General features: G+C 46.1%; 1 protein-coding gene across 1 annotated transcript; it reads right to left on the reverse strand.

Annotated features, from left to right (window-relative positions):
* Positions 1-9,854: 9,854 nt before the first annotated feature.
* On the reverse strand, positions 9,855-30,355 carry BLK (BLK proto-oncogene, Src family tyrosine kinase). Its single transcript, XM_026518897.4, has 12 exons — positions 30,248-30,355; positions 27,481-27,532; positions 25,608-25,701; positions 24,579-24,677; positions 23,312-23,415; positions 18,716-18,862; positions 18,179-18,331; positions 17,309-17,488; positions 16,027-16,103; positions 13,073-13,223; positions 11,705-11,836; positions 9,855-10,974 (listed from the first exon to the last, which is right to left on the reverse strand). The coding sequence occupies exons 1-12, from the start codon at positions 30,353-30,355 to the stop codon at positions 10,769-10,771; spliced, it is 1,503 nt and encodes a 500-aa protein (XP_026374682.3). The 3' UTR covers positions 9,855-10,768.
* Between the last annotated feature and the right edge of the window lie 41,734 nt (positions 30,356-72,089).

The following is a 72,089-nucleotide window of genomic DNA, read 5'->3' on the forward strand; positions in this document are numbered from 1 at the left end:
TCGTCCTGCGGGTTAAGTGAGTTTGTGTGCATACAACTTAAGGAAAGTGTCTGACACATAATGTCGGTAGATGGCATTGCTACCAGAATCCTCGATTCTGAGCATGCGTGATGTGAGATTTAAGCTTCCATGGCTGAGGGCATACCTAAGAGTTCTTTGGGTGTAGGTTCTCGTCCTACCCATTGCTGTATCCCTTCAGGGTCAAGAGAGGACCTGAGAGGTCCCAACATGTGCCAGTGAGACATTTGCCATGTGCACCCACCATTCTGCCCACAAATTTTAACTTTCCCCCATTATCTTCTGGACATTCCCTGGTGGCTATTTTTAGGTCTCCGGCTGATGTCAGGCAGAGTTGTTACTCTATGAATCATCAGCACAGTTCCTGACCTCATGCCTGGGGACTCTGGCCACCTCACCTCTCCAGGGGCTGCATTACCGTCTCAAGGATGAGAATCCGTTAAGCCTGGTGGCCTCCTCGGTGCCAGATGTTTCTCTTCCCTGCTTCTTTTCCACTAGGCATTCACAACCCCCCCCGTCATCCTCTTGGAACGGTTTTAATAACCTTTTTAAAAGGATTGCCCTGCGAGGGCCACTCAATGGGACCTGTGCAGGCTGTGTCCGCCCTCTTCCTCACTTCTCAAGAGCACATGTAATCTCAGTGCACTTGCTGGGTCCTTCAAGTGCTGGGCACAGAGCCAGGAGCCCAGGATTTGCGTTCTGGCCCCTCCACTCTCTATGATGTGATGGCAGGGGACGTGCCAGCATCACGGCCTTCCTCCTGGCCTGAATGAAGAGAAACCGAAGCAAACACACCAGGAGGCACAAAGCGAGGACACCCTTTTGTAAATGGCAAGCGCTGAATCCAATGTGAGGAGTAACCGTTAAAGACGCTGCTGTGTTCCAAGAAATCACTAGCTCTTCTGGCGCGGCTACGGAACGCGGTTGTCTAGGGAATCTACGAACCGGATTTGGGGAGTGTTCAGGTATAAGGATGTCTGTATTCAGAAAAACCTGCAGTCAACGAACATCGGTCCACCAGGAAACTGAGTGTGCTGGGGTAGATAGAGAAAGGACCTGGCCAAGTGACTGGAGGGCTGGGCCCTAGTGTGTGGGCCCCATGTGGCCTCGGTTTTCCATCTGTGAGATGGAGAGGGTGGACAGAGCGTTGGACTAGGTGACGGTTTGCCAAACAATTTTAAAGCCACGCTGCTGTTCGAATAACCCTTGTGGAGCAGCTGAATGTGGGAAAGAGATGTTAAGAAGGGCCTCAGGGCCTGAGGTGGGTGGGCGGGGCCTGCTTGACTCCCACCTCAGTCCTATTGTGAGCTCCCTACACCTGACACCCCACCACAGAGCCCCAAAGCTCCCAGGAGCCCAGCTTGGAGCATCTTAACCAGATTCTTTCTGGAAGAATGGTTAAGTTGTGAGTCCTCACTCTACCATTTATCAGCTGTGTGTCCTTGGGCCAGTTACTTCCCTCTCTGTGCCCCAGTTCCCTCATGTATAAAATGAGGATCACAGGACCTACATTTCCAGGTTGTGATGGCACTTTAAACTCAATAAATGTGACTGATCATGAAGGTGTTGTTCAGCTCTTTAAGATTCTTTTTTTTTTTTTTAAGATTTTTATTTATTTATTTATTTGACAGAAAGAGAGACAGCCAGTGAGAGAGGGAACACAAGCAGAGGGAGTGGAAGAGGAAGAAGCAGGCTCCCAGTGGAGCAGGGAGCCCGATGCGGGGCTCAATCCCAGGACCCTGGGATCACGCCCTGGGTGACTGAACCACCCAGGTACCCCTCAGCTCTCTAAGATTCTAAACATGGTATCAAGGTTGGCTGTCTTTTCCAGAAGAATGAAGAGCTCAGCTTGGCCACAGCGTTCACTGCAAGCCTGTTGGAGGTCCAGGGGTCTGTCGTCTTCCCTGATCTGCCTTGTGGCCGCTGCCTTCTGCTCTCTCCCCTATGGCCGAGGGCCCCAAACTGGACATGGTTCTTCCCTGTGATGGCAGAGGTGCTCTGTGTCACACAAATCCTCGTGAACACCTGAGCGCGTGTCCAGCAGGGTGCAGGCCCACTGGGGAACGGCTGGTGAGAGCCCTGGGCAAGTCCAGGCCACCCTGAGGCGGAGCTGGGGCCAACTCCCCTGGGTGGGGGAAGCCGAGAGGCTCTTTCCTCAGAATAGAATGGTGTTCCCTGCCTCGGGACCTCCACCCACCTGGGACCTCTCAGCCAGGCCCACGAAAGCCCCTCAGCCCCAGCGCCCATGGGAGACAGCAGAGGTATTGGCCTGAAGCGGTTTGTCACGAGCACACATGAGGGAACAACCCACCCCTAAGAAACTCAGAGTCCCCTGGGTCACCTGAGGGTATGCCAGAGAGGGCTGAGGTTCTGTGGGGCCCATATTTGAAGGAAGCTGGGTTATTGCTGTTAAACGACACTGTCCACCTCACACCCAGTAGGAGGGCGAGGTCAAAACGAGCAGAAGATATCAGTGTGGAGGGACTGGTGCCCCTGTGGGCTGTGGCTAGGAGTGAACAACAGGGCAGCTGCTGTGCAAAACACCACGGCGCTTCCTTAAAAAATTAAAAAAAGGGGACCCTGGGTGGCTCAATCGGTTAAGCATCTGACTCTTGATTTTGGCTCAGGTCATGATCTCAGGATCGCAGGTCCAAGACTCAGCGGGGAGTCTTCTTAAGACTCCCTGTCCCTCTCCCTCTGCCCAGTCCCCTCCCTCTCATGGCTCGTGCACATGTGCTCTATCAAAAAAAAAAAAAAAAAAAAAAAAGCAAATGGAACTACTCAATGATCCAAGCTTCTATGCTTGTATCTTTATTTTTTTTAAAGATTTTATTTATTTATTTCAGAGAAAGAGTGAGAGATAGCATGAGATGGGGGAAGGCCAGAGAGAGAAGCAGATACCCCACTGAACAGGGAATCCGATGTGGGGTTCAATCCTGGGACTCCAGAGTCATGACCTGAGCCAAAGGCAGACACTTAACCGACTGAGCCCCCCAGGCGCTCCCAGGCTTGAATCTTGAGGAGCTATTTGTACACCCATGTTCATAACAGCATTGTTCATAACAGCCGAAAGGTAGAAACAACCCAAGTGTCCCTCAACAGGTGAATGGACAAACAAAATACAATATAGACAACACACAGTGGAATCGTATCCAGCCTTTAAAAAGGAGGGAATTCTGACACAGGCCACGATACGGATGAACCTGGAGGACATCGTGCGAGGTGACATAAGCGGACACAAAAGGACACATGCTGTAGGAGTCCACTTACACGAGGTCCTCAGAGCACTCAAATCCCCAGAGACAGGAAGTGGAATGGGGGCGGCCGGGCACTGCTGGAGGGGAGTGGGGAGTTGGCGTTCAGTGGGGACAGAGTTTCAGTTTGGGAAGACGAACGAGTTCTGGAGATGGACGAGCCGATGGCTGCACAGCAAGGAAACTGCTGGATGGTACACTTAAGAGGTGCCTAGGGTGGAAATGGACCCTCGGCTCTTTGGGCAACTAATATTTGATAAAGCAGGAAAAAACATCCGGTGGGAAAAAGACAGTCTCTTCAATAAATAGTGCTGGGAAAATTGGACAGCTACATGCAAAAGAATGAAACTTGACCACTCTCTCACACCATACACAAAAATAAACTCCAAATGGATAAAAGACCTCGATGTGAGACAGGAATCCATCAAAATTCTAGAGGAGAACATAGGCAGCAACCTCTACGACATCGGCCAAAGCAACCTTTTTCATGACACATCCCCAAAGGCAAGAGAAACAAAAGATAAAATGAATTTATGGGACTTCATCAAGATTAAAAGTTTCTGCACAGCCAAGGAAACAGTCAGAAAAACTAAGAGGCAGCCCACGGAATGGGAGAATATATTTGCAAATGACACTACAGATAAAGGACTGGTATCCAAGATCTACAAAGAACTTCTCAAACTCAATACACGAGAAACAAATAAACAAATAAAAAAATGGGCAGAAGATATGAACAGACACTTTTCCAATGAAGACATACAAATGGCTAACAGACACATGAAAAAATGTTCAAAATCATTAGCCATCAGGGAAATTCAAATCAAAACCACACTGAGATACCACTTTACGCCAGTTAGAATGGCAAAAATAGACAAGGCAAGAGACAACAATTGTTGGAGAGGATGTGGAGAAAGGGGATCCCTCCTACATTGTTGGTGGGAATGCAAGTTGGTACAGCCACTCTGGAAAATAGTGTGGAGGTCCCTTAAAAAGTTAAAAATTGAGCTACCCTATGATCCAGCCATTGCACTACTGGGTGTTTACCCCAAAGATACAGACGTAGTGAAGAGAAGGGCCATATGCACCCCAATGTTCATAGCAGCAATGTCCACAATAGCTAAATCGTGGAAGGAGCCGAGATGCCCTTCAACAGATGACTGGATTAAGAAGTTGTGGTCCATATATACAATGGAATATTACTCAGCTATCAGAAAGAACGAGTTCTCAACATTTGCTGCAACATGGACGGCACTGGAGGAGATAATGCTAAGTGAAATAAGTCAAGCAGAGAAAGACAACTATCATATGATTTCTCTCATCTATGGAACATAAGAACTAGGAAGATCGGTAGGAGAAGAAAGGGATAAAGAAAGGGGGGTAATCAGAAGGGGGAATGAAACATGGGAGACTATGGCCTATGAGAAACAAACTGAGGGCCTCAGAGGGGAGGGGGATGGGGGAATGGGATAGACTGGTGATGGCTAGTAAGGAGGGCACGTATTGCATGGTGCACTGGGTGTTATACGCAACTAATGAATCATCGAGCCCTACATCGGAAACCAGGGATGTACTGTATGGTGACTAACATAATATAATAAAAAATCATTAAAAAAAAAAAAAAGAAGTGCCTAGGGTGGGAGGCACATCCTATGCTGTGTGTATTTCCCCACAGTTAAAACCAAAGCCCAAATCAAGGCCTGAGGAAACTCGAATACTACTTGTAAAGTACCTAAAGGAATATGAAATGGAACCTTTTATAAAATAAATCATTACGGACAGCTTTATCTTTTGTGTAAATCTGGACTGTCCCAGATGGGTTTGCTGGAAGCTGGTGCTCTGCTGGGACACGTCGCTGGCTCAGCCAGTAGAGCCAGAGACTCTCGATCTCGGATTATGAGTTCGAGCCCCATGTTGGATGGAGAGATGACTGAAAAATAAAACCTTAAAAAAAAAAAAAAAAAGAAAAAGAAACCGGTCAACTCCTCTTCCAGCTCAGCTGTGGATCTTAATTATTTGTAGCACATCAAATATTCTTTTTCTGAAACTAGTCAGCCACGAAAATACACTGACACCTACTGTGTGCCCACTTCTGGGTGGAGATAGCAGATTTGAAAGAAGAAATAATTATTATCTTTATATGTTACTATTTGTGATGGGTTGGATTGCATTGCCCTTAGTTCCTATGTGGAAGCCCGAACCCCCGGTACTTTAGGACTGTATTTGGAGATGGGGCCTTTAAAGAAGCAATGAAATTAAACCAGATCGTCGGGGCGGGCCCTCATCTGACAGTTGTCCTTAGAAGAAGGGGAGATTAGGACACAGACGCACACAGGGAAGGCCATGTGAAGACACAGGGAGAAGGTGGCCGTCTGGGAGCCGAGGAGAGAGGCCTCAGGAGAAACCATCCTGCTGACACCTTGGTCTTGGAGTTTCTGTCACCAAAGCCATGAGAACATCCATTTCTGTGCTTGCAGTCCCCCGGTCCGTGGTACTTGTTACAGCAGCCGGATATACCATTCCATGTTTAAAGTACTCTTAAGACAACCCTGCAAGGGAATCCTTAAGACAACCCTGCAAGGGAATCCTTGTTCTTCCCCCATTCACAGACAAGGAAGTTGAGGCTCAGAGAACCTGAGTTGTTTACCCAAGGTTGCACAGCTGGGAAGTGCCAGCTAAACCCAGGTCCTTGACTTCAAATTCCCCGTGCTGTTTTTGAAGTGCTTCCTCGAGGATGGGAGGGTATGAAAGTAGACAAAGAAAAATCACAGCAACAGATGGAGAACAAAACATTAGCGGTATCAGAAGCCCAAGCCTGGAGACAGACCACAGAGTTCAGGGAAACCTAGGGAAGGTGTTGGAGGTTGTGGGTCAGCATCCTTGTGGGCCTTTCTTCGGGGGCTATCCTAATAATAATAAGAGCTAACATTTCCGAGCTTTCACCAGAACACAGGCACTGGGATAAATGCCTCGCATGTACTATTTTGTCTAAACCTTGAAACAAGCCTATATTTTAGGTGTTTTTTTAAAAAAGTTTGTTTGTTTATTTACAGTGTGAGCGGGGGCGGGGAGGGAGAGGGAGAGAGGGAAGGCAAATCTCAAGCAGATTCTGGGCTCAGCTTGTGGAGCCCAATGCCAAGCTCCATCCCACGACCCCAAGATCACGATTGAGCCAAAATCAAGAGTCCAACGCTCAGTCCACGGAACCACCCAGGCGCCCCTATTTTGGGTGTTTTAATCTTATGTCCATTTTGTAGATGAAGAAACTGAGGCTCGGAGAAATCAAGCCAAGTGTCCAAGGTCACACATCCCAGGAAAGGAAGTGCTTGGATTTGCACCCAGGTCTGTCTAACCCCAAAGATCTTGCCGTCCTTCGTTTCTCAACAGCACTGCATGCGTGCCCTGGCTCTGTGGTGGGAGAGGGAAGGGAAGGCATGGTCTCCTTCACAGGCAGGAAGACGTCTGGGTCCAAGGCCGCGTGTGCTCCTCACCAGAGCTCAGGGTGAAGGGCAGCGATCAAACTCTCAGGCCCAGGCGCTCCCTGTGATCTCCTCCCACGTCCGGATCCTGGCGGGAGAATATGGCCTCCCCAGGCCTGAGTAAGCTGCCCTCCCACTCGGAAGACAAATTGCCAGAGCAGGAAATGTCGCCTTGGCCCATTCATGCTCTCTCTGCGTCTCTGTTTCTCTCCGTCTTGTCTCGCTCTCGTCTTTATCTCTGTATTTCTCTGTCATGCTGTATCTCTCTCCACATCCTCTCACACTTCACTTTCTGGCTGGGAATTGAAAGGCTTCTTGTCCTTTATAAACGGATTTCTCCTCCTAACTGCCCCCGCCCTCAGGTTCGGTTCCAGGCACCCCTGAGGCAAGTGCACCTCCTGGTGGGAGAAAGTCTCCCTGGTTCTTCAAGGTCCTCCAGCCTCACCCCCAGGAACCTCTGTGTGCCTGACAATGTGCGTCTAAGAAGGTACCGGGCTTGTGGGTTTCTTTTCTAGTTTCTGCAGGTTAGATCTTGCTAGAGAACTGGCAAAGCCACAGACGTGAGCTGGTCCTGTAATTGCAGGACCTGAGCATCAGACTTGGAACCCCAGGTGCCTTGCAGCCTGCCCTCCTGGGAAGAGTACTTCCAAACCCCACACAGCCAAGCCCAGTGGTTCCCAATCCTGGCTGAACTCTAGTACCAGCTAGGGACATCTAAAATGTGCCGATGGTTGGCCCCGCCTGGAATCCTGGCACTGGTATTTTTAGATGTGCCCACCCCCATGTCATGGCCTGACCTCTGCCCCACTGTCATCTAAACGGCAGCCAGGGTTGAGAGCTAGAGAATCACTTAGAGTGCTTAGGAAAGATGAGGTTTCCAGATCCTACCTTAGACCTGCTGGATCGGAATCTCAGAGAGAGACTAGAAGCCTGTCTTTTATTTGTTTTTTTTTTTTTTCAAAGTTTTATTTATTTTAGAGAGAAAGAGAGCACGCACATGTGGGAAGGAGGCAGGGGGAGAGAGAATCTCAAGCAGACTCCCTGCTAAGCACGGAGCTCAAGGCCGCGCTGGATCCCACAGCCCATGAGATCATGACTTGAGCTGAAACGAAGAGTCGGGTGCTTAACCGATTGAGCCATTCGGGTGCCCCAAGAAACCAGTCTTTCAAAACAAGGAGCTGAAGTGATTTTTAGAAGTAGTGCAGTTACAAAGCGCCGGGAGACCCCCTTCATCTTTATGGGAAGGTGGTGGGGTCCAGGGAGATGATGAGCCAGCCCCAGGCCTTGCAGCTCGTGGAAAGCTGGGGCCCAAGTTGCTGGAAACTACTTCAGAGGGGCCATGAGAGGCAGGGAGGTGGTGCCCAGGCCATAGGTCAGGCGCCAAGCTGGAAGGAGATACTCATTTCCTATCCTGCTGATACAAGCTCCTTCCAGTCCTACCTCCAAAGGCACCCTTAGGTCCTCTCAAAGCCCCGCTCATTTCTGAGTCCTATGGGCTCAGATCTGTTTCCATCTGGTGCCCTCTCCCACCCTCCACAGGGGCAGTCCGCTCTCTGGTGCCCTGAATTCCAGCTTAGTTCCCTCCAGTCATGCCTTTATCCCAGGGTCTGGGCCGGACAGCCCCAGTTCCCAGAGATTCTGGGGAGATGGGGTGTGGGCACTAGGCCTCCTGTAGGCTCCCTGTCCCTGGAGCCCTCTACCTCCCAAATCCTGGACTGCCTGGGGGACATGTGTCCAAGCCCCAGTCTGACCACGTTGCCGGCTCCACACACATGCACTACGCTCCACCTGAGACTTGCTCAGGGAGCCTGCCTAACCTACCCTTGCCTGACCTACCTGTACCAGCAGCCCTGTTCCTGAGAGGGTCGCGTTCGCCTACGTAGTAGTTTATGGCAAGGGGCTGGGAACAAAGAATGGGTTCAAATCTGGGGTCCAGCCCTGGTCAGCTAAGCCTCTGGACAAGCTTCGTGGTGTGGGGTCTCTGCCATGTACTGCTTGTGTGGAAAGGAGTATAGGCATGATAACAATGGTGATGCCTTTCCAGAGCTGTTTGAGAATCTACAGACAGTGTGGGAACGTATCCCGGAAACCACAAAGGCTCTACAGACATGTGTTCTTCCTTCCTTCCTCCCTTCCTTCCTTCCTCCCTCCTTTCTTTCTTTCTCTTTCTTTCTTTCCTTTCTTTCTTTCTTTCTTTCTTTCTCTTCTTTCTCTTCTTTCTCTTCTTTCTCTTTCTTCTTTCTTTCTTTCACATAGAGAGAGACAGCCAGAGACGGAGGGAACACAAGCAGGCGGAGTGGGAGGGGAAGAAGCAGGCTCCTAGCGGAGAAGGGAGTCTGATGCGGGGCTCAATCCCAGGACCCTGGGATCACACCCTGAGCTGAAGGCATATGCTTAATGACTGAGCTACCCAGGCACCCCCAGACGTGTGTTCTTCTTTGCGCTGTCTCCTCTGTTCCCCTGCAGAGGCAGCCCTGCTGTGAGGTTCTCCTAGCCCAGCAGCACCCGGCTGATACTCAGCGGCTGTGCTTGGGGTCCACATCCCCCTCCCACCACTAACGAGCAGTGCGACTTGGGAATACTACCCAAAGTCTTTGTGCCTGGCTTTCTTCCTCTGTACACGGCATTGTAATATTCCTATCTCCTTGGGTCAAAGAGGAGTCAAAACATGGCAGGTTGATGGCCAGGGGTTCAGAGGGAGGGGGGGAGGGAGGGATGCATAGAAGCACAAGGGAATTTTAGGGCATCGAAACTGTTCTGTAGGATTGTGTAATGCTGGAGGCACGTCATCACACATTTGTCCAAACCCATACAACATAACACAAAGAGTGAAGCCTCATGTGAATGCTTTAGTTAATAATAATGTGCTAATTTGGCTCATCAATTGTAACAAACGTACCACACTGTTGCAAGATATTAATAATAGGGGAAATTGAGGGGTGGGGGTGAGGGGTAAATGGACATTATTTGTTCTTTCCACTTATTTTTTGTGAACCTAAATGCTCAAAAGAATCTATTATAATACACCTATTTAATAATAATCTATTATAATAAATCTATTATAAATAAAACCAAAAAAAAAAAAGACAAATAGCGAGCCTCCTGAACAGTGCGAAGCCTTGAACGTTTTTGGTGTTACCATCCCATCATCATCTGCACATCGTTGATGCCCCTCTGTGCGCGTACCCCCAAGAGGCGTGGCTCCCACTGTCAGCTCTGGTGTTTTTGCTCAGCAAAGGATCCCCGACTCGGACCTGGAGCCCAAGGATTTCTGAGGTGAGGGCGCCACCTGCTGGTCCTGCTCAAGCCTCCCCTAAAAGGCAATGACCGTTGGGTCTGCGGTGTTGTCCTTGGGGCTGGGGTCTTGGTTTCCAGGGCTCCGCGAGTCCCTCGCTGTGCCACGCATGTAAACCACCTGTGTCACGTAGCGCAATCTAGATCAGGGCAGGAGGACGCTTCCCTGAGCGGACATCTCGGACGACCCAGTCCTGCTTCTGGGGTAGCAGAGAGGGAGCAGCACAGGGGCGCGGATGGCGCAGGTGGGAGCAGCAGGTGTCCCAGCCACCTGTAGCCGACTTCTCGATTTTGGCGCCAGCACAGAGGAGTCTTGCGTGATGCCAGGCGTGCCAGGCGCTATTCTGACCATCTACTGCAGTTAACTAATGTAATCGTCTTGAGGAACATACGAGGTAGGTACTATTATGGTTCTTCCCCACTGTACAAATGAGACATCGGAGGTACAGAGAGGCTGTGACTCACCCAAGGTCACACAGCCAGGAAGGGTGGGACTGCGATTGGATGTCCCGAGTCCATGCTGTGTGATCCACCGGTCAGGCCGCCCCTACCTCTACTTTCCTCATCTGAGAAATGGGCGTACCATCCTCCTTGCCTTTCCAGGCTGGCTGGCGCTGGCATAAAAGCTGCGAGGTGAACATGCCTGGTCAGTTCTACAGGCTGGGCCGCAGGTGCGAGCCATCCCCCGGCCCCGCGGGCGCCGGACCCATGTCCCCGCGCCGGGGCCTAGGGCTGTAGCTCATACTGCTCCTCGGTGGCCGTGTGGAAGTCCTCGAGCACAGATTGCAGGAACTCAAAGGTGGGCCGCTCCTCCGGCCGGCTCCGCCAGCACTCGGCGATGACACCGCGGTACAGCTCGGGCGGGCACGAGTCGGGGCGCGGCATGCGGTAGCCCCGCTCCAGGCTGCGGATGACCTCGGGGTTGCTCATTCCTGCAGGCGGAGGGGACACAGAGCGCGGCTGAGGGGCGGCAGGGGCCTGTGAGGCACAGACCACCGCCTCATCCCTTGCAGGTCACCTGGCTGCCTGGCTGGTGGCACTGAGAAACATTCCTTTATCCACTGTCATTGCTTGGACAACAGCTGGACGTGAGGCTGTGGATGGTCTCCTTAGTGCGAGGGCAATTCCTCCGTGTGTGGGACCCTGTCCTGCTGATCTGCCATGGCGACGCCCCCCAAGCCCACCCCTCACTGGGCAGGTGCTCTGTGAAGTTGCACCAGCCGGCTGAGGGAGACTGCCCCCGGCAGGTTGCTGAGCGGCCCAAGCCCTTTGGGGCTGGCAGATTGTACAGTCAGGATAGGGCTTTCGGGACTGCACCCAGGGTGGAAGGCCAAGGGAGAGACAATTTGTCCTCAACTGAGAACAAACCAATTTGGAGTAAACTTGAGTTCAGACACTGAATGTCACTTAATTCCAGGTTTGGGGTTTACTGACCTCTGCTGAATGAAGGGGAAACAGCCCTGTTGCCAAGAGCCATGTTGAGGAAAGGGGCGGAACCTCTGTCCCCAGAGTCACATGCATGGGTCTCTGTTCCGCCTGCGGGGACCCCATTCTGGTGTGGATGTGGGCAACCCCAGGCACCAAGGCGGGGGGTATCTGTCATTGCAGCCATTTCTGGAAGGCAGGGAGCCCACCTAGTCACTGAGGGACCAAGCCACCTACCTGGGTAGGGTACACGCCCATAAGTGACGATTTCCATCAGGAGGACTCCAAATGACCACACGTCTGCTTTGATGGTGAACACCCCAAAATGGATGGCCTCTGGGGCAGTCCACTTGATGGGGAACTTGGCCCCTGTGAGAAAAGCCACGAGCATCTTTGTGAGGCCATGACTGACTCCCTATGCCCCTGTCCCTCCCTCCCTTTCGCAGGGCTTGGACCACTGTACACAACTTGTACAGAGATGCTTGCAGAGAACCACTAAGACCCTAGGACACAGGAGCAGGCATGTGCAGACACTGGGGTCCACAGCACAAAAGATGAGCTCTGTCACCCTGTTTGGGTCTTGACTCAGTGGGCTACACAGAGCTGCCCACATGTGTTTCCACCTGGGACAGAAGAGTCATTTTCCACTTCACGTGTTTAATAACAGGAATCCACGGCTTGGGCAAGTCACCTTAACTTGTCCCTGCCTCAGTTAATTCCTACCTGCAAAATGTCAGACGACTCATGTACCACCTCGGGTCACAGTGAGGAGGGAACTCCAATCCTGCTGTCCCATGAAGCCCTGTGGTTGGCTGCAGCCTGGTCAGCATGCAGAGTAGACGGCATGTAGCTCAGCACTGGATTACCTCCTTCCTTGCCCTGCTTTCTTGGTCTCCCCAGCCAGCCTGAAGCTTCCTCAGGGAACAAGCCCTGCTGATCCTTGTCCTGTACCAACTGATTCATATCGTCAGCTAATAGGACTTGCTAACTAACTTGATAAATGGGTTTGACCATTTCAAATCCTCTAGGGGAGAGGCTTTTTTTTTTTTTTTTTTTTTTTTTTTTTTTTTTACCTCAGTTATACCAAACAAAGGAAAGCAGAGTGCTCTGTGGAAACCCTAATTCAGGTATAAGCTTTTGCTCCTCATGCTTCAGAAAAGTATTTTCCTAAGTGTGTTCTGTGAAACCCTAGCTCTGTTGGAGGTTAATAGAGGCTAAGTGGAAAAAATATCTTGGGCTCCAATTAGTTTGGGAGAGACCAGGTGAAGCCAATGTACACTGTTTCTTTGCTGCAGGACCTCTCAGTGCCTTTAATACGTTGGTGTGCACCAGGGATCTCCAAAGGGGGTCTGGACAGACTATGCAGCATCTCCAAACCTGCATCATCACAAAGCCATTCGTCATCGGGCCCTAGTGCTCTGCAGAGCACCTTTAAGGAAATGCTGATATACCCGGGAGGAAGGCCAGAATTGGGAAAACCACAAAGCTCGCAGATCTCTTCACATAGGGCTCTGCTCTGGAGTGGCAAGGAGAAGCCCAAGGGGGTTTAGGGAGTTGGGGAAGGTAAGGCCCAAGGTCTCCCTCGTAGGTGGAGGCTCTGCTCACCTTCTTGGGCGGTGTATTCATTGTCAATGATGCGGGCCAAGCCGAAGTCAGCGATCTTGCAGCACAGGGTCTCAGACACCAGGATGTTGGCTGCCCTCAGGTCACGGTGGATTGAATTCATTTGCTCGATATATGCCATTCCTTCGGCAATCTGAGGCAACAGGCCACACAGTGAAGGACAGCGTAGGGACCTCCAAGCAAGGATGGAGCCCACCCAGCGTCCCCTGCACAGCCCCTATCAGGAGAGGAAGGACCCTGCCCACCTATGTGGAGGGCCAGCCTTCACCCCCTCACAGCCTGGAAGGGGCAGGAACACTCGGGGGTCTGTGTTTGTGTTCGTGCTCGTGTTTGCTGGCAGGTGCATAGGGGGTGGCGGGTGCTGCTGGAGAAGGAGAAGGAGAAGGAGCAGGTTCCTGAGTGGAGAAGAATGCTGCCCTCAACTGCTCCTCAGCTGACCAAGCCATAATCCCCAGCCCTCAAAAAGCCCAGAAAGGCAGAGACACTGGCGTCAGAGCCAGAGCAGCCTGAACCCCTCCCCCACTTCTGTCTCCTTCCAAGTGTCTGCAGGGGCAGAAGACAGCAGAATGAAAGCAGGAGAAGGTCTCTCAAGCGGCAGGGGAAGAAAAGGGCAGGGAAGGAGGGAAGGAAAGGATTTTATCTCCTCGCCAAGTCGGAAGCACGGTTCTGGATCAGGGAGCCTTGGACTGGAGTTGCTTAAGCTCCCTGAGGGGTCCCCATCCTGACCTGGAACATGAGGAAAGGGGTCTCCAGGGTGTGGAGTGGAGGTGGGCACTACACAAGACATGTGGCCAAGGGCCTAACCCAGCACCGCCTGAGGCAGGCACTCGGAGGGCACGCGCAGAATCCCAACGGACCAGGGGCTGTTTCTGTTTCAGTCCCCGATCACCAGCACTGGGCCAGGAATAGCTGCTTGTGTGTCGCTTGTGTCTTGTAGTTGAGGAAACTCACTCAGGCTTTATTCACTGCACTCCCAGTTAATGGATGAAGAAATCAAGGCAGAGAATAGAATGCCAGTGTACCTCGTCAGACCAGCGATGGCAAGAAGGCAGCGCTGGAATTCATCCCACGTCTCCGTATGTGTCCATCTGACCTCCGTTCACTTAGTCATTCATTTATTTTTCCTTTATAAATCATTGCATCAATATACATTTATTGGTGTGCTACTGTGGGGACTAAAAAGCTGAATACCAAATATCTTGTATCTGGACAGCATTTACCAGTACTTCTCCCATTAACAAATATGTACTGAGCAGTACTAGAAATACTACCAAAAAAAAAAAAAAAAAAAAAAAAAAAAGATCGCGTGGGATCCAGACCTGCTTTCAAGAAGACCACGCCATGCGCAAAGCTAACAGAAACTCGTGCACTAAGTGCTCTCTGCCACTTTCCCGTCCAGGGGAATTTGAATTGAATTTAACTTGGGTCTTAAACATCGATTAGGATTTTGCCCAGGCATTCTGAGCGGAGGCAGCAGCCTGAGCGAGGGCTCACGGGTGTGACAGGACATTTGGGGGCTGCTGTGGGGCTGCAAAGTAGGGCACATGGGTTATGGTTGTAGGGGAGATTTGCATTTCAACCTGCAAGCAGGAAAGGGAGCGCCCAGAAGGGTAGGGGGTGTGTGTGTCCACACGCTTGCATGGCGAGGCGCTAGCATGATTAGAATGTGGTTTAGAAGCTGTTCACCTAGAAGGTTCTGATTTTCTGGTTTCCTAACCCTTCGATACTTGGCCACACCTAGGCATAAATGCAGGTGGCTTTTCACATCGTTTGCCCCTGGGGGACCTAAGATTTCCCCAGGGACTGATAAAGAGACAGAGGAGAGTGAGAAAAGGCAAAGAAAGAAAGAAAGAAGAGGTGGACACGCTTACCACTGTTATGTGGTTTGAAACGGGTTACCCGCGTTAATTTTCCGAGACCACTCAGCAGCCTACTCAAACCCATCTGAGCTTACCTCAGTGGAAAAAGGGCATCGTGACATCAGTTCCTGCACTGATACTAATAACAGATAATACCAGACAAGGTGGGGATGGGGTGGTGTGGGTGAGGGGGAGGTTTCCTCTCTGGAGGCGGATGTGTGTGTGTTTCTGTGTCTCACCGGCTGACCACAGACCAGAGCTTTTCTGCTGAGAGTTCCAGTTTTAACAGACACACACACTCAGGGCCACCAGATGTGTTTTCCTGCCAGTTACAACTCTCAGCTAACATCCCTGGGGAGGAAAGATTCCTCCTCTCCATTTTGCTCTTGAAGTCTGGATTGTGATTCACCTGCTAGAGAAGGCATTTGTGGGCACGATCTGAGGAAGAAAGGTGGTCACAACAGAACACCTGCCTGCACCCTTACGTGGAATTCATGTGAACTCTCTGGGTTTCCCACACTATCCGTTCTCCCTCTCTTCGTGAGTAATAGGACTCACCTCATTCCATCCTGATGGCCCAGAATAAAGACTACATTTCCCGATCTCCCTTGCAGCTTAGGTGTGGCCAGGTGACAGGGCTGGGGGTTGGGGGGGGTGGAGAAATGTGAAAGCAAGGATAGTAGGTGACTTCAGGGAGATGTCTCTGGAGGGAAGAAGGTGGGCTTTCTTTCTCCTTACTTCTTCCACCAGTTGAGAAGAGGACAAGATAGTTAAGTGTGAGCAGCCATCTTGGGTGAGAAGACAACAGGCTAAGTGCCCAGCAGGTGAAGAAACGTGGGTCCCTGTGTCTTTGAGGGGCACACCCACCTGACTGCCCCCAGACAGCCCACCTCTGGATGTTTACAAATTTAAACCATGATTACTTTGGGTTTTCTGTCCTTCCCAGCTCAGCCTAAATTGAATGGATACAACCTCTGAATAGCCAATTTCGTGAAGCCACAGGGCACAGAGGAGAGAGCCTGGGTGCCTTAAGGCATTATTCGTTTTGGGCTCCCCTGTGCTGGATAGCTCACAAACCTGGGCTGACATGTCGATCAGTCGTGGGAGGGACAATCTGCTACCTTCATCCGTCTTCAGGAAATCCAGTAAGCATCCTAAGGAAAGAGAAGCTGCATCTGCTCTTCTGCAAAACGATCCAAGCCCAGCTGTGCCAGCCTCTCCCAGGTGTGGGCTGCTCCCCGCCTGGCGTCAGGAAGCACGGGGCACCTGGTCAGATCGCTCATCCACAAAGAATCAAACCACCCACAGCGGCGGAGTGCTTTCTGCTTTACAGAAATTCGAGTCTCGGTCGTCAGAGCATCCCAGGGGGCAGCTACTCTGCTTCCAGGGGCTCAGAGGACGTTCGGTTTCAACCAGGTTCAGAGCCACCCAGCCGGGGAGCCAGGAGCAGAACCTGCTCTTCCGACTCTTAAGTTTAGTGCCTATTCCTGGCATGACGTTCCAAAGTGTCTTCTTGTCCCCTTCACCCTTTATTGGCAGAAATTCTGCCTTTGAAGACCAAAGGTGCAAGAAAATGCCAGAACAGAGAGACCTGCCTCCCAGGGTTTGGTGCAGGGGGCAAATACTGCTCCATCATGGCATCTAAGAGCTGGGAGGGTGGTCACTTGAGGTGGGGCTGAGGTGGGGGGGTGGGGTGGGGTGGGTAGCCGTTGTGCTCCCAGCTCAATGGCGGCCCCTGCAGGATGATTTCTAAGGAGCTAGGTTAATGTGGCAGGTTAGGATCCTACAGGAAGCAGTGGGCAATCAGGGTCACAGGAGGGGTGGGAGGAATGTCACAGGCTGAGGCCCGACCCCCTGGCCCACTGCCCCATGAAACCTCGTCCCCTCCTCCCCATGGACCTCCATGGCCAGCTGGCCCAAATTCTCTTTTCATCCATGTTGTCAATTATAGTTGTCAAAGGTCCATGGCTAGTGAGTGGCAGAATTGGGACCACAACCCACATCTGGATGCCCAGTCGACCACTCTTGGCAAAGCCTGCCCTCCCTAGTGGGCATCAAACAGTGCTGGGCACAGAAGTTGTCCTCCAAAAGTGGTGGGTGAAGTACTCCTGAGTGGGGGACACAGCTCTGTGAGAACCACTGACCCATCTTGTTTCTCACCATCCTTCCTTTCTGCCCCCAGGCACGTGGAATACCTGAGACCTTAGGATCCTGCCCATAGCCCAGGGATGCCCCACGGAGGTCCCCTGACCGGGAGACCCACTGCAGCAGATGAGTCTCAGCCTTCTGGGCCCCCCAAGCCTGGACCCCCACCCCTCCCTGCCCCATCTGAGGGATGCAGCCCCATGCAGGGTACCACCTCTGGCCATGTACTCGGTCACGATGTAAATGGGTTCCTTGGTAACCACAGCGTAGAGACGAACTAGCCTCTCATGCTGGAGAGTTTTCATCAGGTTGGCCTCCGCCAGGAAGGCCTCTGGAGACATGGTTCCCTCCTTTAAGGTCTTGATGGCCACTTTCACGTTGTTCTTGTAATAACCTGAGCCCGGGTCGGGGAGAGAATAAAGAAGCCATTCAGAAGACTCAGACACTGTGGGAGGTGATCCCTTCACTAAAACGTATATAAGCTTCCAGAAGCCATCCTTATTCTATAGGTGGAGGACTGAGGCCCAAGCTGCCCTTTCCCTACTTGAGTCTTTTCTACCACACCATAGCTTCAGTATGGAAATGAGCGTCCCAGCCGTGGCAACATTGTCTGGGAGGCAGAGGTGGCTTGTAGACCTCCTCCCCTCCTTTCTGTGCCTGTGACGTTCCTTTCCCACTGTACCTCCACATTCTCCCTCCCCTCCATCAAGCCCCCCACCCACACTGAATGGTAAGAGGTAATTCCATCTGGCAAACCAAAGCTAAGAGGAGTGAGCCAAATGTTCAAGTTCACACATCAGTCCATGGCAGGCTAGCCCTGGGCAGTGAAGACTGAGGGAGGGAACCAGCTAGGTGCTGGGAGAGCTGGAGTCTATTCCTACTGCCCCACTGTGGTGTCCTGACAACTGAGGGCAAGTCCCTTCATGTTCCAGGCTTGCATTCATTACCTCATCTGTAAAATGGGTACCATCACCTCCATCCTTTCTCTCGAACAAGCTTTCTGGGGAAGCACAATGCACTGCGTATCCCGAGCCTCCTGGACACAGGGCAGGGAGAGAGAGGCTCCTGGCTGCCACATACTCACCCATCCAGACTTCGCCAAACTGCCCAGACCCAAGTTTCCTGACCAGCTTGAGAGACTGCCGGGGGATTTCCCACTCATCCTGGGCCCAGGGGTTTTGAGGAGCCAGGCTCACACAGGGTTGGGTCAGCCTCTGGCATAAACCGTCCCCTTTCTCTGCATTAGGGAAGAAGAGATGGGGCTGGAGATTACAAGAGCAGCCAGATCACAGCTCTCCCTTGGGAACCAAATCCTTGTTTTTGTCAACCACACTCCCATGTCCAAGTACACATACACTACACACACTCTGCTATTTGCATTGATCTGCTCTCTCTAAGATTGAAAATCCTTGTTATTCTCCAAGAGATCACATGCTGAGCCAGCCAGGAGAAGGGGTTAGGGACATAGACTTTGAATCATTACGTTGATATTTGCCCAGCCTTGGGAGAATCCCCCACCCCAAGATAGCACCAGTGATTCCCATTATCTTGAGATCTCAGGGATAGATCCAAGGGCTCCTCCACCCGACACCCCCCCCCCCATCACATCCTCCCCTCTTACGAGAATAATGCTGCACCAGAGCTTGGAGAGTAGGGAAGGTGATGCGGGGAGAGATGTAATAGCCCCCTTCATCCAGGGAGCGGATCTTGTAGTGTTTGATCATCTCCCCCTGGGTGGTCACGTCCTTCACAGTCAAGGAAAAGGCACCTAGAGGAGTAATAAAGACATAGGCATACAGAGGGAAAATCAGAATTGGGCTTCATTTCAAAGCCTCCCCAAATTCTGCTCCCTATTTTGACCCTTTCCACCATAAGTTACCTTTCTTTCATCTCAACCTTAACCCTCTAGAAAGCCTTCCCTATCCTCTCCACTAAACTCAGACCTTGATGTTTCTTCCCCAGTTTCTCAGACTCACTCTGGAGCAGGCAGGATGTTCACTTAGCAAACATGCTGTCCCCGCATGGGCACGTGGTCATTCAGGGGACCCCCTTTGCCATGGACTATTGAGAAATGTAGAGTTATTGGAGGAACTAGGGGATGGATTGATTCATGGATTCATTCACTCATTCATTCTAGCTGAAAAGGCTGGCCCCGACCCCACAAGGAATAGCAAATCCCAAACTTAAGCCCTCATGTCCGTGGAGGAGAGCAGAATAACTTATTTCCCCAATTCATACACATTTATGCACCTTGTCCTGTATATTACTGTCTGCCCGCAGACAAAGGTGGCAGATGCTAAAGGTTAAGAGCTAAAGGCAAGCGTTTCCACTGGAGAAATGTCTTTCCACAAACTTGATGTTTTTATAAAATGCCTCTGTCCAGCTCTCTGGGTACCACGACCGCCACTCTTTATAGGAAGATGAGGAAACTGAGGCCAGGAAGGGGAACACCCTGGCTGGCTTGAGGGCTCCCCATCCTCCTTGAGGACGCTTTTGCGGTAAGCGATACCACGCTCTCCCGCTAGGTGTCAGGCTCGGACGCCTCTTCTTTGGGTGTGCACGCCTGGTTTTCCCGCTGTGCTGTTTGTCTCCATCGAAAACCACCTTTCCCTCTCGTCTGCCTTAGTTATTGCGCCTCTCATCACCTACTTGCAAAAGGATGCAAGCTGTGTGTGCACCTCGCCGCCGCCAGGCCCATCCCAAAGCCGCGACCCCAGCTCCACCCTGTGCGCTGCAAACTGTCTCCCCCGCCTCGCCCGGGTAAGTGCAACCGTCCGTGTTCCAGCGCTAAGAAACCAGAGAGTGGCTTTAGTGAGTCCATTCAACCTCGCACCAGCCCGTAGTGAGGAAGAGGGCCTTTCTCCCTCCACCTTTTTTTTCAACTGTACCCTGTGTAGGCTGCATCATAAGAGGCCTAGGACACCCTGCTCTCCTCCCCACGATGCTGCTCCAGGAGCTCATGATTTAGGGGCTCCCGCTTGCCTGGGTTCATCCAAGAGCCTGTCCCCGATTTCTTTTCACAGTTTAATATTCTTCTTAGAGGGGACCTCCAAATCCTATCCGCTGCTGGTTCAGGGCTCCCAGAGACTGAGACTTAACACCGCAGAACTGTCTGCCTTCAGACTGGGAAACTAGTTGGTCCTCACACAGATACCCATAAACAGAGGCTTGAGAGGCTATGGGACGTCCTGGAGGCAATAGGGGGTGGGAATTCATTTCCCCTGCTTCTGAGGGCAGCGTTCCTTCCCTGTCTCACATTCACTGCCTGTGGTTTTCAGATGCAGACGGAGAGCACTTGCTTCGGAGTTCTGAGGAGCACGTGTGCACAAGTGTCTATGTGCGTAGACATGTGTGTGGGCTTGATGATGCTGGGGCAGTCCTGCAGCCCCGGCTACATCTGGCCAATTCCCAGCTTGGACTAGCTTCCCCAGGGTGGGCAAGGACAGGAGGGAATACCCCTACCTTTAGAGAACCCCTTCCTCCATCCTGAGGTCGGGGGTTCCTTTCTCTCCAGAGGGCACCTTAGCAATAGACCATGACTAAGACGTCATGTCCAGGGGGAAATCACATGATTCTGGGACTTTGTGTCAGCCTAATAGGGGTGGGTGGGGATACATAGGAAAGGAGATGGGTTGAGCGATCATTGCCAAAGCGGAGTGTTGAGTACCAGGAGTTCCATTATACTATTCTTTCTACTTCTGTACATATTTGAAATATTCTATAAAAACAAAACAGGCATGTCATCTCCAGTGATTCCCATATGGTTTCTTGGTCAAAGGTGCTTTGCTGTTAAAATGGACTAGTGGCAATATGGCTATATATATATATATATCCATATATAGATTTAATCTATTGGTGCATTTCCAGAAATTCTGTAGAGCACCCAACTTACCAATGCACCCCTCCTGTTCCTCAACTTGGCCTTGACCCTTTGAACGGCAGGGAGGGGTCGGGATCTCCCCCGAGCCTCCCAGGGTATAACGAGCAGCTCTCCTCGTCCCACATTAGCTGCTCTGATGTTCCCACTCACTGCCATTCTCAAGCCATGATGGTGCTGAGGGACAAGGCAGCAGAGAGCTCCCACTAAGCAGAACATCTGTCTCCTCTCATTGCCCCAACCACAGGGAACCAACTTGCAGCTCAGCCACCGTTTCTCCCCTTCATCCTCTGATGTCACTGTCACCACCTCCTCTCCAGTAAAAAATTGGCCACAAGGATGTAAGAGGTCCTTATGTGCCATGTCCTGATGAACAGAGGCTTTCTTCACACTGTTCTGGAAATTTCCCTCCATCAGCCCACGACAGGCCAGCTGGACACACTGTAGAGCTTGTAAAGCCTCTTAGATGATTTGGGCTCTGAACCTCCAACCCCTGCTCACTGTTGGCCTCATGGGAGTCACTTCCTCCCTTAGGGACTCAGTTTCCTCACCTTTCAAATGGGGGTATTGACTTAGCATCCCAAAGATGGCAAACATATACCAGGAAGCAGATATGATAAGGTTCAGAGCAGCACATTCATAACTGCCCCAAACTGGAAACAGCACATGTCTCCCAACATCAGAAAGGAGAAACAGCTTAAGAATGTTCATATACTGGGTTCTGTATAGCAGTGAAAGTGAACAGACTACTGCCCTCCTCGACAAAATGAGGGGACCTGTTAGGGGCAGAACTGTGTCCCTCCCCAATTCCTATGTATAAGTCCTTACCTCCGGTACCTCAGAATGTGACTCTATTTGGAGAGGAGAGGTTTATAAAGGAAACTACTAAGGTCACTGGGGAGGGGAATCCCTAATTCAATATGACTGGTGTCCTTGTTAGAAGAGGAGATTAGGACGCAGACTGAGGAAAGACACAGGGAGAAGGTGGCCATCTGTAAGCCATGGAGAGAAGCCTCAGAAGAAACCAACCCTGCCACCACCTCGAGCTTGGACTGCCAGCCTCCAGCACCGTGGCACAGTACATTTCTGTGAAGCCCCTGGTTTCTGGTACTTTATTACAGCAGGCCTAGCAAATTAATATAAAACGTCACATGCAATGTCAAGTGGAAGGGACAAGACATACAAAAGTAAAAATAGTACGATTCCACCTGCATAAAGTTGAATATACGAAACATGGGTGGCAAAACCGTAAGGAAAAGCAAGGAAGGATTTCCCTAAAAGTTGGGATGCCTGGGTGGCTCAGTGCGTTAAGCATCTGCCTTCAGCTCAGGTCATGATCCCAGGGTCCTGGGATGGAGTCCTGCATTGGGCTCCCTGAGCAGCGGGGAGCCTGCTTCTCTCTCTACCCCTCCCCCTGCTTGTGCACATGCTCTTTCTCTCTTTCTCAAATAAATAAATAAATAAAATCTTAAAAAAAAGAAAAAAAAAGAAAAAAGGATTTCCCTAAAACTTGAGATAGCAGTGACTTCTCTGGGGGTGGGGGTGGGTAGGTTGAGTCAGAGAGGAGCACAAGTGGAGCAGTGAGAGGGGCTGTGGACATCTGGAATGTTCCCTCTCTTGTGTCTACACAGGTGTTTACCTATTATGACTCTATAATTGTACCCTCACTTATAATTTATGCAACTTTTATATGTTTTACATGTCATAACAAAAGGAATTTTAAGAAGGAAAGAAGGAGAGAAAACCAAATGAAAGAGAAAGAGAAAGCCCGGTGGCCTGCGGGTGGCAGGAGAAATGTTTCGGGGGTTTGAATCCATGAGTGCTCCCACTTCTCCACAGTAGCCACAGCCCTCTTTCATAGCCAGGCATGGGCCGTTCTCCAAACTTCTGTCACCTTCCAGGATCCTGTAAGTGTCTGAGGTCACAGCCTCTGGCTGAGATGACCTCTAAGAAGTCTATCAGCTCCCAAATCCTTTGATTCCAAAACATGGCTTTGGGTCGTGCCCCCTCTTCCGACCCTGCCAGCCTCAGTGCCCCCACTGAGCCAGAGATGATGCACAGTGGCCAGGGCGGGAGCGGCTCTCCAACTGCCTCTCCTACTTGCTCCCTGTACATTTCCAGCCTGGCCAGTGGAGACCTGTTGGCACCACGGTCTCACACTCAGTGAGTAGGCACTAGACAGGCTGTCCGGGCAGGGCCTGACTTGAGAGGGAGACGGGAGCCCCAGAAGCCGCCGGGTTCCCATGGCTGGCATTCCCCACCCACCATCCCCTCCCAGAAGCAGCCTCGGGGGGGCTTCCTGGGGACTGCACAGGAGGATGTGCTGGGCACCATGCTTACCTTTGTTGGTTTCACTCTCTCTGATAAGAAAGGAGCCCGCTTTATTGATTGGAGCCAGAAGCTGCCTCTCAGCATCCTTCCGGCTAATTGATTTAAAGAACCATCTGGAAAAGAGCAAAGGCAGGCAAACATCAGAGGCCGGCCATGCTCCTCAGATATTCTTATCCGTACCTCCCTTCTCAGTTGTACGCCTCCCCACCCCAAAAAATAAAATAGTGTTTTCCTGTTTTCAGGTTAACCTGAGCTAACAATACTCCTCACACCTTGATTCATGAAATGCCCTTTGGTCCCTGCGCTCCCTTTTCTTTTCACTTCCCATCAAAGGATAGACTTACTGCTTTCTTGAACTGAGAACATATTTTGGGTGCCCTTTGTTAATTCTACTCTGGGAAAGGGCACCCGACCTCCTTCTCTCAAAGCACCCCCTCCTTGAGGTCAAGTCTGAATTCCACCAAGTGCTGAGACTCTCAGAGCACATATTCCTGCCATGTTCCTCTCAAGCATGGACCAGTCAGTGTGGAAGTAAGTGGGCCCACGGCCCCACACACTGTTCCAGGGAAAGGCACAGGGCTGGGAGTGCCAGACAGAGAACCTTCCCAGGGGCGACCATCGCTGGATGAGGGACACCTGGTAAGGCCACTAACCCGGTTCCTGCACTTTGCTCAAGAGTTTGACAGAGTCCGAGCTCTTTCAGGGGAAAAGCCACATCCTACCCATTTTTACTGCTTTCTCAGTACTTGGACAGAGTCAGAGTCCAGGTACTGTTTGCCCAGCGCATGCTGTGGGAGGGAATGAGTGACTGGTGCTGTGTGGAAGTGGGTTATGAGGCTGCTGGGGAGTACTGCTCTCTGGAGGCCAATTCTGGATGAGGCCACCACGCTGTGAGTCCCCCTGAGGCCTGCCCACTGGAGGCACTGGGAAGAGAGGGAGCTGATCACCATGCCTCGATGTTAGCTTGCAAGGCCATGGGCCAATAGGGCTGTTTCTATCCAAATGAGCCAGGGGAGGGGCAGCTCCATTTCACAGAGGGGAGGAGTGAAGTGAGCAGGGAGGGGTGTCTCCCTGAGCACCAGGTTGTCAGGGACCAGGGACGGTGGATAAGCTTTCCCCCAGCAGTTCCAGTTTGTGCCCCTTTTCTGCTCCCTCCATGCTGGGCTCACAGAGGCTCACCTTCCAGCCACTTTCTGACCACTCCCTGCCCAGCGGCCCCCAGAGCAGAAGCAGCAAGTGAGCCTCCGCTTTGAAGGCCTTCCCTGTGTCCACCTACTTTTCCACTTCCAGGGTCTCCACTTGGGCCACAAAGTTGCTGGGCACGTAGCCTTCTCTTCCGGTGATGAGAGACCTGGCCAACCACCAGTCTCCAACTCTACGGAGGAGGAGGGAAACCAGAATGGGATAGTAGCCCCTGTGGGCCTCTCCCGGGGGCCACTCACAGCCCTCCCTCCACTCCGATCTTGTCCCTGAGGCAGAGGATTCACAGAGTGCAGGCGAGAGGGAGCTTGGACGAGTTGCTCAGTGAGGGGGATGCTAACTTGCCAAGCATCTCACAGGAAGGGGTTGATGAAGCCTCTAGGGGAAGAGTTTGCCCAGACAGCCTGACCACCCCAGAGGGCCCCTCTCTTCCGTGAGTAGCCTTCCTCTTGATTAATGGGACAGATTGAGAGTTTAGTGAGTGAGTTGGGACCAGACGGGAAAGACAAACGCAGGAGGAGAGCTGCTGCCCAAAGGAGGAGCCGGGCAGCCCACGTATGCCCAGAAGGTTGGGGCTTTCATACTTTTGTCTCAAGGCCATTGCAGAACTTCAAGAACAAAAGCAGAACCTCAGGGGTCCACAGAACAAGCCAGACCTTTGAGAGAGAGCAGACTTTGGAGGAGTTTCTGAGCGGGAGACCTGGAAATCAAGTAAAGTTGATTTCACGAGTAGAATCCTGTGCGAGGTCTTGTCTGGCAAGGGAGACACAGCCAGGCAAGTGCTGTGCCCATCAGGAGGGCTTCACGGAAGAGGTGACGTTCCAGCTGGGTTTTGAAGGAGGAGTAGGATTTTGACAGTGGGGCAGTTGATAGTGAATGGAAACCACCTTGTGAGAAAGACTTTGGAACGATAAGTAGAAGGAAGACGACTGGGTCAAGGTAAAAAGAAATGGTAGCTGATTGGGCTGGGGGTGGAGTGATGGAAGAGATACTCATGGAGGGTGGGAGTGGGGTGGAGTGAGGCGGTGGACGGCTGGGTGGCCATCCTGCTGTGATAGGGAGGCACAGAGGCCTCTGACCATAGGACCGCATTCCAGAAACTTACTCCTTCAGTATCTGCAGCTTCTCCCCCTTCAGCATCTGCAGGTCCCTGTCATTCACTGAGCTGTAGTCGTACAGGGCCACCACGAAATGCTCCTCTAGAGTGAACAAGGAAGAGATGGGCACCGCTCAGGCCCAGCGGAGTGAGGGCAGGGACTGGATAAGTCTGTGCTGTGGGCCATCTCTGGCTGCCATGAGGTCAGGATGACGCAGGGACAGAGGGGAAGCTGTGGTGTGCTTTCTCGCTCCCTGACACAGCAGAGGAAACTCTTGTCTGGCAGACTGACCTCCTGACTTTGCTGCTGGGAACAAGGACGGGCTGCCCCTCAGGGCCTGTCCTGTCTTCCCTTCTGGTCTCCACATCAAAAGCCCTGGCCAGGGCTACCCTCTCAGGGAGTGGCTAGCCCAAAGATCTAGGGAGATGGGCTTCATTGGGCTGATGGTTGCTGTCCCAAGTTTGGGAATGAGCATAGGCTGATTCCTTATTGCCTTAAAGGCACATGAGCTTCCCTTCTCTTCCCCTTCTCACCTCTATTCCAAAGGGGGTAGTGGTCTTGGAACATGGCCGCTGTAACCTTGACCTGTCACCGTGCCCAAGGCCCTATCACAGTGCTCCTGGCAGGCGGTACCCCTGATTTGCTGCTGGTCCTGGGAATGGACGTCCGAACGGCCACTGCTAGTGAGGAGGACTTTGCTGCACAGCTCTGGGGAGCCAAGAGCCGCTGGAAAAGGTCACTTGGAGACCACCTAGCTCACCTGGGAGCAGATGACTCAGCTTTGTCACTGAAGTGTGGTGTGATGGGCTAGTCACCTCCCTATAGGGGGTAGAGGGGATTGGAATAGATGACAGCACCCCCCCTCCAGTTCTGAGATTCAAGTCATTGCACCAAAGGCAGTTAGTTTATTTTTTCCCCAGGGCTTCCCCTTGGTAGGAAGTGAAGGACAAGCCCTGTGGTAACTAATGGTGATCTCCAGCAGGGTGAGAAATACCAGGTAAGATAACTCATCTGGTTTCAGCCTGTTGCTCAGGCGTTTGACAGGCTCTGAGCTCTCTCAGGTTGAGGAGCCATGTCTTACCCAATTTTGCAGCCTCTCCAGTACTCGAACAGAGCCAGGCTCTGGGTACTGTTCACTCAGTGCATACCTGGTGGGGGAATGACGGACGGAGGCTCTGGCAGAGCTCCTGGTGCTGTGTGGAGGGGCTGCTCTCTTGCAAGCCAATTCTGAAGGAAGCTACCATCCTGTGAGGCCCCCCAAGGTCCAAACCACTGACCCAGGAGGGCCAAGGTCACTCATTATGCGACCCCCCACTGTCCTACTCACCAGAGTGGCAGTAGAGACTGGGGGTGAGGGAGGGTGGTGTGAGTAGTCAGAGGTGGGAAGCTACTTTGAAAGTGGGCAAGTGGGGAGAAAGATGGTGCTTCCATACACGGAGCAGACTCAGGGCAGGAGGGAAGATGCAGACCCATCGGCCCTCACCCTTTGAGGCTGGGGTTAGAATCTTTGAAAACCTGGGTTCGTTTTTATGCTGTTTGTATTTGTTGTAACGTTTTTCTTTTTGTCGCAGTTGCAGTTTGTAGTCCTTTTTTGAAAAACAAAAAAACAAAAAACCACCCAGGCTCAGATACAGGAACTGGGGCTTGGTTCTTGGAGGGGCCCCCACGGGCAGGTGAAGCCTGGGGCAGAGCTGGGCCACACCCCTCGCTGTGCCTTGTTTAGGCCCCTCCCCACACAGACGCCTCCTCTCTGACCCTAGAGGGCTTCCCTGTTCTCTCCAGGAAGCTGCTCTCAACTGGGCCCCTGTTCTGCCTGCATGCAGCCCTGGCCCAGGGCAGATGGCCTGTAGAGCCTCGGCTTCAAAAGCAGCCCCTTCTTACCTTGGTCTGGGCATGTGTCCGGAGGTGCAGGGGCCAGGTGGTTAAACAGGACCTGGAGCAGAAACACACAGACACACACAGACACACACAGACACACACACACACACACACACACACACACACGTGCTGTGTTAGTTCAAACCCCTAAGGCCTGGGCAGGAAGGCTGCTGCACCTGTCAGCTGGGTGCTCTGTAGGGAGCTGCTCTGTCAACAGGAGGTTGCACGGTAAATTGTTCACTGTGTGCCACAACTCCTTAGGTACCAGCGTCATCTCACACAGCCCCTGGACCATACACGGGGTCAGAGGAGGAGGGTGTAGGGATGCCCCAGCATTGTAAGAGGCAGCTGTGGAATGGCGGGGGTGGGGGGTGGGGGAGGAGGGGATGGGGGGAAAGTCAGATCACCTGGATTCATATGCTGGCTCTGCCATTAAATGATGAAGCTGCAAAAGGGTATTGGTTCTCAGGGAAAATTATTTTAAAAGCATATTTCCCGGGGCACCTGGGTGGCTCAATCAGTTAAGCGTCTGCCTTCTGCTCAGGTCATGATCTCCGGGTCCTGGGATCGAGCCCTGCATTGGGCTCCCTGCTCAGTGGGGAGACCGCTTCTCCCTTCCCTCTCCCTCTGCCCCTTCCCCCTGCTCATGCTGTCTTTGCCTCTCTTTTTCTGAAATAAATTTTAAAAATCTTTAAAAAATAAAAAAATAAAAACGTATTTCCCTAAAACTCAACCAATCTATCCCTAGGTATATACCCTGTAAAGAAGCTTTTGCATGTGTGTGCTAGGAACCTTGTATGAGAATGATCTCAGCAAAACTTACAACAATACATAAGAATTGTAAAGGGTGGAAATCATCCTTACAACGAATGACAGAAAAATAGGCAAACTGGGGCGCAGTCATGCAAGGAAATGCTACACCACTGTGGGAGCTACTGAGCTCTAGCTACGTGCGTCGATGTGGTTGAAGGTCACAGACATAACGGAGATCTGACAACCAAGTCTCAGAAGAATACATGCTGCTTGATTTGATTGAAAGTACGTAATGGGCAAAATTAAACTAAGCAGTCTTTAGGAGTATACACACATGTGATGATACAGAAAAGCAAAGCTAAGGAATGATGAACACATTCAGGATAGGAGCCTGGGGTGAGGGATGGACAAGGGGGATGATGGTCCCTTCTCCCCTTTAAGATCAGAGGGGCTGCATTGGGTGTTCATTATTCTTTTAATTTGACGGTTGTGTTATGAATATTCTTTTTTTGTACTCCATATTTATTGAAAACAATTTTGAAGTTGCATTTTGCAAAATGGTATGTACAGTATGGCTCCATTGAAAATATAAACACATCATATAAATAACATCGAGAATAAGGGTCTGGGGGCAGGAGCCCCGCAGTGCTAACTCTGGGTATCGCTGGTAGTGGGATAATGAGTATTTATAATTTTTCCCCATAATTAGTATATATGATGTGATTTTTTTAAAAGTGAAAAACATTGGGGGGCCTCGGTGGCTCAGTCAGTTGAGCGTCTGCCTTCGGCTCTGGTCATGATCCCAGGGTCCTAGGATCGAGTCCCGAGTTGGGCTCCCTGCTCAATGGGGACTCTGCTTCTCCCTCTCCCTCTGCCCCTCACCCTGCTCATGCTCTCTCTCTCTCAAATATATAAATAAAAAATCTTAAAAAAAAATAAAGTTAAAAACATTCCAGGCTCTATAACTTATTAGCATGTAACTTTGGAGAAATTACTCAGTCTAAGTCTGAGTGTGCTCTGGCCATCATTCACTGATTCAACAAACATCTCATTGTTCTGTGCCAAGCCCTAAACTAAGTTGGGACGTAGATAAAATGCCTCGTTTGTCTAAGAAATGGGATTAGCCATTCCCATATCCTATTAGGTCACTGTTGGACTAAAGTATGACCAGTTGAATGTGCCCCTGGAGGTAGAGAGTGAGAGAACAGGTTCCAGGCATGACTCCCAACTGCCCCAAAGATAGGTGGCTGGGTGGGGGTGGGGGTGTCACAAACAATCATCTAAAAATGCATCATTGGAATGCAGCAGCCTCCGTGAAGGGCTCTAATTGCTCTGTGAACCAGCCAGAATTGCATCTCAGGGGCCTGAGGGTTTGCTGGGGAGGTGTGGATAGTCTTAGGATTCCTTATCCCCAGAGAGTAAGCTCCTTAGAATGCCCGCAGCAGCGCCATGAAGGGGACACTGATCTCCAGGGGCTTCTGGGTAAGGGTGGGGGCAGCAGATGTTGCTAAATGCCTCAGACCCTTTCCCACCACACCCTCTTCTCAAGCTGACCTTTTTGATTTCTTTTTCTCTTCAAGGCTGCCCTTGTGAAATGAAAACTGCCTAAGAATCACTGGGGACTACCCATGTCCGATCTTGTGCTAAAGGTAGTATGTTATGGAATTGCATGGCTGTATATACATCACATATTGTTACAACCCTATCAGAAAGGCACTTTCACTATACCCATTTTACAGATGCAGAAACTGAGGCTTAGGGGAGTTGAGTAACCTGCTTCAAAGCACACAGCTAATCGATGTAAACACCTGCAATTGGCTGCTAAATGTTCTGTCACACCAACATGAGGTAGGTGCCACATTTGGTGGCAGGGGCAAGGGGCCGATTTGTCAGAGCCCTGGATTATCTAGAAATGGCCCTGGCGCTGGCTGGAGAAGCAGCAGCCTCCAGGGAGTTGCATATGTTCTCTGCTCTTTTCCTCCCCCTCCCTCTCCAGCTGGGAACAGCTGTCACTCACCAGGGGTGGCAGTGGTGGGGGGTCTTTGCTCTGGGTGCTGACCTTCACAGGACTCCATCGGCCCTTACTCTTCTCCTTCACCTGCTTTTTGCTGCTCACCACTCCCATCCTGTCGGAGAGCACACCGCAGAGTGGTGATGTGAGTAGGTCTTCAGAGCCTCAGTACAGAAGAGCTCCCCCAACCCCTTCTGGATAGCCAATTAGAAAGGCGGGGGGGAGGAGGGAAGGAGGGGGGGCAATGAAGGTCAAAATCAGAACATGGAGTCAGTAGGGGTCTGGCAGGCTAAGCTTGCATCATTTTTTCCCCCCAGAGCAGGAAGAAGTGGTCCAGAGAGGAGGAATGACTGTATTTAGGACACAGAGATCATCTGAGCAAACTGCCACATCCTGCTGGGGTGGATCCCTGTGCCCTGGGGACAGGAGCCCTGGCATCCAGAAAGAGTCTGACAACGTGTCTGGTGGTCTGGGTTCTAGTCTTCATTTTGCCACGGGCTGCAGTACATGGGAAGGTCATGTTCCTCTCTCAGCCCATGTAAGAACATGTCTGAGGTTCTTCCCCACTTAGATTTTCGGGTGAGATGCTGTAAATTCAGGGCACAGTAATAGTTCAGATATCTGAAGCTAACTGCCTCTTCTCAGTAATCTCAGGTTAACTTCCTTAGAGGTGAGAGAAATATGGCCAAGATTTTTCTTGGGTAAAGGATCATAGAATGACAGAAGTGGGAAGGATGCTAGAGACCACAGCCAACATCACCACCACATCAGCATTGCCTCCATTCCAGGGGTGGTTATTCAGGAAGGCCTTACACTTGACCAGGAACTTCACAAACCCTGTTTCTCCTCATCCTTTTCACTCTAAAGTTAGTGTGAGTAGGCATTACCGCTGTCCCAGACTGAGGTTTGACATGTTTAATAGCTGGTTCACGGTCACCTCACCATTGAAGAGCCAACTCTAGAGTCCTGGCTGACCCCATACCACCACACTCCACCTCACACCTGGCCCATCCCCAAGATGCAGTTATTTGGAGGAAAGGACCTTGAGTTCCTGCTCTTGTCTTAAGGGCCATGCGGTTGGTGGAGAGCTCCTGACTGCTTTCAAATGTGTTCACAGCATTTCTTTGATTCCAAGATGCACCTTTTTTCACATTTCACTATCTCTGAAACCGTGATGTGTTTTACAATTGATGATTCATAAAGTAATTAGCTGCATCTTTTTCCCTGTGCTAAACACTAGCCCTCCAAACAGTGGTGTCTTAGATTTAATGAAAATGCAGTGATGTTTTTCTTCCAGAAAGCTGAGAGCACATATCTCATACTACTTCTCCTTAAACTCACCTTGAAAAAAAGAAAGACTATAATAATTTTAAATATAGGACAGACAGACACAATAACAAATAATCCATAAATACTTTGTTGGAGTATGCCTTGCATATAGAGCATGCAACACTTCACATTTGTAAAGAACAGGACTTTTTCGTTTTTAAGTAGTTTCTTTATCAGTTCAGATAAACCTGAGCAGAAAATGAAATTTGGTGCTAAAGTTACAGGCCAACATTTCAGTTTTCAGAGATTTTTTGGTATCAGAATTTTGCATAAGGGGTTATGGGTTTCTTTTCTTATTTTTAAATATTTTATTTATTTATTTGTCAGAGAAAGAGAGAGAGCACAAGCAGGGGGAGCTGCAGGAAGAGGGAGAGGCAGGCTTCCTGTTGAGCAAGGAGCCTGATGTGGTATTCGATCCCAGGACCCTGGGATCACAACCCGAGCCGAAGGCAGACGCCTAACCAACTGAGCCACCCAGGTGTCCCGGATTATGGGTTTCTATGAAGAATTGATACTGAGCCCTGTGTCACATTGGACTCTCTGCTCAGCGGATGGTCTGCTTCTCCCTCTCACTCTCCCTCTTTCTCTCCCCCCCCTCTCAAAAAAATAAAATCTTCAAAAAAAAAAAAAGAATTGATATTGGATTTTATCAGGTACCTATTGAGTATCTCTTCATATGATAATTTAATTTGTTGATTGATGAATTATGTTGATAAATTTTCTGCTACTGAAACTTCCTTCCATTCTGAAATAAAAGCTGTTTGATTATAGTTCATTAGTCTTTTGGTACATGGATGGATCCTATTTGCCAATATTTAGTTTCAAATGAGAATCAGTATTTCCAAATGGGTTCTGTGTATGAGGAGTTAACACTAAGATGTGCTGGCTTCATAACATACAAAGGAGCTGTCCACCTTTTTTCCTATGGCCTTGAATTAATAACCCTGGGACTCTTTGCTCTTTAAAGGCTAGTTAGAACTCACCAGTAAGTCATCTGTTCATGGGGTCCTTTTAAAAAGTAGAACTTTAAGTAAATTTCCAATTTCTTCTACAGGAATTTGCCAGTTCCCATTTTTCCTCCTCCTTGCACCATTTTGATGATTTACATGATTTATTAGGAGATTTTTTCCCTCACATTTTCCAGTTTGTTGTCATAAAGTTTTATGTAGTATTGTCTTATAATTATTTTAACCTCTTCTCTTTCTTTATTATGTCCTCTTTCTTATTCCTAATATAAATTAAATGAACTTCCAATAATAATTACATTTTTTAATTGGATAAAATTATCTGAAGTTTTCTCTGGCCAAATAAAGTTTTAATCTAGACATATAATCAGTGGAGCAGAATAATAAACATGCAAACAGATTCCAGTGCATTTGGAACCGCATATATAAAAAAGGTTGCATTTTACTTCAATGGAGAACTGATGGTTGATTTTAATAAATGGTATTAGAAGATGGTTGTCTACCTAGAAGAAAAGAAATTGGACCCCTACCTCACACCATATTAAAAAATAAATTTCATGTGTACTTAAAAAATATAAAACGCTTCTAAAAATTTAATTGAAAGAAAATTTACGCGACTATATGTATGACCCAGAGTTTGGAGATAACAATGAACAATGATAGAATAGCCAGAGGCTGAAAAAACAAAAAGACATATTGATAGCAAAAAGTCAAATTTATAAACACAAAAGGTATTATATGGTAAAAGGAACCATTATGAAGTAATTACATAAGCAATAGATTGGGAAAAAGATTTGCAAGGCATACTGCAGGTAAATGTGTATTTATAATATACACAGAGCTCATGAAAATTAGCAAGAATATGAATCTAGCCTACAACCCACTCAATAGAAAAATGAGTAAAGATTGTAAATGGCAGTTTATCCAACACAAATCCCAGTAGCTAAATAAACATGTGAAAAATGTTAAAATTACTTACTGATGGGAAAATGCAAATTAAGATAATAAAATATCATGTTTCATCAATAAGACTGGGGAAAAAATAAAAGGAATGATAATACCAATTGTTGATGGTAAAGCAAGGGAGAATTGTGTTTTCATGCATTTCCGGTATGGAAGTATTTATTATAGCTACTTTTCTTTCATCTCTTCTTCCCCATTGTATTTCTAGGATGAACCCTCAATGAAGGCTGGGATCTTTGTCTTACTCATTGTTGAATCCAAATTGCTAAAACAGTACCTGGAAAGGTGTAAGGGCTTAATAAATATTTATCGGACAAATAAAATATGAAATATTACTGACAGTATAGAAAAATTTTCCAGTTTTATTAAAATTAAAAATACTTATACCTTTAAATTTACAATCTCACTTCTGGGAATCTCAGAGACTAATCGAGCATCATTATATAGAAATATATGAGATATAAAATTGTTTATTGCAGCAATGTTTGTAGCTGCAAAAAGCAAAACAAAAAAACTTCGTAACTGCTCACCATTTGGGGAATTGTTGAATAAATGTGCATTCTAACAGTCTCTAATATATTACACAACTCTTAAAAAAATGTACTAGATCTTTACAAGTGAAGCTAAGAGGAATTTCGAGAACATGCTGTTACGTGAGAAAAGCAAGATGCACAGAGGTGCATGAAGTTATCCCATATTTGGAAATATCAAAGAATAAGAAAAGAAACACATTTTATGTTACATGAAGAGAGGTTTGGGACGCTGAACACAAAGTTGTTGACTTTCATTATTGGTGGGGGAGGTAGAGATAGACAAGGGAGGTAGAATACAAAAACAAAACAAAACCAAATTATAAAAATCGTGCGTGTGTGCGTGTGTGTGTGTGTGTGTGTGTGTATTGTGGGTGTTCCTGTGAAGCAGTGCCCCAAAAAGATATTTCCTAAAATGTTAATGTTGCTTATCTCAGGTGATAGGACTTCATAAGACGTCTACCTTCTTTCATATAATTTTATAGGTTCCTTGAATTCTTTAATAGGAAGCATATATTATTAGTATAAGCAGAAAAAGAGAATGCCATGACTTGTCCAGCACCAGAGAGGCATAAGGCCTGGAGCCAGGGCCAGCCCCGGTTCTTAAGAACAGCCACTGAGCAGCCACCAGGGCTGCCTGAGCCTCATGCCTTTCCTGACCTCTCACAACCTCTTGGTGCAATGAAGGATCAGCAGGCAGCAGCTTCTAGAATTTTCCCAACTTGGACTCCTGCTTCTGCCACTGCCCAAATGATCAGCCATATCCGGTCAGCCATATTGCCACCAATACTACACTTCCTGAGCAAACGTTTATGTCCTCTTCAAAAACATAATTGAATATTTAAATAACTTGACAAAAAGTAAAATTCCTAAAATCAAATCACCCATACTTACACTTTGTTGTACTTCGACTCCTTAATAGTGTATATACAGATGACTTTCCATGGTTTTTATACATACATAGGTTCTCTATGGGTGCCTCCACCCCAATGGCTCTAACTGGAGACCAGAGCTACTCAGGAGGCCATGTGACGACTCGAGCTGTGTCTGGGTGCTGGAGCTGCCACCCTGCTGTGATATTTTAACAGTTTCAGGCTGGGTGGAGCCAGGAAATGCAGAAGTCCATGCAAAACCAAAGTGTAACACGTGCAGGCCCTGGGTGGCTCCAGGTGGCTTTGCTGCACCGAGAAGTCACTGGCCTCCTTTCCAGTGATGAAGGACGGAAGGACAGATGGGAGAAGGGTGTGAGTCTGTGTGTGTTTGTACGTGAAAGAGAGAGAGAGAGACGGAGTAGGGAGGGAAGAAGGCAGGGTGTACACATGTGCACCTGTGTGTGTGTGTGTGACAGAGCAAGTGTGTGCATGTATCCATGTCATGTGTGCTTGTGTGTGTGTGTATGTGTAGTGGGGGGCAGCTAGCAAGGGGACAGGAAGGTGAGGCAAGGGACTTCTCCTTATTTATTTGGAATGGATTCAACCCCCCTCTGCAGACTTTGACCAGAGCAGGGAGGTCAGTGTTTGCCCCAGGGGAGCCACTCAAAGCCTGCCACACAGCCGCAGCCTGACAGGGGATGTGGTGGAGGCAGCGACTAAAAATAGAGAAACTAGAAACCCTTTATTTACAGTTGCCCAGCAGTTCACAGGTAGAAAAGCACTTGGCATATATGATTTATTTGATATTCAGGAAAGCATCAATAGGTTGGTTACAATTATCCTCATTTTATGGCTGAAGATAAGAGTGGCAAAGTGGCTTGCTAAGGTCACACTGAGGTGGTAGAGCCAGGAGCTGGAGCGTGTTCTCTGCCCAGTACTGCCTGGAACTCGCTGCTCAAAGCAGGTGCACAGGTGGCCCCACCTGGGGCTCCATCCCCCCCTTTTTTAAAAAGTTTATTTTAATTTTTTTTATTATATTATGTTAGTCACCATATAGTACATCCCTGGTTTCTGATGCAAAGTTCGATGATTCATTAGTTGCGTATAACACCCAGTGCACCATGCAATACATGCCCTCCTTACTACCCATCACCAGTCTATCCCATTCCCCCACCCCCCTCCCCTCTGAGGCCCTCAGTTTGTTTCTCATAGTCCATAGTCTCTCATGCTTCATTTGGGGCTCCATCCCCTTTGACCCACAGTTCAAGTTCAGGTTCAGATACGCTGTTCTCTCATCCGTGGGGGCTGCCACCTGCCTCGGAAGCCCTCCATCTGGAGGACAAACCTCCGGGGTTGTTGCTGGAATGGGAGGTCTTGGGGATTGTGTGCCCCTCTGGAGTTCGGGCACACTCAGGCCTACCATATCCCAAATAAGGGATAACTTCATTTCTCCCTACTCCCTGGTGTGGTGTGGGGAGTCGGGGGTTCAAGGAACCTGGACTCAAAAGCAAGCTACGTATTGGCCTTGTGAACATGGACAAATCCCTTAATCTCTCCAAGTCTCAGTCTCCTTAACTATAAAATGGGGAGGTATGAAACTTTTCTTTGTTTCATACATAAAGCCTTCCTGAAAAAGCATACTCAATGGTGAACACTGGAAAAAGTCAAACAATTGACTTTGCTGTTTTGTGGGAAGAGGGGAGTTTTCTGCAGAATTAAGCCATGTTACGAAATTCTCAATTACGTCTTGTCTATTTCACAAATCTTCACCATCTATTTTCAGCCTCTCACAGATGTTTATAAATTATGCACTCAACCATCATTATGGGCGTAATTTCAATGACTATTTGACTGTTTGTGATAAATTAGAGAAAAACGCACCAAAATATTAAACCAATTGTGCAAAAAGCTACTACCTATGTGAATATGGTTGTCCTGCCAAGACTCAGCGGTTGCCAGGCGGTCACAGGCCCCCGTGATGCTGAGAATGTTCGTTCACCAGCTGACGTGCTCAAGTTCAAATGCAACATATGGAAAATGTTTTGGGACATACAAATATGTAGGTTTTCTAAAGGTCAAGACCAACAGCTTGTACATAATTCTCATGGTTGTCACACGAACCAACAAGCTGAGGGCAGGAAAAGAACAGAGGACAGAAAATGCTAAATAAATATTAACTAGAGGACACCCAGAACAACTTGGGTGATACTTTCTGTCTCCAGAGTTTTATGATGCCCAAAGGTGGCCTTTTTTCGGGGATTCTGAGATTCCCACTTTTTTTTTTTTGGAGGTGTTTCTGAGGGCTTGGTGTTGGAAGCCAGGGCGTTTGCTGGGGGTGGTGGGCAGGGGCACAAAGGCCAATGTAGATGGTGGCTGCTGTGCAGCTCAGGAAAGTGTTGATGGCTCTGAGTCCCTCCACTGACCTCACTGCTCTGGAAGCCCAGGCACATTATTTTAGAGGCAGGGGGATGGTTGAAAAATGTCTCATGCATGAAGTTGTGGAACACATACATTCTCACAACAGAAAACTCAGGTTGACTCTAGTTTTTTTTTTTTTAAATAGCAGGTACTATAACATCTTCAGTGTTTCCCGTGTGCCAGACACTAAGCCAGACATGGCACATACACTGTCGTGTTTGAGAGAGACCTTGCAGCACGGGAGACAAAATACTGAGCTCTGAATCCTGGTTTTACTATTTTCTACTTGTATATCCTTGGGCAAGTTGCTTAACATTTCTGATTCTTAGTTTTGGGATAATAACTGTTTACAACAGAGTGTTGCAAGGATTAAATTAGTACAGGCTATTAGGCCATCTTGGAACAGTGCCTGGCTTGAAGTCAGTGCTTAATAAATGATTTACTATTTTTCCACATATACAAATTATCAGCGATAAGATCTTCAGTAACAGTGTGAGATAGGCATTACTACTTTCTTCTACAGAGAGATGAACTTGGGACATAGAGTGTTTTTCCAGGTCATGCAGTTAGTAAGCTGTGGGGCCCGCCTTACATCCAGTTCTGATTGGCTCCTGGGTCTGCAATCTGGAGACCTTGTCTTGCTTTACCTTTCTGATTTGACCTGTCAGGCATGGGTAGGCAGCATCAAGGTGGAACAGGTTAGCCTATCTGCAAAGCCAGGGCTCAGCCCAGGTGTTGGCTGCCATGATGAGATAATGTCTTTCCTTCAGTGAGTTCTCTCTTCCCTCACAGAGTGTTTGCTGACATCTAGGCATTCCAAGTCCTGGCCCCATGAAGTCATTAGTGCTTCACCCATTTCCTAGATGAGAAAAGTATAGTAATGGCCCTGTGACTCTGAATCAGAGAAGAAGCCAAAGAACTTGAATTGAAACCCATTTTTTGAGTCCCAACTTCAAGATAACTCAACTTGAATGAGGCTACCTCATATTTCCCTCCACATGCGAACATGAAATAGTAGTGGTGTTGGCTTTTGGCGCTCTATATCCTTGTGTTCCTTCAGTCGCTGTCAACTGTGTACTGTGTCAGGAAAAGATGGAGAGAGGAAACAAGGAAGGAGTCTGCCTCGTGGTAGGATGAAGAGGTGAGACATATACCCAAGTCACAACAATCCAAGGTAGGTAGAATTACACGCTGAAAAGAGGTTTTGTGAGCTCAGCAAGAAGAAATCACTTCCACTTGGAAGAAAACACTAGCTAGACCTTAAAGGACAATTCAGATGTAATTTTTTAAGATGAAAACAATTTTTAATGAAAAATTTCAAGGTATAAAAAATAAGGAGTAGAATGAACACCCATATACTCATGACCCACATTCAATAATTGTACATTACTTTCTCGATAGTAAGACAAACCATTTTATAAATAAAGGATTGAAACTTCCTGAAATGAAATAAAACAAATGGCTTGAAACATGCCCTGTTACTTCCATATACTTTACATGCGTCACTAAACTGTGGAGACATACCTCACATAACCACAATGTCGTTATCATACCTAACAAAGCTAGCAATAATTCCATGGATGTTCTAACATCCAATCTGTACTCAGATTTCCCCAACGGTCATAAAAACGGCTTCTTGCTGTTGGTTTGTCCTATCAGGGATTCAAACAAGCTTCATACATCACGTATGATGGTTCTACCTCTCCCTCTACTGGAGTAGCCCACACCCCCCACTTTGGTTAGTTTCATGCCATCATTTGTAAAAACCAGGTTGGTGGTCCTATAGAATGTTCTGCGTTTTGGATTTTGCTTCCTTATGATGCTTTGTTTCTCTATCCCCGTATTCCTGGTACATAGCATTAACTCTCTGGGCTCCATTAGATCCAGGTTCATCTTTTTCTCGCAGGGATGCCTTATGGAAGGACCACGTGCTCCACATCATATACTATCAGGAGGCTTACACTGTCCGGCTGTACTACTTCAGTGATGCTAACAGATCTGGGTTCAAGGGATGCCGGTCTGATCTCTCCATTGACAAGTTTCCCATCAACACTTCAAATAATGTTTCCATTAGGGGTTACTAAGTATTACTAAATACTGATGCTCTAATTTCATCATTCCTTCCACATTTGTTAGTGGGGAGTTGAGAAAGTAAAGGATTGGAAAAAAAACCAAACAAACAACGCCATGCGTAATTCTACCATGGTTGGTTAGTATTTAGATATAAAGAAATAGTGTTTTTCTTTGCTCAGGAAACAGAGTTTTTTTCCATTGGCTGGACTGTAGAGCATATGACAGAATTATCCAAGAAACCTCAGTTACCTTGGGCAATACTTTTAAATACTAGTAGCGTATTTGTCCAGTACTGATAAAGGAATATATACATATATATGAGTTATAATTCCTGGCTGAGCACATGGAACCCCTGGGGCACGTACGAACCCCTGCCAGGGGGCAAGCTGGAAGTGATGACTTGTGACATGGTTGTGCTTCTTGGTCAAAGTGGCTGCCAATTTAGGGACAGTGAAGAGGAGACACACATGTGGCTATTTCAATCTTTTAGAGTGAAAATATTTCCACAGTGGAAATTTATTCCCCACCATGGTAGAGTTAATAGAAAAGATTTTTGAGTGGTAAAATGTTTGAGGGTGCTGAGCAAGCTTCAGGAAGGAAGACAGCATTCTTGTGAATCTGTGTTAAGTAAAACATAGACACATGTTGAATGAGTCACCCACATGTGATTCTGCTGACATAGAGAAGCTTGAAATTTGGTAGGCATTTATGAGGAAAAATGGCAATGTGTTGATATCAAAGTTCTTGTTATAATTACTAGCCTGTGGATAAAATTCATTTATTTGGAGACAGCACACAAATTTATATTTTCAAAAAACCCACAGTAGTGATAATTAAAGCATGCCACTGGTACGTCAAAACATAAATACAACTACTGTTATACTTCATATTGAAGGGACTATGGACCTTAATCTACTTTAATTTCTAAATTTTTTGGCATTGTTTTCATTTTAAGAACTGGAACAGAAGATCAAATCATGAGTTCACTACTGCCTGATGGAGTCAATCATGCTTCCTTAGCACAGTTGTTCTCAAACCTCAGTTTGCAATACAGCAACCGGGAGTTTGCAAATTCCTGAGCCCCAGCCCCAGCAGTTCTGACATCTGGGCCAGGGTGGGGCTCCAGGGTCTCCATTTTTAACAAGTGTCCCCAACTATACTGATGCAGACAGGTTCACCAACCCCACTTCACGGAAAGGCTCTTTCATAATTTGGCTGTACTTTTGAAGTATTGATTGTAGAAAAGATTAAAAAGACAGGCCTGCAGACCTTGGGTGTTTCTTCATATGAGCCCCTCATAAATAATGCTTGTAGTTTTCCTACTGGTGATCCTCTTGTTTTTAAATGAAATGAATTTTTTCTATCTTCCCTACATATATTCCTTAGGTATTAAACTATTTCTGCAAGTTTTTAGCATGAGGGAAATAACTTCCCTTTCTGTAATACCAGCTAGCATCCCTATGATATTGCCAGCTCGCAAAGCATTTTCACACACTGTATCTTAGAAACCTCAAAATGACCCTATGAGCTAAACAGAATCGCCATCATCCTCCTCATTCTCAGACAGGACACTGAAGGCAGAGGGGTAAAGAAATTGAGGTACAATTCTGAGGTACAGAATTGAGGTACAGGGATTTAAGTGTCATCTCTGTCTTCAAAGCCTTGTTCTCTCCTGCTGAGCTCACAGCTATCTTCCGAGGTCGGTCTGTTCACGACTTGGACTTCTTTAAAAAGACACTATCTGGGGCATCCTGGGTGGCTCGGTCAGTTAAGTGTCTGACTCTTGATTTCGGCTCAGGTCATGAGCTCAGGGTTGTGATATCGAGCCCTGTGTTGGGCTCTGTGCTCAGCGCAGAGTCTGCTTAAGATTCTCTCCCTCTCCCTCTGCCCTTCCCACTCTCCCTCCCTATTCACAAGCATGCGTGCATACACACACACTCTCTCTTCCTTAAAAAAAAGACACTATCCATCATTCAGTCTTTTCGAACCGCCTCTCCAACGTTTATTAAACACAGCCCAGAGATGGAGTTTGTAAACAGAAGGGAGGCTTGTGCAGAGAAGCACTTCTATCCACCAGGTTTCAAGAGGCAGGGGGCACACACTTGAACTGGAAAAATTGGCTCTATTTTATACTTTCAGAGATGAAGCTGGAAAAGATTAAAGATAGAAAAATAAACGAAAAAAAAAAGTCTTAGGCCCCTGATATATTTGGGTTAATTGTAATTAGAATGGATCTAGAGACACAGATGTCCAGAGACACTGAGATTTAAAATTAATGTATAAAACTCTTTGTTGTAGGATTTGCCTATTACATGAAAATATGAATGCTAACGATTACTAGTGCAGTGCCTAGAACTCCTTCTTCCTCAAGGCAGACACTATGCTGTGTGCTTCATACATAGTATATCTGGGCCTGACAGCAGACATAGTCCTTCCCATTTTACATACAAAGAAACTGAGCATCAATGAGGTTTAAGGACTTACTCAAGACCATACAGGGAACCATGTATTTAAAATCCAATTCTACCTGGCTTTGAAGTCTGACTGATCCTACTCTGTTCTAAAGCATGGGAAGTAATGAAAATAAGACACTTGTGATGACATCTGTGAAGAATGTGAAACTGATTCGATTATGGGAGAGTGATAGACAAGTAAAGGTGGATTTTGGTAGAATTTTAGAGTAGGATGAGCATCTTGGAGATTTTCAAGTTATTCATTTATTTGTAATTACTGTTGTAAGTTTCATTCTGGATGAGTTTTGTTATTCCAGGGCCAGAAAATTTGTCTGAGTGAGCCACCTTACTGAGTGGTGCTAAGTAATAGATTAATCTCACATTGAGGAAGGACTATAGTGGCATGCTTCAGGGTTCTATCTTCAGCCTTTTAAAGTCAATCTTTTGTCAGTAATTTGTATGCAGACTCAAAAATTTTGTTCATTAGATTATCAGAAGATATAAAATGAGAGGAAAAACTAATAGAGCCAGATTTTTTAAAAATCCCTCAGAAATGAGAGCCTGAAACTAACAAGTTGAATTAAAATAAGAGTAAAAAAGCATGCAGTTAAGGCCCAAAAAATCAACCAGTGATGCACCATAGCAGAGAGGCCTGACTCAGTAATAGTGTGTGAGGGACAACATAGCAGGTGTGATGGAGAGAGCACTTCCTGACTTTGGGAGCTCATAGAAATGTGTGAAATCCTGTCTTTGCTGCTTAATAGCTGTTTTGATAGGCTAGGTGATTATTTACTCCAAACCTCTGTTTTCTCATCTGCATAATGGAAATAGTATGCTTACCTTGCATAATTACTATAAGGAATAAAGAGAGTATATATAAGAGGTTGGCATGTAGATAGTGTTTCATAAAAGCAGCAATTTTTGCCTGGAAAAGACTTAGATGTGCCAGTAGGTATTAAGTTCACAAATCTGGATACAACCACCATCACGGCCACCATGGCCAATAATAGCAACTAACATGATTATTGGTGTCAGGCACTACAGTTAGCTTTACAAACCTTGTATTGCTTTTTTAGGAAGCCAATCTCACTTCCTTCTTACTTATTTTTCACACCTTTGAAAGAGCCCACACAACTTACTCAAAATGCACAGTCTGTCATCCTATTTGGGGAAGGGGCCAATGGAGAAACAGTCTCACACAGCTGTAGAGGAAATCCATATCAACTATCAATAACAGAAAAATGTCCTTTATGCATAAATATAAACAGTCAACCAAGCGTCAAAAGAATCGGAAGAAAATGAGCAATATTAAAGAGAGGATTAAAAATAAATGAATAGAATAATTCAGGAGAAAGCAGAGACAGAGAGCAGGAAATAACTTTTAAGAAAACCTAATTAGTGTCCTCAGAGAGATTATACAGGATATTGTATAAATTTAAAAGGAATATGTTGATGTGAAAAAAGAAAAATCAGAAAAAAGGAGTTCTTGTAAACTAAAAATGTGATTGGAAAATATTAAGATGGATAGAGTGGGAATTCCAGGTTAATGATCCAGAGTATAAAGTCATGCAATATCCTAGAAAATAGCATTAAAAGACTAATATGTAATATCAGGAACAGTCAAGAATGTTCACTGCCACCATTCCTATTCAATACCATACTGTAAGTCTGAGCTAAGGCAATAAGACAGGAAAGGAAATAAAAGGTTTATAGATTGGGAAGGAAGAAAGAAAAATGTTCACAGATGATATGACTGTTTATGTAGAAAATCCCAGGGAACCAACAACAAAAAACCCTCCTGAAACTAAAAAGTGATTATAGCAAAGTTGCAGGATAAAGGTTAATATACAAAAGTCAATTGCTTTCTTATTTAAGAGCAATAAAGCATTGAAATTTGAAATTAAAAACATAATACCATTTACCCCAAACAAATGAAAGACTAAAGTATAAATTGAGCAAGATATGAACAAGATTTATATGAGGAAAATGACAAAACTCTGATAAAAAAATATCAAAGAGGACCTAAATAAATAAAGGTATGTTCCATGTACAATGACAGGAAGACACAATATTATTATCATGGCAGTTCTTTCCAACTTGACCTAAAGATTTTAAGCAAACCCAATTAAAATCCCAGCAAGTTATTTTGTGAATATTTAGAAACTGATTCTGAAGTTTATAGACAGGCATGATGTAATGAGCACTGGGTATTACATAGGACTGATGAACCACTGACCTCTACCTCTGAAATGAATAATATACCATATGTTAATTAATTGAATTTAAATTTAAAAATTTAAAAAATAAAGATGAAAAAAAAGGTTATTTAGAGAGGCAAAAGACCCAGGATAACCAATACAAAATTGAAGGAGAAGAAGAGTCAGAGGACTGACACTACTCAACTTTAAGACTTTCTATAAAGATAGAGTGATCAAGATACTGTGGTATTGGTGAAAAATAGATACATAGATCAATGGAACAGAACAGAGGGCCAAAAAATAAACTGCACAAATACAGCTAACTAGTCGTTGACAAAGGAACACAGGCAATTCAATGACCAAAGTATATTCTCTTCAACAAACAGTGTTGGAATAAATGGACACCCACATGCCAGAAAAAATTATACACAAACCTTACACCTTTCACTAAAATTAACTAAAAATGAATCATGACCTAAATATAAAACATGAAATTATAGGGGCGCCTGGGTGGCACAGCGGTTAAGCGCCTGCCTTCGGCTCAGGGCGTGATCCCGGCGTTACGGGATCGAGCCCCACATCAGGTTCCTCTGCTATGAGCCTGCTTCTTCCTCTCCCACTCCCCCTGCTTGTGTTCCCTCTCTCGCTGGCTGTCTCTATCCCTGTCAAATAAATAAATAAAAACTTTAAAAAAAAAAAACCAAACATGAAATTATAAACTCAAAGAAGATAATATAGAAGAAAATCTAGTTGACCCTGGGTTTGATGTTGACTCTTTTTTTTTTTTTTGGTTCAAATTAATGATTTCATTTCTATCTTTAATGCTAGCACAGGAGTCCAAAACAGATTGAGGTACATGGATATGATTTCCAAGAATTAAAAAAAAGCAAACCTTGAAATGATCAGATTGATCCACAAGAGACTTAGTAGTGTGCCACAATGAAGCCTAACACTCTTTAAAGAAACAACAATATTCAACATTCACTAAAAAAACTCAGTGTCTGGTATCCAATAAAAATTAGTAGGCATGCCATTTGCAACAACTTGGTTGAACCTAGAGGGTATAATGCTATGTGAAATAAGTCAGTCAGGAAAAGACAAATACCATATGATTTCACTCATATGTGGAACTTAAGAAACAAAACAAATGAACCAAGGGAAAAAGAGGCAAAAAAAAAACAAAACAAAACACCAAAAAACAAAAAACCAGACTCTTAAATACAGTGAACAAACTGGTGGTTACCAAAGGGGAGGTGGGTGGGGGATGGGTGAACTAGATAATGGGGATTAAGAGTACACTTATCTTCATGAGCACTAAGTAATGTATAGAATTATTGAATCATTATAGTGTACACTTGAAACTAATACAACATTGTATTTAATCATACTATTAAAAAAAAGGAAAAAATTACTAGGCATACAAAGAAACAGAGAAACATAACTTGTAACCAGGAGGAATGTGAATCAACAGCAACAGAACTAGAAATTACAGCCTGTATAATTAGTCAACAAGAATTTTAAGACAAGTCAATACAAATTATATAAATAATTGAAAATCATGAAATAGAACAGGACGAGGAAAAAAAAGATGAAAAAGACCTGAATCAACCTTCTACAGATGAAAAATGTGATCTGTAAAACAGACAAAAAAGTGCCTCTAGAAGGGAATAATAGCACATTAGACCCTGTAGAAGAAAGATCAGTGAGCTTGTGGACATAACAATAGAAACTATCCACAGTGAAGCACAGAGAGATACAAAACTGGGAAAAAGGAACAGGGCTCTAGTGAGCAATGAGATGGTATTAAGTGGTCAAAAGTAATTGGACTATCAGAAAGGGGCTGGATGAGAAAAAGAAATATTTGAAGATATGGAAGGTGGAAATTCCAAATGTGTTGAAAAGCATAAACCCAAAGATTCAAGAAAGTCAATCAACCTCACGTATGGAGAAAACAACATCAAGTTGTTTTATCAAAATCAAATTGCTGAAACCCAGTCATAAAGAAAAAAATCATAAAAGCTGCTAAAAAATAGATACATTATATTTCTAGAAAAAGATCATAGCAGAAAATCTTTGTGATTTTGGCTTAGGTAAAAAATCTTTTAGAATATAAAACCATACACTATAGGGATGCTTGGGTGGCTCAGTCAGTTAAGTGTCTGCCTTCGGCTCAGGTTATGATCCCAGGGTCCTGGGATAGAGTCCTGCATGGGGCTTCTTGCTCAGCAGGGAGTCTGCTTCTCCATCTGCCTGCTGCTCCCCCTGCTTGTGCTCTCTTTCTCACTCTCTGACAAGTAAATAAATACAATAAACACACACACACACACACACACACAACCATACACTATAAAAGAAAAACTGATAGACTTTTTCAAAATTAAAAACTTCTGCACTTTAAAAGACACTATAATGGGGGCACCTGGGTGACTCAGTAAAGCATCCGACTCTTGATTTTGGCTCAGGTCATGATCTCTGGATGGTGAGATGGAGCCCCATGTTGGGCTCTGCACTGTTTGTGGAACCTGCTAAGGTTCTCTCCCTCTCCCTGTGCTCCCCCACCCCACACCCCACTTGTGCACATGCTCTCTCTCTGAAAAAAAATTATATATATATATATATAGACACTATTATGGAAATGAATAGGTAAACCACAGACCAGGAAAAAATATTTGAAAAATATATATCTGACATAAGAATATATAATTAAATTTTATAACTTCATAAAAGAAGACAAAAATTCAATTGAACAAATTCTTGAACAGAGAAGATAGATGAGCAGCAAACAAGCACACGAAAAGGTGCTCAATAGTTCCAAATTTTAGGGAAATGTGTTTGAAATCACAATGAGATATCCCCACACACCCACCAGAATGGCTAATATCAAAAGACTGACCCCATCAAGTGTTGGCAAGGCTGTGGAGACACTGCCACTTTCTTACAACGTTGATGGTAAGGTGAAACGGAACAGAAACTTTGGAAAACAGTCTGGGAACTTCTTATCCTGTGACCCAGGATTTCATTTCTAGTTATTCTTCAAAGAGAAGTGCAAGCATATGGCCTCAGAGATACTTGTACGCATCTGGTCATAGGAGCTTTACTCATATTAGCTGCCAACTGAAAACAACTGAAACATGCATTAACTGATCAATGGATTTAAACAATTATGGTTTTAACAGACGACTGATACCTATAAGAACACAGGTGAATCTCAAGAGCATTGTGCTAAGAGGAAGAAGCCAAACACACACCAAAAGGCTCTATGTTTCCATGTATGTGAAACTCTGTATGAGACCAAACTACAGTAACAGAAAGCATATCGGTGGTTCTCAGGGGCAAGGGGATGGTGTCAGGGGATTGAACAAAAAGGGGCTTAAGGAAACTTTTCAGGGTGACGGAAATATTCCCCATTTTGATTGTGGTCTTTACCCAAGGGCATATATTTGTAAAACTCATAATTATACACTTAAAATGGGTGAATTTTATAAAATGTGCTTTATACCTCATTAAAGCTGATTTTTTAAAAAAGAGCATTTGGAAGCCATTGAAGGGTGTTGAGTTGCATATTCCGTGGTGTGTTGAGTTCTTAGCATGGTGGAAAAGATTTATTCTTGTCCCAGCATCTTAAATTAAGCCTTAATAGCAATGAAATCTCCCCTCACATACACGCACATGGCACACACATCCACAGGGAAAAACTAATGATGCTTTGTTATGAAATAAATGACTCCAGAAAAATTGGAGGGAAAAAAGTATCCAAGAAAGAGGATGGCATATGAGATAAAAGAAATTGAGGCAGAGGGTCACCTGGCCGGCTCAGTTGGTAGAGTATGTGACTCTTGATCTCAGGGTCATGAGTTTGAGCCCCACACTGAGTGTAGAGATTACTAAAAAAAATAAATAAACTTTAAAAAAATAGAGAAATAGTGGCAACTGAGTGTGACTCCAAATGCATAAGGGAAAATAAAAGAGGCTTCATTAAACCCTGATATTTGGAAAATTCCACCTCAAATGACAAATTTTAGAAACAGGGTGTCATAGGTCCTTCCCTGTGTATGCAATTATTCTATGATTTTACAGAAAACATTTATGTGACCAAATCATTATACTGCCTGTTTTTCAGTTTTAAGAATTTTGAGTATGAACCTGTCGATGAGACACAGTAAAGTTAATAAAGGCACAGAACAGAATATAAATGTTGGGAGCCTATGTAAAAACAGTAATAGAACAAAAAGTAGGATATGAAGTTGAAAGGAGAATGCATAGGGGGTGGGGGAGGTCAGTAGATACAGTCTAAAGTTGATAAATTGAGATATAAAGATTTAAATATATTATTTTAAATCATAAAGTCAATCATTAGAAGGATGAAAAATAACTGATAAAAATGGAGGGGTGAGAGAGGAGAGGGTAGAGGTGGAAGGAAGGTAAGGAGGTGCGCTCTGCATATTTCAGAGTGGAAATCAATATAATTAGCCCAGAGACATATTTAAAAGTGTTAGTATTCTTTAAAGTTGAAAAGGAAATGAGAAAGAGATTCGGCCACAAAATCTATTCTTTTCTTTAATTACTTTTTTAAGGTTCTTTAATTATTTTTTTTAAAGATTTATTTATTTATTTGAGAGAGAGAGAGCGCACAGTGGGCACGGGCAGAAGGGGAGAGAGTCGGAAGCAGACTCCATGCTGAGCTCAAAGACCAACGTGGGGGCTCGAGCTCACGACCCTGAGATCACGACCTGAGCCAAAACCAATTCAGATGCTCAACTGACTGTGCCACCCAGGTGCCCACTGCAAAACCTGCTCTTACTGCTTATTCCTGTGGTGATGGCAGGGGAGGCAAACTTTCATTTTTCAGTTTAGACCTTTTGAGGCTCTCTCCGCATTTGGAAACACAATACTCATGGATAACTTATATAATAATAAAATTGAATTCAGTAAATGAATGGGTAGATTAATTAGTAAAATAATAAAAGAGATCTAACTGACAAAGGAAAACATCCAGTATACATTAATGTGAATTGAAAGAGTAAATTGCAGGAGCTTTGTATAATATGATCCTTGTTGGGGCTGGGGGGGAGCGGGCAATGTAGAAATATATTTGCAATTGAAAAGAAAATGTCTGGAAGCCCTTCATGTAAATGAAACTGCTAACAGAGCCACTTCTTGAGAATGAAATTCACAAGCCAAAGGATTGAGGGACTTTACTTTTTTCTTTTTCTTTTTTTTAAGTTTATTTATCTATTCTAGAGAGAGAGAGAGAGCACGAGCGGGAGGGGCACAGGGAGAGAAAATCTCAAGTAGACACTGCTAAGCATGGAGCCCAATGCAGGACTCAGAGGGGGACCCAAAACCAAGAGTCCCGGGTTTAACCGCCGGCACCACCCAGGAGCCCCAGACTTTACATTTTTGCTTTACATACCTCAGTGCAGTTTGGATTAAACACAAAGCAATATGCTTAAATACACATTACCATTAAATATCATTTTAAAATGTAAAGTAAAAAAAAAAAAGAAACTAGCCAATTACCTAAAAATACCTGGGGATGTGTGCCCTTGAGCAACATTGGAAAGAATGAATGAGGAGAAGGAATTCTATCCTTTCTGTGCTCCATCCAAGCTTGGAGGACTCAGCCTCCTTTTATGAATCACATCAAAAATGCTTTCCTCTTTACACAAGTAATCTGCTTCTGTTACAGGAAATCCAGAAAGTAGAGAGGAAGACAAAAATTACATACAACACCATGATCCAGAGAGATAACCACTGTTAACATTCTGGTATGCAATTTTCCATTGCCATTTTTTTAAAAAAAGCAAAGCTGGGATCATTATCTACATCCTGTTTGGTGACCTGCTTTTAAAAGAGTGTATCATGGCCATCTGTTCCTGGCTTTACCCATTTTGCCTGTAGCATATATTGCAAGGCTGCAAGGCATCTTATCAGAATGTGGAACCATACTTTTTACCCATTCCTTTTGTACATACCCAAGCTGTTTCCATCTTTTACTATCGGAAGGAATGCTGCAAGGATGCCCTTTGCTCATGTACTTATCCTTGTTCATGTCCCCATTAATCTTGATTGAAGTTAAAAGTCCTAGAAGTGGAATTGCTAGACGAAGACCATTACACTTTGAAGTCTTCTGATCTATTTTGCCAAATCAGCCTTCAGGCATTTCATACCACAGTATATGAGTATGTATTTCCCTGTACTTTCTCTGATAAAGGTTATTATTCTGTTTATACTAAGTTAATTTATTTTTAAAAAGTTGTCTTTTATTTTTTAACCTAGTTTTTCATAAGTGGGTAATACATGTTGAAAGTCAGAAAAATTCAGATCCATGCAAAGAACAAAATAAAAATCACCTGTAAACCCACCACATACAGAGAATCACTACGAACGCTTTTGTGATGAATTTCCAGAGTTTTTATAGATGTATATACACTTCGTAAAAACTGGGGCCAGGGGCACCTGGGTGGCTCTGTCAGTTAAGCATACGACTCTTGGTTTCCGCTCAGGTCATAATTTTGTGGGGTCGTGAGATGGAGCCCCCTGTGGGGCTCTGCTGTCAGTGGGAAGTCTGCTTGAAGATTCTCTCTCTCTGCTCCTCCCCATGCTTGCATGCTCTCACGCTCTCTCTTTCTTGCTCTCTCTTTAAAATAAATAAGTAAATTTTTTTAAAAAATGGGGCCAAACTGTGTATACAGTATTATAGTTATTTCAGTAAATAATACAGTAAACTACATATAAGTAAATACAATTTTGGAGCCAATATTATTACCTGCATGCTGTTGTACAGACTCAACATTAATTTATTTAACCACTGTTGGTCAAATAAGTTATTTAAAACCTTTGACCATTACAAATAAACCTGTAATAAATGTCTCTGTAAAATATATGTTTAGTCGTTGGTCCAATACTTTTGAAGCTGTTTTTCTATAAGTGCAATTACTAAGTCAAAGAAGACGCACAGATGTAAGCATCTTCATCTCTGATGCTGGATTGATCTCTACAAAGGTAATGCACATATACATTCTCACAGCAATGAAGGAAGCCCGTTTGTCTAGCCCTTCATCAGTGGCTTTTACCAAAATTTAAAGAAATCTTTGTCAAGCTGCTCAACTCACAGTGATAACAGTTTTAATTTCATTTTCTAATAATATTTATCCTGTATTTATCAACCAGTTGTAGTTTTCATGGGATGAATGGCGGTCCATATCCTCTCCTTATTTTTACATTGAGGTGTTTATCATATTCTTAATGATATACAGGACCCCTTTGGATGTTATATATTTATTTCATACATTAATTTGTCGTATATATTGTAAATATTTTTCTCGACTTATCTTTTGCTTTTTTATTTATGGTATTTATTGTACATAAAAGGGTATCGTCTTTATCTAGTCCATTTATTAATATTTCTTACCAATTTTGGCCTTTGGTATTCACACTTAGAAATGTCTTCTGAACCCCAAGATGATAGAAATATACAACTACTTAAAAATTTTTTCACTATTAATTATGAATATTTTATATATATGAAAAGCACAGACAGTAATGTAATAGCACTAATATCAAACAGATACTTATGTACATTTACTTTGGTTCCCTTTTCTTCCTCCCTTCTCTTTTTATGTCACAGATAAACTAAAACTTGATCATTATTTTTCCCTTCCTTTGTCTCCAAAAATAATAATTATTTTGAAGTTAGTGAGTGTTCTTACCATGTACAAGTTTATATGTTTGTGACATATGGATAAACAGCCACAAACAATATACACTCTTGCTTGGTATGTTTTGCAAAAAATGACTTCATAATGCATGTCACCTTTTTGCAACTTGCTTTTTTTTTACCCAAAATTGTGATTTTAAGATTTGTTCATTTTGCTACATAGATCTCTAGTTCTTATATTTTTTTATCTTATTGCATTAAGTGAATAAACCTCATTTTATTTATACATTTATTCATTTTTTACTAAAGAGCTGTTCTCGCCTCTTTTTCATAATGACAAATCGCACTGTGATGAGCGTGTTCCCTTGTGCCCATCTGTGAGAACTTCTCTCAACAACGTAGTTTTAATTGACTTTGTGGATGGACTTACAGGGCAGTAAGGTGAGCTCCTTCAGCTCTACTATGAATTCCCAAAATGGTCTCCAGAGTACCAATTTGTATTCCCATCAGTAATACCTAAGAGTTCTCATTTCCTCCATATTCTCGCCAAACTTGTTATCAGGCATTACTTTTTATAATTGGATGGGTGATAAATGGAATCTTTTTGTTTTAACTTCTTTTTCCCTGATTACTTCTTTTTTTTTAAAGATTTTATTTATTTATTCGACAGAGATAGAGACAGCCAGCGAGAGAGGGAACACAAGCAGGGGGAGTGGGAGAGGAAGAAGCAGGCTCATAGCAGAGGAGCCTGATGTGGGGCTCGATCCCATAACACCAGGATCACACCCTGAGTGGAAGGCAGATGCTTAACCTCTGTGCCACCCAGGCGCCCTTCCCTGATTACTTCTGAGATGTTTTTTGTTCATGAGTTTTCCCTTTGTGTATGGCCTTCATATTCTTTGACCATTTAGAAAAAGCCAGGTTTTTTTTCTTTAAAAGAACTCATTTCTAATAACAACTAAAAATCTAATTGCCTAGAAATATATCTAACAAAAATGGGCAAATTTGTATGATGATATAAACTTTATTGGAAGACATTGAAGAAGTATCCTAAAGATCAGGAGAGCTACACATTGATCATGATGAGGAAGACACATATCTTGAAGATGTACAGTCTTCCTGAATCACTCGAAAATTGAATGTGTTTTCAGTCAATATTCCAACTGTTGTTTTTGAGGAACTTTATAAGCTGGTTCTAAAATGTTACCCATGACCGGGGTGCCTCGGTGGCTCTGCCTTCGACTCGGGTCATGATCCCTGTGTACTGAAGTCAGTCCCCACATTGGGCTCCTTGCTCAGTGGGGAGCCTGATTTTCCCTCCCCCCTGCTGCTCCCCCTACTTGTGTTCTCTCTCTCTCTCAAATAAATAAATAGAATCTTAAAATAAACAAATAAATAAAATTTTACCCATGAGCAAGTGCCCAAGAACAGAAAATATATCCCTGAAGAAAAAGAATAAGATAGGAGACCCCTATGAGATAGCAATGCTTATTAAAAGCTGTAGCAATTAAGAGTGGAGGTGCACCAATAGAACAGGGAAATGGGATAGAGGGACCCAAGTGAACCCTCACCCACATGGAAAATAGTCCATTCCAGAAGAGACACAGAAGATCACCAAGAAAATGATGAGCTATTCAATGCATGATGCTAGGGCAACTGGTTTTCCATACAGAAAAAAACACAAAACTGTATATCCTTACCTTACAATTGCACTCAACTGTCCAATTCAAATTGATGGAAGAATTAAACATCAAGGGCAAAAATTAAAATTTTTTGAGAAATATATGGACTATTTCAAGAATGAAGAGAAATATTTTTGTTGACAAATCAAATATTATATGATATATATATTTTTAATACATCTTTCTCAGGGCATCTGGGTGCTCAGTCTGTTAAGTGCCTGACTCTTGATTTTGGCTCAGGTCATGATCTCAGGGTCGTGGGATCAAGACCCACATCAGGTTCGGTCGGTGCGGAGTCTGCTTGGGATTCTCTCTTGACCTTTCCCTCTGCACCCACCACCCTCCCCGCTCCTGCATTCTCATTCTCTCTCCAAATAAACAAACAAAATATTTTTAAAAATCCATTTTTCTCAATGATTTGAAATGCTTGCTTGTCACATACTCAATTTCCACATATTTATGCGCCTATTTCTGGACTCTATTTGTTCCTGCAGAGAACCACACATATTAACTACTCCTGTTTAATAATACAATTCAATTTCTTCTTTTAAGACTTTATTATTCTTTCTCGCTCACTTTTCTAATATAATTTAAGAATAATTTTGATAAGTTAAAAATGACCGTGCTAATTTTTGTTTGGTGTTACATTTAAATCCACACATTATTTTTGGAAAATGGGTTTGCTAATGTTATTATTAGAAAAAGAAAGCTTTGGTGTTTGTATATTTGAGTTATTTTATTAGTTCTGATAGTTTTTCAATTACTTGTCTTAGATTTCTTAGGAAGACAAATATATCATCCTTTATGTCTTTTCCTTAAATATGTAGTTTTACTGCTTTGTCTTGTTATATTACACAGGCTAAAATTTCCAAAACAAAGTTAAATAATACCAACGTTAGGCATGTCTCATTTATCTTGAATTTGACTGTTGGCTTTCAGTAGATATCTGGAAAGTTTTCCTTTCCCCTATGTTACAAGAAGCTTTTGCAGGAAAGTCACTGAATTCTGTTTAATGTCTTTCAAAATATCTATCAGGACAATTATCAACAATTACATTTCTATTTTGACTTGCTGATGTGACAGATTAATATTTTTCTTAATGTTGAATTTTCCTTTCACGATGAAATGAACTCCACTTAGTCACACTATATTACGTATCATATTTGACTCAAATCACTTTTCTAAAAATATTTTTGCTTCTATATTGATAAGCCAAATTTATCTATAGTTTTGTGTGTGACAACTTAGTTTTTAATAAAACTGAAAACTTTGTATGAAAATAATATGTACTCATTATAGCAACAAATTTAAATATAAATAAGTTCCAAAGAAGAAAATCTTCTATAATCCCAACACCCTGAGGCAACCTCTGTTAATATTTTGGTGTATTTCATCTTAGTCCTTTTTGGGCGTGGGGGAGGGGGCTTTTCCAAAGATGAAATCAGTGTGGAGCATGGTTGAAAATGGAATCTTTGGAATGGACTTAAATCCTGACTTTATGATTTATAAACTACACCATTATCATCAATATCCTTGATCTTTTGAAATCTCATTTTCCCAGGCAGTAAAATAATAACAGCCTCACGGGGAGAGAGGAAAGAAGCAGGAGATATAAATAAAGTCCTCGGTGCCTGGCTCAAATAGCCTCTAAATACATATTAGCTATGACCGGGCTGTACATACGCTTTTATATTCCTCTTATCACTGAATGCTACACCGTAGGCTTTTTTTATCATTCAAACTTACAATAAACACAATGTTTAAATTTCCCCCTACTGCATGTGTGTGCACACACATATGTATACAGCTTTATCTAATATTTGTGCATAAATTGCTGCCTACATTTCAGATTTTTCCCCCCTTGGTTTAGGTTCTCAGAAAGAAAACTATTTTGGGTCAGTACTGTGTGGAACTGTTTCAGGATTCCTGATCCAAGCTGTCAAACTGCTTTCCAGAAAGACGATGACGATGTGGGCTTCCAGCAGCTGCATGGAAGAACGAGCCCCACCTGACTGCTGCAGGGGCCTCTGGCAGCCCAGAACCATCTCATTCCTCCCTGTGAGGACCTCATTCTGCCACCAGCAAATATCTTTGAGCACAGACCCTGGGCCATGCTGTGGGGTGGGTGCCAGACACGGAGTGGGAACAAGACAGCCCAGGTTCCCCCTCCAGAGTTCGCTTTCTAGTTGACAGGTGGCCGGGGAAGGGGAAGCCGGAGAGCAAATAAGTAAATGGCCAATCATTTCCAAAAGAGGTAAGCGCGGGGCAGAAAGTAGAGGACAGTATGATAGAATTACCGCTAGGTTATTCAGATGACGAAGAAAGACCTCTGCCAGGGGGTGACATTTTTAAATTGAGGCAGCAGCTCTGCAAAGGTTGGGAAGGGCAGTGGGAACAGCAGTGGGGAAGGCTCTGAGGAGGGCATGCCAAGGTGGTGGTGGCGGGGGTGGGGGTCTGTGTGCTTGGAACAGGGCTAGCAGGGAGGCCAGGGAGGTGAAGGCAAAGAAGGGGGCGCAGAGGAAGAAGGAGTTGGGCTTTCTTTCAAAATGCCACATTAAAGTATTTTAAGCAAGGCTGTCTTACCTTTTAGAAAGATCACTGAGGCTGCTGTGTGGAGGAGATTGTGAAGTGCGAGCCTGAAAGCAGGGTCGCTAGGTAGGAGGCCACCCAGGAGGCACGGTGACAAGCAGTGGGACAGGGGTGTTGTCAGTGGAAGTGGGGGAAGGGCATAGAAACGGTGAGGTGCCAATGACAAGGTGAGGATGACTTTCAGATGTGGTGGGGAGGGGAGAGGAAAGAGATACCCTTCCAACCTCGTGAAGAACTAGAACCTTCTGCTGCACCCCTACCCCCTGTTGTGGGGCATCTGCATTCAGACGTAGAACCCAGTATCCAGCAGGGATTGGACAGGTCCATTTGTAAACATTGAACGCGCTGAATAAACACACGGGAAAGTGGTACTTGATTTGCGAAGCCGATCTAAAGCCTTAGCTGGAGCCTGAACTTGAAAGTTGGTCTATGCCTTGTGGATGAAGCCCCCCCCAACCCTGTGCCTGTGCGAAGCCCCAGGGCTGCTCAGTGGGGGGCTGCCAGCTCTGCAGCAACTAGAACCAGGTTCTAGACCTGATGCAACCTCCAAAGGGCGGTGGACCCTGCACATTCCCTTGCCCTCTCCCGGCCTCTTTTTCCTCTTCTGGGAAGTGAGCTCTGAGAGCCTGGCAACCATGGTATTCACTGACCGTCAGCCATCCGAGGATGCCTGGCTCTCACATTTTTCTGATGACTCTTCCTGGGGCTCCCCCCACAACCCCCCAACCTCCACTGTGGGCACAGGGCTGGGCTGCTCTAGCTGCGGCTGCTATGGAGAAGTGGCTTTCCAAGAGTCACTCTCAGCTCTGAGAGGGGGGCCCCTGACTCAGGGTCCAATTCTTGGGCCCTTGGGGAACAGAACCCCACCATCTCACAGGGCTAAGAGAGCTCTGACTGCAGAACCGGGCTGTACTGGTGATAGGCAGGGTCTCCTGGGTGGCTGGAGCGGCCGGGCAAGGAGCATGGTCTTCAGGAGCTGGGTGGCGAGCTTCCGCCCTTACAAGGTGCCACTCATTCCCACAAGCCCAAGGAAAACTCTCTTTCAAATATGCTCTGAAAGCAGGTGAGGCACAGAGGAGCAAGGCATAAGCGCGACAGCAGGTTGGGCTCTAGAGGTGTCTGCAAGGTCCGGGTGTGCTTGGAGGCTGGGAGGTGCATGATCGTCATGGGTCACACAGCAATGGGAATGTACTTAGTGTCACTGAACTGTGCCCTTAAGATGATCAATTTTATATGATGTATATTTCACCATGTGTGTGCACGCACATACACACACACACACATACACACACCAAAGTTCTTATTACTATGTAAGACAAAGCCTGTGATCCACACCATTCCCTTCTCCCTCCTGGTCTCCTCCCGCTTTCTCTGTGCCCACACTGCTCCCAGCACACTGGCTTCCCTCCTGGATGTTCAACAAGCCCACACACTCCCGCCTTGGGGCATTTACACTCGTTCTTCCTCTGCCTGTGGCATCCTTCCCCAGACATTGCTGGCTCCTTCACCTCCTTCTGATTCTGCCCAAATGTCCCCTGAGTAACAGCAGGACCATCTCTGCCATCTGAAGATAACACAAGCCCCATCCACTCCCACCCCAGGCACTTCACTTGGATTTATTTTACTCCGTAGCCCCGATTGCCCCTTGACACTGTGTATTTACTAATTTGTTCAGTGTCCTCTCCCCCCCACCGGAAGAGGAGCCCCACGAGGTAGGCCTTTGTTTTTGCCCATGGATGTAACTCCACGGCCTGCACGTAGTAGCCGTGCACAGATGTTTTTGAGTCAATGAATGGATGGCCCCTCTTCTAACATGGCGCCTGTCCTAACAACTATGGTGGCAATTGCACATGTCATCGAATGTGGTCTTTGCAGCAGCCTTGTGAGGTTCTGGAGGGGAGGGTGCTGAGCTTGGGGAGACGCAATGATGCATCAGGAATCCCACCCCCTCACTCTAGTTTTTGCCTTTTCTCTTCACCTCATGGCCAAGACCACTGCTGTCACTTTCCCCACCATAGCTGGAAGAGTAGGGATTATAAATCACAGTGAATGCATTTCAGCCACAGCTCTGAGTCTTCTTTGCAGGTCTGCACTCTGCTCATCTGGGAGCCACTCGGAGAGCTTCTGGCATCTTCTGTGTGCTGCACTCTACAGACTTTATAAACCACATGCTGATGATAGCTGCTTTATTAAACACACACTCCATGCTTTCACTTTCAATAGGCTCCCCTCCATAATTGCTAGAGAGAGAGAATGTCTCCCTCTGGGCATGCTGCTAGGGCAGTTTTTAGCCTCTTTTCCTTCCCCAAGAGGAGACCTAGTGTCTTGAAGGCCCAGAAGCATGGAGTGCTTCTCCCTGTCTCTTTTGCAGACCACACCTGAGATTTCCGGACCTCTCTTCCCTCTTCCCCTCGGGAAGGCTTCCAATGAGCCTCTTAGCTTCCTGAGGGTACAGAGGGTTTACATAAAATCTGCAAGCCTGGGAAATCTAGACCAATCTATCTTTATCCCCACCTGTTTCCTTCCTTCTGTGATTCCTTCCTCCTACCCTTTCTCTCTCCCTCCTCTCCTTCCCTCCCTCCCTCCTTCCAGAGTTACTGAGTGTGCTAAATACTTGTCATTTCTTTTCCCTTCCACACCCATTGAGTGTTCTGATTTTAGATCTTGGGACAAATGGAAAAAGATGAAGAATGTATAAGACCTACGAGATTATCTTTTCTCAAAAGACATCAATAAGCGTTTCTTGAGCAGATCAGGAAGACCCTGGGAAATGACAAAAGATCACCAGCAGCCCCACTTCTGCTCTCTGCTGCCCCACACAGGGAGAGGAGAGCGCCCCACACAGATGGCCAGCGCCCTCCCCGCGCTCTGTGGTCTGAGGTTGTCCACAGCAGTGTTTGTCAAAATTCTTTTCCTTTCTCACTGTGGCCATCAGTAAGAAATACTGTACATCTCTGAGCTGGGATGTACCCAGGCGCACAAAGGCACACACACCCCTGCCACCATGAAACAAAGGTTCATGAAACCTTTTTCACCCTTACTTCAAGCAATGCATTAGGATATTCTATAGTCTAGTCTACTTCATTTTTTTTCAAGTTTTAATTGTGGTAAAGTACACATAACATACAATTTACCATCTTAATTTTTAAGTGTGGAGTGCAGCGATGTTAAGTAGGTTACATTGCTGTGGGACCAATTCCAGAGCTTTTTCATCTTGTGGTATTGAAACTCTATGTCCATTAAAGCACAACTCCCCATTCCCCCTCCACCAGCCCCCAGCAACCACCTCTCTACTTTGTGTCTTTATGAATTTGACTACTGCGGATTCTTCATGTAAGTGGAAGCATTCAGAATCTGTCCTTTCCTGACTGGCTCATTTCGTTTACCGTAAGGTTCTCAAGGTTAATCCAGGTTGTGGCATGTATTTGAATTTCCTTCCTTTTAAGGCTGAATAATATTCCATTGTATGAATATGCAACAATTTCCTTACCCGTTGTTTATCCCTTCAAACATGGCTACTATAAACAATGCCACTATGAACATGAATATGTAAACATTTCTTTGAGACCCCACGTTCAATTTTTGTGGGAAATACCTACATGTGCAATTGCTGCATCATAGGGTCTTTCTATTTTTAATTTTTGAGGAGCTGCCATTCTGTTCTCCAGAGTGGCTGCACCGCTTTTCATTCCCACCAACAGTGCGCAAGTGTTCCCCTTCTCCGCATCCTCGCCTACACGTGTTTTCTATTTTTTTTTGTTAGTAGCCATCCTAAAGGGTGGGAGGTGATATCTCATTGTGCTGTTGATTTTCATGTCCCCCAATGATTAGTAATGTTGAGCATCTTTAAATGTGGTTGGACATTTGTATATCTTCTTTGGGAAAATGTCTATTTAAATCCTTTGCCCATTTTTAAATCAGGTTGTTTTTTTAGTTGTTGAGTTGTAGGAGTTTGTCATATACTCTAGATATTAATCCCTTATCAGAAAGATGATTTGCAAATATTTTCTCCTATTCTCTGTTTATTTCATGTTTTTTTTCATTTTAATTTTTTTATTATATTATGTCAGTCACCATACAGTACATCTCTGGTTTCTGATGTAAAGTTCGATGATTCATTAGTTGCGTATAACACCCAGTGCACCATGCAATATGTGCCCTCCTTACTACCCATCACCAGTCTATCCCATTCCCCCACCCCCCTCCCCTCTGAAGCCCTCAGTTTATTTCATGATTAAAGGCTTGTGACAATCCACTGAATCGATTCTATGAACAACTAACGGGCCATGATTCCTCATTTGAAACCACTGCTCTGAAGAAAAGAGAGGTGAAGGAAGTGGCTCAGGTTGTCGATGTCCCACCAGCACCCTGCCTCTTACAACACAGCTGTGGAGAGTACAAGGTAGAAAGGAGTGTCAGGGCTAAAATTTTGTCCTTCTAAGGAAAAATTATATTTTAAATGCATACACTACTATTAGAAAAGACAAGGATCTGCAAATGAACGAGGTAAGAAGGAAAAGAATGAAGTCAAAGAAAATGGAAGGAAGGAGAAAACAAAATGCACAGATTAGGGCAACAGGAAACAAAGAAGCAACAGAGAGGAAAGTCATGTCGTGAGAAATATGCCAAGGTAAAAGGAGCAAGGGGAGAACCCATGGGTGCCGGGGACCTACTTGTTCTGGGCACTCTGTCAGGCCCTGGGGATGTGGTATTAAGCCACTGACAAGCTCCCTGAGTTCACATTATGTTCCAGCTTCCATTTAATCCTCACACCACACCACCCACCCCTGCCACCCCTCATAGGCAGCCACTTTATATATTAAAAAAAATGGGGATGACCCAAGCAAATTTGCCTGCGACCCCTCAGCCAGGTGTGGGGTCAGGCCGGGCTGCAGACTGGGGCTTATCCACCTGCATTCCTCTGCTCTGGCCACCTCCACTGCCAGCCCACGGATGGATCTCTTCCTCGTGGTGCCTACTGGCAAGACAGCAAAACCCTGAAGACACACGCATGAGGCCTGTGGGTGTTCGTGGGGACCGCCGGACCCACAGGGGGCAAACGGGAAGGAGTCCCAGAAAAGACGCTTGATTCGGGAGTGGTGGGAGGATTCCAAAGGAGGCTGAAGCCATGTGTGGATGACCCTGGAATGGGAGGTGGCCAGGAACATGTGGGGCAGAGGTGAGGTCAGTGGGTCCCGATCCCTGTGCAGGCAGAGCGTCCTGGCTGTTGTGTTAGGTGCCATTTGGGGCCATAACAGATTCCTGGGCTCCCCACATGATTCAGAAAGTCTGAGGTGGGGCCAAGAATCTGTATTTTTAAAGCCCTCCCACCCAGTACCCCAGCCCTGTTGTGCACACACCAGAAAAGCTGCTGGGAGACAGTGGCGTAGGGGCTACTCGAGCCCAGAGGTGGGCAGATGGGAAGGTTGTAGGGGTTAGGAGGAGGGGGTTAGGCCGAGAAGGTCCACAGGGCAGGGCAGCCAGGAGTGTATCTGCTCAGCCTTGCTTCCCCCCCCACCCCCGCACCTCCCCCCCACTCAGAGCTCAGAATTCAGAAAGGTCCCTCACTCTGCTCTTCAGACCTGCTCTTCAACTTACAAGAACTAGGGACACCCTGAGGGAGGCCACTGCAGGTCTCTTACCTGTGGCACCTGGACACCTTTGTCCCGATATTTAGTTCTGCTTACAACTATGGCTTCAGAGTGAGACTGAGACATGAATGCATCCTTCACAGAAGGACAACTGGCTTTTCTTCTTTTCTTTTTTTCTTTTCTTTTCTTTTCTTTTCTTCTCTCTTTTTTCTTTTCTCTTTTCTTTTCTTTTTTCTTTTCTTTTCTTTTCTTTTCTCTTTTCTTTTCTTTTATCTTCTCTTCCCTTTTCTTTCTTTCTTTCTTTCTTTCTTTCTTTCTTTCTTTCTTTCTTTCTTTCTTTCTTTCTTTCGACAACTGGCTTTTCTCAAAGTGAACTGAGCAGTGATGGGAGAACCCTGTGGACAGACTGTGGCCCTATTATTTAATTGTGTTTTTCAGTTGAGCTGGAATGACCCCTTGAGTCAGCAATTAGCAGCACACGGGGAAGGTGATCAGGGACAGAGAACGTGTTCAGACCCTATTCATGTAAAGAGAGGATTTTCCTTAAAATCCCTGAGCTGCTGAAACAAAATGGTCCCTTGTACCAGATGGGAAAAGTCCAGATAGCTCAACAGACCAGCTGTCATTATAGGTTTCATCAGGTTCAATATAGTAAAATGTCATAGTCATTATGACCAATAAAAAAAAAATCCTAAGGGCGCCTGGGTGGTGAAGTCGGTTAAGTGTCCAACTCTTGATTTTGGCTTGGGTCATGATCTCAGGGTTGTGAGATCGAGCCCCACATCAGGCTCTGTGCTCAGCAGGGAGTTTGCTTGAGATTCTCTCTCTCCTTCTGCCCCTCCCCCCACTTGCACTCTCTACGTGAATAAATACATATGTAAATACATGAATAAAATCTTTTTAAAAATCCTAAATATTTCCCTCACAAAACACCAGTGGGTTAAACACCCTCGAAGGCATAGGCTTCTCTGAGACCCGGCTTGGCTGGCTGGTGGGTTGCGCTGTTTACCCAAAGTCTTGCTCTCACACGGCCTCCACATACAACATAAGATATGTGGTCTGCCAACTGACCAAGTTTAAATAACATGGAATTTAATAAATGCTCCCAACCTGTTTCAAGCATGTCCTACCTCTTTCTGAGTATTCAGAAGGCACTTTAGCACCTTATAATGCCTACAGGGTGTCCCTGGGTCATTCAGTATCCATTTAGCAACCCATGGCACGGTCTCCGGGCAGTCACCTCCCCTCTCTGCTTCCCCCTCCTCATCCATATGACGAGGACTTTATTTTTTTTTTAAAGATTTTGTTTATTTGTTCAACAGAGATAGAGACAGCCAGCAAGAGAGGGAACACAAGCAGGGGGAGTGGGAGAGGAAGAAGCAGGCTCATAGTGGAGGAGCCTGATGTGGGGCTCGATCCCGTAACGCCGGGATCACGCCCTGAGCCGAAGGCAGACACTTAACTGCTGTGCCACCCAGGCGCCCCATGATGAGGACTTTAGAAGGATGATCACCGCTCAGCCCTCAGCCCTAGTGTGTGGTGGGCCCGCAATCCCACTGCAGATTTCTGGAGGGGCAGAGGAACAGGGGGTCCTGGGGGGAACCCGGGCTCTGCTGAGGGCTCCTGAGAACGAGTACGAAATACAGAGATGGCCCAGCCCCTGAATTCTCATTGCCCAAAAGCGCCCAGGGCAGTGACTGAGAGATCCCACTGGAAATGGTTCTCCTGGTTTCTCTTCCTTGCTCAACTCGCACTACCCTCATCACGGTCCATGAATCACAGTGTCTTCATTTCTGCTGCCTTCTGGCTTGCTCCCCTGCTTTGGGCAGCTCCACTGCCCAACCTGTTGTCACTCATTCTAAGATTCGGAGTCCTGGTTCCTAAACCAGCCACACAGTGTCATCAGCAGCCTCAGCCAGGTCCAGGGTGTGGACGTCAGAGCTAGTCCAGGAGGTGGGTGTGGAGGCGAAGGATGAGGTAGGTTGTGATAAAACACAAAAAGAAATATTCTCCCGAGGGCCAAAAAATGTTGAGAGAAACTCACTTCAGCCTTCCTTGAGTAAATAATTTTTTAGAAAGGCAATCATGTTATGTTGCCCAGAAAAACCTTGAAAGTGAATAATCTGGATTCATTTGTAAGATAAGGCAAAGGCAAAGAAAGCCAAAAATGCTTTTATGAAGGGAAGTTCCTGAATGGCTGTATATTAAATAAGATGAAATATGTAAAGTACTTAGAATAGTACCTTACCACATAGTGAGCACTAAATAAATGTCGGTTACTATTACTATTATTATTATTATTATTATTATTAATATTATAGCATGGCACAATAATAGTAGTGACTCTAAGCCAGCAAGAAATCATCATATTTATTTATTTAGAAGTCTGTGTGATTTGGGACAAGATTTTTTCTTTTTAAGAGAGCATGAGCAGGGGCAGGGGAGGGGCAAAGAGAGAGAGAGAGAGAGAGAGAGAGAATCTTAAGCAGGCTCCATGCCCAGCACAAGCCCCACGTGGGGCTCAATCTCACGACCCTGAGATCATGAATCAAGAGTCAGATGCTTAACCAAGCCAACCAGGCACCCCTAGGAAGAGATTTTTAAATCTCTCTGAGCCTCAAAGATTGCTTTATCTATACAATGGGGCCATCTATACAATGGGGTTTCCCACTTGCCTTAAAGGACAAAATTAAATCATTAATTAATTTGTAAACCTTAAAGTACCATAGAAAAACCTCTGTTGAGACCATAGTTTCAAAGCCCAAAAGTTCAGAACCATTAGTCTTCAGACTCTCCATATTGCTGTTGGATAACTGACGTGTTGGCAGGCTGACTTCAGTGCAGTGTTTAGAATGAGGATTTCGTGTGAATGATGTTGATTACACCATGTTAAGAAATGACAATAGGTTCTGGAAAAGAGCTAAAGAACACCCAACATGATTTTCTTGGGTGTCGTTCCTTGGATCTGATAGAAGAACGAGTCTTCGTTTAAGACTTAGTCCAGGCATGGCCAGCTCTGGGGGGCCTTTCCTGGCACGCTGTCCTGTCATCCCTCCCCTGTGCACACAGCACTCCTTACAACACCCACCACGGTATATCTGGCCCTTAGTTTAATGCCCGCCTTCTAAATCAGACTCCTTGTGAGTGCCTCAAGGGAAGGGAATGTTTTTTTTTCAATCTTTGTATCTTCAGGGCCATTCTTAGTATTTGGAACATATGAGATATGCACTAAATCTTTCTCTTGTTTTGAATGAATGGATGAATTAATTAATTAATCAGAGAAACCCAGACATCAGAAAATGCCTTTTTATCCATCCCCCATCCAGTACTTCATTACCATGAAGAGCAAACAGTTTAATTTACCAGGACAATGATAGAACGGTGTCATTTATTACCAAAGCCAGTGTTATTTTTAAATACCGATTATTGATCATTAACCAACACTTTGGGATCAAGAAGGCACACTGATCTAATGTTTAATGTTGTATTACATCTAAGACGCCCAAAATTAAATTATAATTTCCTTTCTTTTATTGCATAATTGTTTCCCATATTTCAGGAAGTCTCCCCATCACTTCTTTTTTTTAAATTGAAGTCTAGTTGACACAACAATGTTACATTAGTTCCAGGTGTACAATGTACTGATTCGACAACGCTATGTGTTCTGCGCTCACGACAAGTGTAGCTACCGTCTGTCACCACGCAACACTTAAAACATCATTGAGGAAGTCTTTCCCCTTTAAGGGCTGCCAGTTTTCAGTAATAATAAGTGGCTAATCTAGCAGAGATTCCCAGAGGAAGCAAGGAGAGTGAAATGGAATTATGCCCCACCTTCTTTGCCTCCAGGTATGTACTGGAGTTTAAGGAGATTTAGCACAGGAATACTAAGAGAAAGGAAATCAAACACACTTAGGAAACCAGAGTCACTTACTGGTGCCAAATATTTTGTTGTTAATAAAAACATCTGTTTGAAAAGGGCCCAGTGATATTCAGGGAATCATGAGTCAAAATCTCCCACCCGTTGGGTTGAACTGTCAGATTTGGTCTCTTGAATTTCAAAGTTTCTTCACCTCCTTAAGCCTTGAGCGGCAACATTTCAGTTTGATAAACACAGCATCTCCTATGGTTAATGTTTGTAGCAGGAAAGAACAATTAACCAACCACAAATATTTCTGTATCAGCCTGACTCCCTGGAGAAAAATGCAAGGCTTTAAAAAATGCCAAAATATTTCCTTTAGTTAAGCACTGGGGATGGCCACAATCATAGCAGAATCTCTCTCTTTAATACATAGCAATTCACTTTGGTTAAAGAACTAAAAATAGAAACAATTCTCTTAACCATAAGGCACTTTAGCATAATGGGTATGCATATACAGACTTGCTTGGTGAAACAGACATGGGTTCAAATCCAAGGGTCCCCACATGCTAGCTGTATGCCCTTAGAAGTATTTCTGAGCCTCGGTTTTCTCATCCTTAAAATGGGGATGATATGTTCTCCATCACATGACTGGACCTCTGTATATAGACACAGATCTTTAGGATTCTTTCATTTTAATCCCAGCCTCCCAAAAGGAGCTGTGGGGAGCGTGTGGGGTGGGAGTGTGTGTGTGTGTGTGTGTGTGTGAGAGAGAGAGAGAGAGAGAGAGATCAGATGTCTTTTAAAACAATTTTGGGGTCACAGCCTTCTTTGAGAATCTGGTGAATACAGATTTTCCTCAGAAAATACACTTTCGTACACACATGTGCCCAGTTTCGGCACCCTTCCCTCTAAAAGCCCCCACAGCAATTCGCAGACCTCTGATTAAGAACCTTGGGACAGATGAGACCAAAGACTTGGGTTTTATTTCTTAACTTTTTAAAAGACTTATTTATTTATTTGAGAGAGAGAGAGCTGGGGGGGCACAGGAAGAGGGAAAGAAGCAGACTCCCTGCTGAGCACAGAGTCCCCAAGAGGAGGCTCGATCTCACGACCTTGAGATCATGACCTGATCCGAAATCAAGAGTCCAACGCTTAAGCGACTGAGCCAGCCAGGCACCCCGGTTTTGTTTCTTCATGAGTCACGTCATTTCACAGAGAGGAAACCTGTTCTCTGGCCAAAGACCACGTTGGTCTCCGTGGCTGACAAATAGGGTTGCCGACCACAAGGAGCTGGATGGGAGAGGATGAAGCACTCAGGCCACCATCAACATGACGTAAAATGCAGTTCAAAGTCCACCCAACTCCACCCTCAAAATGAGCATTTCGGCTCTGGGTAATTGGCGTTCCTTGGAGGGATTAGGAAAGAATAGCCTTCAGCTGCGTCATGGGGCTCAGCATGGCTTTGCAAACTACATGTTATTTTGTTTTTAATCATAGCTCTCTATAATGTGGAAGAAGAAGAAGAAGAAGAAGAAGAAGAAGAAGAAGAAGAAGAAGAAGCAGCAGCAAACCAAATGTCCAGTTGAAATGGTGAAGTAGAGTTAACACGATGAAATGTTACATAGCCACAAAAATGATCATCGTGAAGACATGTTGCCACGGAAAAGATGCTTATGTTATGATGCAAAAAAGGAAGGAAGGAAGAAAAGCAGAATCCAAACTGTTATGCTCCTTATGTTTCCAGCTATTAAAAACTGTATCACATGAACAAGATAAGTAGCTCTTGGAGAAAAATGTGAGGTTAGTAGAATTATTGATGATTTGTATCTGTTTTCAAATTTTTGGGGTATTATCTAATGTTTACAGTTGTCAAGTAAGGAGAGAAATGATAAATCTGTACAAAATCAGCCTGTTCTTCCAAATGACCGTGGCCTTGTCCTGCCTCCCAGCAGTGGCTCATTCTGGGGTTTCCCTTCTGAGCAGGGTGAGACGGTGGGCAGGCAGGGCAGACCAGGTCAGAGTTCCCCCAGACTCCCCCCGCAAACACAAAACCAAGCCTGCCACTGAAAGAGCAGTGAGAACACATTCATTGCTACCACCCTCCATCACCACCCTCCACGGTTTAGGTCCTCGGCATCCGAGCTAGCCAATGGGGAGACAGGTTCATTCAAACAGCCTGAGGACATTCGTGACTAAACCCATGTGAGCCTCTGGTGTTCTGATTCATGCCATGCACAGGTGGGCTGACCCACAGAGTCCGAGGTAAATGACTTGTCTGATGCCTGCTGGCGCTGGAAACAGACATGGGGACCCCATGGGTGCTGGGAGGTTGGCTGCTCTCACAACAGACCTGAAAAGACAATTCCGGAAAAGCTTCCTGGGGACACCTGGGTGGCTCAGTGGGTTAAGCATCTGCCTTCAGCTCAGGTCATGATCCCAGGATCCTGAGATCAAGTCTTGCATCAGTCTCCCTGCTCATCGTGGAGTCTGCTTCTCCCTCTGCCTCTATCCCTTCACTGCAACTCCCCTCCCCAGCTTGTGCTCTCGTTCTCTCTCTCCAATAAATAAAGAAAAGCTTTAAAAAAAGAAAAGAAAGAAAAGAAAAGGAAAGAAAGAAAAGCTTCCCGAAGTGCAGCTTGCTGAAGGGGTAGCAGCTCCAGCCATCAGGAGGCCACTCGACCTTCTTAAAGGTCACGGTCAGCACACTACTCATTAATACCAAGCCTCCCAAGTAAAGGCAGCACGTGCTTTGGCTCACTGCTCCCAGGCCAAGTGCCAGCTGCCTCCCTGTCCTGTAGGTGCCCGCAGTTGGGGGACGTGAGCAGTGGGAGCATTGCCCCCACGCTGCACACCCAGCATTTCCTTCTCAAAGCCCTCAGCTGGTCTCTTGGGCCCTGAGAAACCCGTCCTCCTAAACTCCTCCATTGTGGCTCTCCTGGCCCCTGGATCAATGAGTGGCTCCCTCATCAGATGGCCCCAAAGCGTGTGGCAGGACCTCAGGGACAGCCTGGTCACAGACAGATTGGGGTGAGGAGGATGGTTATACATGTCTGACTTTGGCCACTCTCATGCGTGTCCTCAGGGCCTATCCCCAAGGGCGGACAGATGTGGGGAGCAACAGAGAAAAGAACAAGATGTCAAGGAGGCTTGAGCTGCTGGGTAGACGCAGGTGATGCTGATCCAGAGAGGGAAAAGCCAAGTTGGCAGGTGCTGACCCAGCCTACAGGACAAGACAGGCATTCTCTGGAGGGCCATTTCTTCAGGCAAGCTGGTGCTAGATGCCTCCTCAGCCAGAGGTTTCCCGGATGCTAAGTGAGCGCCACCCTTTGCTCCTCCTTCCTTGGCTGTCCATTTCTGCTTTGTTGCTGTGTGTGGTACTGCAAGCTGCGATTTCACAGCATGTGTTTGCCCTGACACGGGGGCTAAGCCTCTCCTGTCCTTACTGTAGGCCTGGGTCAGGGCTCTGCTCATAATGGGCAGCTGAGAGACCGAATAATGAAGAGCTAAGAGCCCTGGTTTTGGAGTCACACAGACCTGAGTCTGCATCTGGGCTCTGGCCTTCCAACCCCCCAGGCCTTTGGTGAGTTCCTGATGACATCGCGGGGCTTTTTGCGGGAATTAAGTGAGATCATGGTGCAAAGCATGTGACACACTTCTTAGCACCCAAGTACTGGCAGCTTTTCCACATTCAACCCATATGCATGATGTGCCAAATAGACCAGCAAAAGGTTGACTGGAAGGAATGCTCAGAGCCCACTTAGCCTACCGCCTAATTTGGCAGAGTCAGAACCTGAAGCCCAGAGAGAGGAAGTCCCCCAGCCAAGATTGCGAGACCAGAGTCTGTTGTAAAAACACAGTCCCAGGGACAGAGCTAGCTTGGTACAGGCTGGCACTCTTGGCCATGCTCTTCTCATCTCTCCTGGTTTCTTCCCCTTCTTGGTCTCAGGCTCTTCCTCCAGTCATAATTTGAGGTCACCCTACTGTCTTACTTAAGTCATCTGCACCCCCCAAAGCCTGGTTGAGCCCCTTGCAGCTTTATCTTCTCATGAACCCTTGTACTCCCTCCCCAAACTCTCAAGTCTGCCCACTGGAATTCCCTGATTGGATACTTCTAGATCCCAAGTCCTGGCTGGCCCCCTGAACTGGATCCTTTATTTTCACTGGAGTCACCAGGCTTCTGTCCCTTTAAAGTTTCTTTAGAGTATTGATTTCCCTTCCTCTGATTGCTCCCAGTAGACGAAACGTGGGTACTGTCTTCCCCTCCAATCAGGGCAACTTGCCCTCCTCAGAGGCAGTGACAGGCCCCACCTTAGCAAGATCCATCAGTGCTCACCTGCATGTCAACAACCTCTTGGTGGTCTAGGCCACACTCAACAGATCTCGGATCATTCCTGGGGGCAGGGTGGTCTGCTTTCTTCTCTCTAAATTCCTGTGTCCATTCCTCCCACAGCTGGAACTGGTTGGCAAGACATCCTTCCTCCCTCCGCCGGCCTCAATTCTCTTCCCCTTGTTCTTCCCGATCCATTGGCACTCTCACAGCTCCCAAGTTTGTAGACACAATTGGAAGTTTGGAAGAGTACATCTGTACTCTGTGTTGGGAAAAAAAAAATCAAAGCCACAAGTCCACTGTTCTTGCTTAGCCATGGTTTTTGTCAGCAGGTAGAGCAGACATGTGTTTTTTGAGATGTGAATGGATTTTTTTCTTCTTCTGTTCGCTTATTTTGTTCCTCACCCATGTTGAAGCCATTGCCACAGGGAAATAAAGTAGAAACAAGAGAAGTCTCTTGGCTCAGATTGAGAGAAATGCGAGGAGTTAGTCTGGGCAGACAGGAGCCCAGGGGGTCTCAGTGAGAGTCCCTCAGGGCAGAGTGGCATGGGAGTGGTGTCATGACTCCCCCACCCCATGATGTGGCACAGAAGTCCTGGGGGAAGGCTTGACCTGGGTCAGAGGCTGGCACGAGACATCCCAGCAGCAACCTGTGTGGATTGCTGATGAAGACCAGATGGGCTGCCCCAAAGTCCTAAACCCCATGAGCCCCACCCCAGAACTGGGACTCAACCCTGGAGAAAGGGGAGAGCGCTGAGCTCACTGAGGTTGTTACCCAATACCCAGCATGAATCAAGATGCTCAGACTAGACATTCTATTTTTGCACGCCGAGTGTGGACCGAGATTCATATTCACCTCTCATGGATCTACTCTGTCATGACTTCCCTGAGGCTTCCAGATGTTCTTCCAGAGGCTAAGACCACCTTCATAATAAACTACCTTAACCCACTCTTCTACCTTCTATGAAGCTGGTGTCCTTGTCAACAGTTTCAAAGATTTCCCCTTAGCCTCTTTGTTCTCACAAAGAGCACATTCTTTTTTTTTTTTTTTAATGAATGATAAATGAGCCAAATACATATTTCTGAGTGTGACCTTGGGAAGGTAAAAGAAAATAAAGCCAAGGGACAAATTCAACAGTGCGTTGTTTACTCTTTAGGTTTGCAAAGGGGTCATGGGAGAGCTTCAATGTGGTTTCGCAGCTGTCTTAGAGAGACACCCTACTGGGTGGCCAAGTAGAGTGAGGAGCTAGGAGGTCTGGCCTGAGGGTCAGGTGGGTCTCTGCTTATCTGTGTGACTACAGAAAAGGGAACTGGGGATACAACCGGGTGGTGCACCTGGGGAAGAGGGCAGAGAGCTGTGTTCACCTGGCATGAAGCTTGAGGCCGTTGCTACGCTAGCCCCCTGCTGGTCTCAGTGACAGAAGCAGTCAGCCATGCTTGCTGGCCCAGCCACAGGAAGGCTCTCGGAGGCTAAGACCTTGAGATTGGAACTTCAAGGATGCCCAGGAGCTCTCTTTGGGGAGATGGGCATTTCAAACAGAGAAGAAGGCTCAGCACAAGCTCTGAGGTGTGATGGGCAAAGGGAGTTGTTGGGGACAGGACTACTGGGCCCCACACACCTGAAGAAGGATGACGGGAGGGTAACTGGGAGGGGAGACCAGCTGTCTGGTCCCTCGAGGCCTGGGCTTTGTTCTCAGGCACTGAGGAGTCAATGGAGATTTTTACCCTGGGGGTGATAGGGCTGTATCTGAGCTTCAGACACACCTTGCCAGCCACACAGAGGACGGACTGCAGTGTGGGTCAGGGCAGGCAGAGACAGGAGCTCTAAGGATGTGGCAGTCGTCCAGTCTACAGGCAGGAAGGGCCTGAACTAAAGTGGTGGAGATCCGGGGACAAATCTGAGAAAGGAGGGGACAGATGTTACCACAGTGTTGACTTCACTCAGGGAAACTGGTAAGTGTTCTAGCTCGCCCTCTGGCTTTTGCTAAGACTCCCACTTTCCCCACGCTTTAGGTTTCTTCTGTGGGGAACAAAGCCTCCTCCTTGAGATGCCAGGGGACTTAGTCACCCAGCAGGGCAGTGAAAGACCAGGCAGGGATCCTGAGGCTTTCAGACCCCGCCTCTTCAGTGTGGAGTCAGGCAAGGAAGGCGACCCCCAGGGAAAGAGCCAGACCTGGAGCCTTCTTCATCTCCTTCCTCTACTGCTCTGTGGCCCCTCCTGTGACACCAAACCCCTGCGACCCTGTGGCCCTGTGGAACTGCCGGCCACTGACACACCAGTCTGGGCTCTGAGGTGAGGGGAGTAGGACAGGGATGCTCCCTCCCTTCTCAGGATCTGC

The sequence above is a fragment of the Ursus arctos genome, unplaced genomic scaffold, assembly GCF_023065955.2.
Source record: "Ursus arctos isolate Adak ecotype North America unplaced genomic scaffold, UrsArc2.0 scaffold_11, whole genome shotgun sequence".
Classification (NCBI taxonomy): domain Eukaryota; kingdom Metazoa; phylum Chordata; class Mammalia; order Carnivora; family Ursidae; genus Ursus; species Ursus arctos.

Excerpts from the sequence above, each read along its gene's own strand:
- BLK (XM_026518897.4), bottom strand. The coding sequence starts at position 30,355 with ATGGGAGTGGTGAGCAGCAAAAAGCAGGTGAAGGAGAAGAGTAAGGGC. Across the intron at positions 18,332-18,715 it reads TCTGGTGCAGCATTATTCTC|AGAAAGGGGACGGTTTATGC; the intron begins GTAAGAGGGGAG and ends TCCCTAATGCAG. Across the intron at positions 10,975-11,704 it reads TGGGCGTGTACCCTACCCAG|GAATGAGCAACCCCGAGGTC; the intron begins GTAGGTGGCTTG and ends CTCCGCCTGCAG.